At 35.4% G+C, this 60,206-nt stretch overlaps 7 protein-coding genes and 1 non-coding gene across 10 annotated transcripts; 4 read left to right on the forward strand and 4 right to left on the reverse strand.

Moving 5' to 3' along the window:
* Positions 1-2,607: 2,607 nt before the first annotated feature.
* On the forward strand, positions 2,608-11,213 carry LOC129885863 (transmembrane 9 superfamily member 1). The gene is made up of 12 exons (XM_055960326.1): positions 2,608-2,880; positions 5,366-5,552; positions 5,632-5,736; positions 7,882-7,899; positions 7,983-8,077; positions 8,155-8,307; positions 8,439-8,573; positions 8,706-8,872; positions 9,096-9,190; positions 9,509-9,882; positions 10,336-10,609; positions 10,743-11,213. Exons 1-12 carry the CDS (start codon positions 2,788-2,790, stop codon positions 10,808-10,810), a joined length of 1,764 nt encoding a protein of 587 aa, XP_055816301.1. The 5' UTR covers positions 2,608-2,787; the 3' UTR covers positions 10,811-11,213.
* A 370-nt stretch (positions 11,214-11,583) lies between these two features.
* LOC129885864 (ferredoxin) lies at positions 11,584-12,558 on the forward strand. Its single transcript, XM_055960327.1, has one exon. It carries the CDS (start codon positions 11,763-11,765, stop codon positions 12,180-12,182), a length of 420 nt encoding a protein of 139 aa, XP_055816302.1. The 5' UTR covers positions 11,584-11,762; the 3' UTR covers positions 12,183-12,558.
* A 1,657-nt stretch (positions 12,559-14,215) lies between these two features.
* On the forward strand, positions 14,216-20,549 carry LOC129885865 (succinate dehydrogenase assembly factor 2, mitochondrial-like). 3 transcript variants are annotated; one of them, XM_055960328.1, is made up of 6 exons: positions 14,216-14,410; positions 16,207-16,454; positions 16,538-16,630; positions 16,734-16,860; positions 19,980-20,048; positions 20,135-20,549. In XM_055960328.1, the coding sequence occupies exons 2-6, from the start codon at positions 16,348-16,350 to the stop codon at positions 20,279-20,281; spliced, it is 543 nt and encodes a 180-aa protein (XP_055816303.1). In that variant the 5' UTR covers positions 14,216-14,410; positions 16,207-16,347; the 3' UTR covers positions 20,282-20,549. The 3 variants fall into 3 exon arrangements, with proteins under 3 accessions (XP_055816303.1, XP_055816306.1, XP_055816305.1); XM_055960331.1 differs by having other exon boundaries at positions 16,210-16,454; XM_055960330.1 differs by lacking the exon at positions 14,216-14,410 and having other exon boundaries at positions 15,630-16,454.
* Positions 20,550-29,261: 8,712 nt separating this feature from the next.
* On the reverse strand, positions 29,262-35,078 carry LOC129885866 (magnesium transporter MRS2-4). Its single transcript, XM_055960332.1, has 4 exons — positions 34,396-35,078; positions 31,687-32,129; positions 30,650-30,934; positions 29,262-29,674 (listed from the first exon to the last, which is right to left on the reverse strand). The coding sequence occupies exons 1-4, from the start codon at positions 34,706-34,708 to the stop codon at positions 29,396-29,398; spliced, it is 1,320 nt and encodes a 439-aa protein (XP_055816307.1). The 5' UTR covers positions 34,709-35,078; the 3' UTR covers positions 29,262-29,395.
* Positions 35,079-35,904: 826 nt separating this feature from the next.
* TRNAR-UCG (transfer RNA arginine (anticodon UCG)) lies at positions 35,905-35,978 on the reverse strand. The gene has a single exon. It is a non-coding gene; the product is annotated as a tRNA-Arg (tRNA).
* A 351-nt stretch (positions 35,979-36,329) lies between these two features.
* On the reverse strand, positions 36,330-41,852 carry LOC129884605 (phospholipase D delta-like). Its single transcript, XM_055958888.1, has 10 exons — positions 40,878-41,852; positions 40,624-40,740; positions 40,177-40,371; positions 39,574-39,837; positions 39,415-39,483; positions 39,137-39,284; positions 38,465-38,613; positions 38,023-38,193; positions 37,254-37,451; positions 36,330-36,919 (listed from the first exon to the last, which is right to left on the reverse strand). Exons 1-10 carry the CDS (start codon positions 41,841-41,843, stop codon positions 36,626-36,628), a joined length of 2,571 nt encoding a protein of 856 aa, XP_055814863.1. The 5' UTR covers positions 41,844-41,852; the 3' UTR covers positions 36,330-36,625.
* Positions 41,853-47,182: 5,330 nt separating this feature from the next.
* LOC129885867 (uncharacterized protein At4g06598-like) lies at positions 47,183-56,233 on the forward strand. The gene is made up of 5 exons (XM_055960333.1): positions 47,183-47,381; positions 48,827-49,570; positions 50,254-50,329; positions 50,434-50,560; positions 55,599-56,233. Exons 2-5 carry the CDS (start codon positions 48,846-48,848, stop codon positions 55,814-55,816), a joined length of 1,146 nt encoding a protein of 381 aa, XP_055816308.1. The 5' UTR covers positions 47,183-47,381; positions 48,827-48,845; the 3' UTR covers positions 55,817-56,233.
* A 298-nt stretch (positions 56,234-56,531) lies between these two features.
* On the reverse strand, positions 56,532-57,372 carry LOC129885870 (agamous-like MADS-box protein AGL81). The gene has a single exon (XM_055960336.1). It carries the CDS (start codon positions 57,144-57,146, stop codon positions 56,739-56,741), a length of 408 nt encoding a protein of 135 aa, XP_055816311.1. The 5' UTR covers positions 57,147-57,372; the 3' UTR covers positions 56,532-56,738.
* Positions 57,373-60,206: the final 2,834 nt, after the last annotated feature.

Consider the following 60,206-nt stretch of genomic DNA (forward strand, 5'->3'; position numbering starts at 1 on the left):
AGTTCTAGTTAATTCAAGTTAATTATAATTAAGTTCAAGTTCTAATTAATTCAATTTATAATTAAGTTGTAATTACAAGTTCTAATTCATAATTAAACACTTAAAAAGAATAAAGTCATAATTTACAACATTTAAAGTCTTTCAAAGTTAACAACTTAAAGTCATATATTATTCTACAATAATTCAACATTTCTAAATTTCAACATTTCTAAAGTGCAAGTTGATTTTTTTTGGACAATTAAAGTACAAACTAACTCCAACAACTAAACCAAATTAAAGCTAAGTATCAACACTAGATGGACACAAATTAATCTTGCAAGAAAATCAATTTTGTCATCAATAGGATCAACTAGTGTTGTCACTTATCGGTCTATCCAACACATTTTCACTAAAGCAGACTTTAAAAATTCAAACATATCCTAAGAAATCAAACAAACCCTAAGCAAAATGCAATTGTTTTGCATTGAATAAAAAAATCTAATATCTCCAATGATTAAAATTTAAGTGGAAAAAATACCTCATCAATTAGGGTTGAGATGATGGGGTTGGTGGAAATGGGTTTGGCGGCGTCGAATATTGAAATATTTAATTAGATTGTACCCCTGCATTTAAAATTTTATACAAAAATATTCAATATTAATTAATTATTTCAAGTATGCCAAGTTCAAGTATCTAAAGTTGGGAATTTATACAAACCAAAATAATTTCTAACTAATCAATTAAAAAATCCTAAAGTTCAAGTTCAAAGTTCACAACTTAAAGTTTACATGCATATCCTACAAAAATTCAAGAATACTCAAATTCAACATTCCTAAAGTTCAAGTTGATTTTTTTCTAAGTTAAACTACAAACTTTCAAATTTCAAGTATAATTAAATTTCAAGTATCTAAAGTTGAAAATTTATACAAACCAAAAAAATTCCTAAGTACTTCAAAAATCATAAATTCAAGTTAAAAAATCCTAATATTCAACTTAAACAATCCTAAATTTCAAGGTCAAAATTTAAATTGAAAGCTCACAACTTAAAGTTCATATATCCTACAATAATTCAACATTTCTAAAAGTTTATACTTAATTAATTCTTAAAGACTACGATTTATGAAACCAAAGTTAATAACTTCATGAACAACATAAATAATTCACAATTTCTAAAGTTCACAACCTAAGTTCAAATAAGTAAATACTACCCAAAAAAATATTCTAAGTTGAACTTACAAAATTCGGCCTAAAGTTCAAGTTCTAAATTCAAGTTTAAAGTTCTAAATTCAATACAAGTTATGATTAAGTTCTAAGTTGTAATTAAAAGCTCTAAATAAGTTTTAAGTTTCTAACTTCTGATTAACTTCTATAATTACTTGTTAAATCTAACTTTAAACTTCAACAACACTTCAATTCAAACTAAAAAAATACCCAAATTTACAATATAATTTACAAAATCTAATTCAACTAAAACGAAAAAATCTTCATTCACTACTTCACAATTAAATATACAAACTAACAATGTTAATACCATTATAACTTCAAACAACACTTCAATTCCAACTAAAAAAAACCAAATCACAAACTAATTCAAAATACTCCAATTCAAAGTATAACCCTAAAATCAAAACTATAACTTTTTGTTCACTAATTACAATCAATATTACAAATTAGCTATGTTAACAACATATATTCAACAACATAAATAAAATAAACTAATTAATAACTCAATGTCCGTCGCTTTTTAAAATAAATAAATAAAAAATAAAAGAGATGGGCGGTGTCCCATTGTCCGTCGCTTTTTAGAATCGACGCAGTTCGTCACTTTTCTGTTCGTCGTTGTTTCACCCCTTTTTAGTAGTGTGTCAGATTTTAGATCGAGAATTTAGGTTGGTCCTCTGGTCAAGTATTAGAGTAGGTCCTTAATAGATCATCGCGGTCGAGTGTCGAGATTAGATCCCAATTCAAAAATTGGATCTCGTGATTAGGTCCTAATTTGAAAATTGGGTCCCAAATTAAGAGTTGGAGTCGAGTCTTAGGTTGGAAGTCGAGATCGGGGTCAGATCCAAATTCGCAAGTCAGGTCCAGGGTCTGATGTCGGGGTCGGATCAAAAGTTGGGTCGAGTCAGGGGTCGGAAGTCGGGTCCCGATCCATAATTCAGATCGGGTCCTAGGTCGAGAGTTGGTGTTAAAAGTTGGGTCCCTGATCAATATCGAGTGTCGAGGTCGAGTTAGGTCCAAGATCGAATGTCGGGATCGAAGTTCGAGTTGAGTCCTGAGACAAGTGTTGAATCGGGTCCTAGATTGGAAGTCGGGGTCGAATATTGGTTCAGAAGTTGAATCCCGATTCAAATGTCGGATGTCGAGGTAAGATGTCGGGGTCGAGTACTGAGTTGGGTGTCTGGATGAGACTCCGAATTAATGATCAGAATTCTTTTTAATATGATAATTGCTAGAAAGTAACATACAAAATACGTTTATAGACACTAGTATTACTAAAATTCCTCATTGTTACATGAGTCCAATTTTTAGTGCTATTTTTGGTCATTTAGCGGTTTATAGTAGAACTGATTTTTTTTTTAATTATAAAAAATATCCTTAAAATGGAGTATTTTATTGTAGATTTTCTATTTATTTAGGAAAGCTGATAAATAAACATCTTTCTAATACTGTGCTGCTGCTCCCCTTCTCGAGTTTCTTGAAATCAGATCTAATATACTATATAATCCGTTGACGACTTTGGGTCGGATACCCCGTCTCATTCTGCCAATATCTCACGCGCCATTCCTACCCTCGCCGGCGATTAAGATGCGGCCCACCGTCCGATCATTAACATTGCTCTCCTTCCTCGCCGCCTTGCTCGTCGTTTCGCCGGCGCTTGCTTCCGAGTCCGATCACAAGGTAAAATGTTCGATTCCAATACCGCGAAAAACCCTAATTTCGGTTGGCTTTCTTGATTTATAAGCTCTACACATTCTTTTTCTTTCTTTTTCGATGGAAGTATACCTATGCTGTTCAGATCTATCGGCGACTCAAGTTGCGAAGATCTTGTTCTTGCATTTGCTTCCGTGATTCCGAAAATTTTCTGGGTTTTGGTAGATTTGATTCGAAGTTATGAGTTAAATTTACCATTTTGTTAATGCAAAGTAATGGTTTGACTTTAGATCTCCAAGAACTTCTTTTGCGCCTGATCTCAAATTTGTCATACGGATGTGTTTCATTTGGTAATTGTGTTTAGTAAGTGTAACGTTTGTTATGTGTGCTGATTATGTTGTAATAGTCAAGTAAAGCTACCAGCAGGTCCTTCAGAATGTGCCTTAGTGGCTGTTCTGAGGAGGATTTGATCACGGTGATTACCTTCTACAGATGACATGTAACTGCACTGGCTAAAATTTTGAGTGAGGTTATTTTTCTTAATTTCATTCATCAAAACAGAACTGAGGTTAATTTTCTATGTGTTCCTTACCAGTTAAGCTTGATTAGTGAAATGGTTGCAGCACCTCCTTCTTCATCCTGTCTATTGTTTAATGTCTGTCATAAAGGCTGAGTTGTGAATTCGCATGGTGGTGGAACTCAACTTATTAGGATGAAAAGATCAATAAAGGGACAAAAAGGTGATCCCTTTCTAGTTCAGATTAGATAATTTCAACGTGTTGCTTATTGGATGAATTGGGAGCAACTAGACAAGTGGGACTACATTGTTGATGGCACCTTAGGATGGAGAGATCAACTATCAACGTGTTGCTGATTGGATGAATTGGGAGCAACTAGACAAGTGGGACTACATTGTTGATGACACCTTAGGATGGAGAGATCAAATATCAAATAAGGAAAGTAAGTTGATGCCTTCTAGCATAGATTTAATGGCTTTATTGTATTGCTGATCGGATGGTGGAAGGAGTGAATTGATGAGACAGGTGTGCTACATTGTCGACGAACAAGGTTAAAGTGTCAACAACAGTAGCTTCAGGGTGCTGCTGTTTTATAAAAAACTAATTAGTGGACTGGTGGACCTGGTAGAGTGGGTATCTATTAGGTCATTGAAGTGGATTTACAGTGGTGCCAGAGAGTCTTGCGATTGAAAATGGTGAAACCATAGTTGATGGTGCATGTACTGTAAAACTTGTTTATTGACTGGTCTTGGTCTTTGGTCTTCACTGATTTTATCTTTTCATAACTATTTAACTTCTGATCTGAGGTTTGTTCTTTTAAACTCTGTCACGGATATTCTTGTACAGTCTATAGTTTAGGTTGAGAGTCTTTTCTTTTTGTGCCAACTATAGTTCTGCATGACTTGCACTGTAAGAGGCTTTTATTCTTCTTTCACTTAAAGTTAAGAGCATTCTATTATGTTTTTGTGTTTGCTTCTAGTGATGTTTAAAATTTTCGAATTGCAATCAAAGTATGCTGGATTAGGTGTCCTTTTCTATAATCCTATAATGGACAGGAGCGGTGATATTAAGCGCTAACAAAATCAAACTGCATGTTGATAATCCCCTCAACCCGCCCAACCTATTATGGTTAGGATGTGTCACCATTAAGAAATCGGTTTATAATAGCCATCCACACTAAAATTGCGGTGTTTTATGGGTTAAATATGGGTTTTCTGCGATTTTAAAATGGTTTCTCGACCTAAATTTGGCTTAGGAAGTGAATTTCAAAGATTTGCTCGGAGGTCATATGTGCCTGTTTGAAATGAAATCTCACTCTTTGTTTTTCCTTTATATCTAGTTTCTGGCTCAGGGATTTATTCAGGTGATGCTTGCTCAATCTTCGCATTAGCATTGACTGGGCTTAAGCCCTAAGCAATTTATCTGGAGTTCCTGCTCTAGATCAACTTCCTCCTTTTCCAAAGTGTGTTGATTTGGATCTAAATGATCTTATCTCATTAAAACAAGGAGCTAGAGGTTTGAGCAGGATATACTTGTTCCTTTTGTGAGTTGAGAGTCAAGGATTTTTGTTGACGAGTATTTATAGTTCGTTTGACACTTCCACTCTATTCAGCTCTAGCACTTAGTGATGCCTAATGGACAGATGTGGTTAAGGGCATCTGTATTTTGGGTATCTTTTCTCATTTGTGCCTGCCTGGTGGTGTTTGGTTAAGATGTTAACCCTATACTTTTCTTTTTTCTTGTATATTAAGCAATGCAAGATTGTCTGCTTCTTTGCTCTACATTTTGTCACTTCTGCAAAATATGGGACTAGAAAAATCTACTAGAGAGGAGAAAATATTTAATCTCATGTTTGTTTCCTGTGAATTTCTGGGAAGTATTAACATATGCATAATTAAGTGGATGTATTACTGCATTATGCTTGTGCTTTTGTTTCTTACCCAGGACTTCGTATATATAATTTTTTTTTCTGACTCCTATGCTTTGTCCAACAGTATCAGCTAGATGACCCAGTTACCTTATGGGTAAATAAAGTTGGGCCCTACAATAACCCACAGGAAACATACAACTATTACAGCCTTCCGTTTTGTCATGCATCTGGTTCTCACAAATGGGGTGGCCTTGGTGAAGTTTTGGGTGGAAACGAGCTTATTGATAGTCAGATTGACATAAAGTTTCAAAGTATGTGAATCCCCTTCATTGTTGCTCCTCGTTATTATTGTTTGATTTGAGGTTTACATGGACTCTTTGTGTTTGATAGAAAAAGTGGACAAGGGTAGCATTTGTGACCTTGAGCTTGATGAAGCGAAGGTCAAGCAATTTAAGGATGCTATTGAAAACAATTATTGGTTTGAATTCTTCATCGGTATGTTACAAACTTTATTATTCTTATGATGATATGAAGATCACCTGCAAAAAACATCGAGTGCATTTTGTTCATAAGAGATCCTACTATTTCAATGCTGATTAACATTTTTTTCCGAAGATGCTGATTAGCATATAACTACTTGGTTTAAAAATTAAAATTCCTGAAGATTTTACAATAAATACATCATTTTCTGGTTTGTATGCTTTTGGATTGTTATGCAGTCTTTGAATTGGTTACTGAAAAAATGTGACTAGTTATTGCTTTGGTTATTGTGCACAGGTACATCAATGCTTATACATGTTTTCTTGTGGTTTTATGTTGCAAAGAAATAAACAAGTTTCTAAATAGTTAGAAAGTTGATGGATGATTTTACAATTTATACATTGGGCAATATCCTACTATTCTTGTTATGAGGGAATTAGAAACTTAAAAGCTTGGCTTATCTACTTTATCATCACACGGTTACATGATTTTGAATCCCTTTTCTTGGGTTTACAACAACATAGCTAGTGTAATCTCACAAGTGGGGTCTAGGGAGGGTGATGTGTACGTAGACCTTACTCCTACCTTGGATTTGTTATTCTTATTTGTTAGGCTAGCAAGCAAACAATGAGAAACTATCCTCCTATTTTTAACGAGGAAAAGGAGAACCATCAACCACAAAGGCAACTTTAGGAAATTCTACAATTCTAGACCATTGAAAATCTAAGAGAAGTATCGTTGACTCTGGCCACGCTCTTTTTTTAAAATACTTTTGCATTTTACGCCAAATGCATCTCTGAATTGTAAGCATTGCGTCACCTTTTAAGAGCTTTACATTCTATGGTAATGGCAAGCTAACAATTTGACAGTACAGATATTACTTAAACTGCATGGTGTAATTCACCATTGTCCCATGTTTAATATACAACATTGTGTCCTGGCAAAGGGAAATATTGAAGTAATGCACGTATGTGGTTCATTGATTTGCTTATGCATTCTCTGCAAAGGCTAGGTGAAAATTAGGTGTGGGTGTTCGCTAACTCGGTTCAGTTTTTTTTATTTCGGTTTTCAATTTTAAGATTATGTGTACCGAAAACCGGTTCGGTTCGGTTTTTGTAAATTTGGTTTGGTTCGGTTTCGGTTTAATAAATTCGTTTTTTTCGATTTAGGGCCTGTTTAATGAGCTAAATTTTATTTGTAAATTGGATTATTTTTAAGGTTAAAAAATGATTTTTTTTAAACTCAATCAATGCATTCATGATAAATACTACTAAGCACCAACTCCATTTTCAATATTTAAAGAAAAAAGCTATGCAAATAACTGGTTGACTTCCAAATTGCTAACTAGAATCTGCAACCTATGTTATTTGGAAAAGTGGGGGCTTCAAAAATTTTGTTTTACCCATTGATACTTTGATTGTCTATGCCGTCTAACCTGTCCGAATATGTCTCAAATTTGCACACAAAAAGATTGGAATGATCTTGTTTGCATGCGATACTGCTAACAGGAAATAGGAAATTAGGAATATGCCGCAGCACTGTAGTGGGTTGTTGGGCAATTTTAATTTTTAAATCTAATTTGGGCTTCGGTATTGGGCTATTATATATAATATATATGTATAAAAAAATTAAAAAGTATTTAAATTTCGGTTAACCGAAAAACCGAAAAACAACAAAATGTGATACTGAAAACCGAACCGAAAAACCGAAGTTACAAAAAATATGAACCGAAAACCAAAATACCGAAACCGAAAAACGAAAAGAATTCAGTTCGGTCCGGTATTTTGATTTTTCGGTATTTATGCCCAGCCCTAGTGAAAATAAACCATTTTCTCCCTCTTACGATGTAGCATCGTATATTATTGGTGAGGCTTCACCAGTCTGTGATTAACTTATTGAAGATTTCTTTTAGAAGTTGTTTATGTTATTTTAAAATATATGCTCTTATATATTGTTTAATTGCCACACTCCTGTTGACCTTATTTTGATTTGGCCGTGTTGATTTAAACTTACTTTTGTTTCAGCACTGAACTTTTTTTTGGTTTTTTCTTTTTAAGATGTTCTGTCTTCTGTTCCTTTATTTAGATTCTTTTGAATTCTATTGATTTTTTGTCTTGACCTTTACCTTCTTTTGTTTCCGGTTTGTTGAATGTTTTTCAGATGACCTGCCGTTGTGGGGTATGTACTCTCTCTATGCCTTAATTTTTCTTGGCAAAAAATGAAAAAAGGCGGTATCAATTTGTGATTTGTCTGTGTTATAGGTTTTGTTGGTGAGCTACATCCTGACAGAAACAGTGATAATAAGCATGTACTTTACACACATAAGAACATACATATTAAATACAATAAGGACCAGGTTTGTGACTTGATCATCTCATCCAAATTTGGTGGATAGTCTACATACTCATCTTTCCGATGTCTTGGTTTTTGCAGATCATTCATGTCAATATCTCTCAAGAGGGCCCAAAGCCTTTGGAGGCTGGGAGAACCTTGGACATGACGTATTCTGTGAAATGGGAGCTAACTAATATCAGTTTTGCTCGTCGCTTTGAAGTTTACTTGGATTACCCATTTTTTGAGCATCAGGTGGACATTACTTGGATAACATTGTTTTCTTAATTTTATTCCTCTGCTCCAATGATTTGCATTTAATTTAGCACCATGAGATTCAATTTTTCTCTTTTGTGTTGTTTGTAATTGGGTTATGCACTGTGCAGATTCATTGGTTCTCCATTTTTAATTCCTTCATGATGGTCATCTTTCTTACTGGTCTGGTGTCTATGATATTGATGCGGACGCTAAGGAATGATTATGCCAAATATGCTCGGGAAGATGATGACCTGGAGACTCTGGTAACAACCTTGTGCTTTAAGCAACATTCTGTTTAGATAAGATTTAAGCTTGAGGCTTCTCCATTCCATTTCAAAAAAAAAAGGCTGTAAGTTTGAGGTTTCTTTTCTTAATCATTAGTGTTTTTGTCTCAGGAAAGAGATGTGAGTGAAGAGTCTGGTTGGAAACTTGTTCATGGAGATGTGTTTCGGACTCCGCTTAACCTAGTGTTACTTTCTGCTCTTGTTGGTACTGGGGCACAGCTGGCATTGCTTGTCCTCCTTGTCATACTGTTGGCAATTGTGGGGATGTTGTATGTTGGGTATGTTGGATACTTTATTGATTCCTTTGAACTGTAGTTGTTGGCTATCTATTTAGGAGTAGAGTATAGGGGCAATTCGTGATGGATTTGTCTGGTATTTCTAGTTTCATGGTTAGCATTGCAATGGAATTACTGGTTGCTATTAGTATTTGTTCGGATACTATGTTTCCTCGCTACTTTGTTAATATGTTTAATTTAAATAGTTTATGTGCATTCTTTTCAGGAGAGGATCCATTGTTACGACTTTTATTGTATGTTATGCTTTGACATCATTCATTTCGGGCTATGTTAGTGGTGCAATGTACTCACGGAATGGTGGTATGCTCCCTTTTTTAATCTATATCTTTCCTTGTAAGGCACTAATCGTTTGTTGGACCCCTTCCCCCCTCTTTCTTTTGGCACTACTATTTTATCTAAGGAGCTAGTTCAAGCTGGGATCTTTTGTCTTATCATTTATTGATGTGTAATGTGGGACATATTGCTAGTGGCCCCTGTTTTGGGGTACCGCCTTTCTGCATGGTTTTTGTTTCTGTGTTAATCAATTTACTCGGCAAAACTTGGAATGACAACTCACCTTTTCTCTTGCTTTTTTTTTCTCCAAGTGCAATTGTCATACTGTTTCTCTTCTTATTGCAGGGAAAAGCTGGATCAAGTCGATGATTCTTACAGCATCACTCTTTCCATTTTTGTGCTTTGGAATTGGTTTCGTTCTGAACACAATTGCCATATTTTATGGGTCTCTAGCAGCAATTCCCTTTGGCACAATGGTGGTTGTCTTCGTAATCTGGGCATTCATTTCCTTCCCCTTGGCTCTTCTGGGTACAGTTGTTGGAAGAAACTGGAGTGGTACTCCAAACAATCCATGCCGTGTCAAGACCATTCCTCGCCCTATACCTGTAAAAAAGTGGTACCTGACACCATCTGTAATCTCCTTGATGGGTGGTCTGCTACCATTTGGCAGCATATTTATTGAGATGTATTTCGTCTTCACATCCTTCTGGAATTACAAGGTAAACTATAAACCCACACGAGGCTTGTGTACCACTCACCATAAGTGATTTTGAATAATAATTGAAGGTTAAACTTCAAAGGATTCAGGGAGAAATAATTTGGATTCTGTCCATAGCTACCTTGCTGCAAATAAATATGAGCATGAAACGAACTCCAACGGATTCAGGGTGCTGACCCAGTGGGTCCATCTTGGTGCCCTTTTCCTTGCGAACAAGTTAGATTGTGTAAAATTTCAATGAACTCTTGTGAATAGAATGCTGATCTTGTGCTAGCATGCATTGCCTGCATGATTAGTCGTACTTTAAAAAAAAATAAAAATTCAAATTGATATGTAGTATATGAAAGAACCCCTTCTGTTAGTTAGCAGGATATTATAGTTTACTTCTCAACTACGCAGCTGCTGGACAAAATTTGAATTCATTGCTAATTTATTCGAGTCATGGTTTTTGCAGGTGTACTATGTTTACGGGTTTATGCTTTTGGTGTTCCTGATACTCATTGTTGTTACTGTCTGTGTGACCATTGTCGGCACATATTTCCTGCTAAATGCTGAGAATTATCATTGGCAGTGGACTTCATTTTTCTCAGCATTCTCTACAGCTGTCTATGTCTATCTGTACTCAGTATATTACTACTATGTGAAAACTAAGATGTCAGGGTTCTTCCAGACCAGCTTCTATTTTGGATATACACTGATGTTTTGTCTTGGCTTAGGAATTCTCTGTGGTGAGTATGAGTACCAGTTAGACCATTTCTGCCATATTGAGGCTATTGCTTGTGCGGAATTCCAATTATATGTCATGGTATTTCATCTTGCTTCATGTTCTAATCAGCCATGTCCTTGTCATTTAAAACTCAGGTGCTGTCGGATTTTTGGGCTCACATCTGTTTGTGCGGAGGATCTATAGGAACATCAAATGTGACTGATCTTTTAACAAAGAAGAGTAGGACTGATGCTGCTATATTTGCTTGGTATCTGGCAGTAAGGTCAAGAACAACCTCAAGAACCATGTATCTTTGTGGGATTCAATTCGGTTTAATGATGGTAGGTACCTCTGCTTGTATTCTGGGGAGCCCTGAAAATTTTCCCCATTCCTTGGGCTGTAAAAGAAATCTCCTATTTTCTTTTGTACTTAAATTAGAATGGAGACTTTGGATGATTCAAAGCTAGCATGTTAAGAGTTACGGCTGTGATGTAGTGTTACGTCTCCAATACTATACGAGGCGGATGCAAAAAGCATTGCAACTTAATTTTTGTTTATTCTTTATGCAACTACAAATGAGACCCAAACACAGGTTGTTGTGCTTGTTGAAGAATTTGGGATGCACACATTGCAAGCAGAGACCATTTTCTCAATCACCCTCATTTGTAATTGCATTCTCTTAACCAGAAAACCCTTTGCTGTCCCGTTAAGCTATTGCAGTTCTCTTTCGTTTTCCTTGTTTACAACGTTGGCTGGCTAAACATAGAGGGTTATTACTATTCCTACTATGCCATCAAAATTTAGTGACTTGAATTGTTTGTTCCTTAATTAAATTTTGAGAAAGAGCAATATATTGCCGGGAATAGATACAACATCACTTCGTTAACTAACGTGGACAGAGACATTTCTAGAATCTACTAACTGACAAAATATCCTGAATCTGAATTGATAGGAACAGTCTTCTGTGATGTTTATTGTGGTTTAGTGGAGGAGAAACAAATTAGGCTAAAGCTGTGCCGTACAATGCTGACACGTGGAAGATTAACCTCCATACTAATTCCTATCCTATACAAATCATTTCCTCAAGCTTCCAATTTAAATCCTCATTAGTAAAGTGAGATCAACCAAGCACAAGAATCCCAAAAAAAGAATCTTGAAACTCAAGAGTAAAAAAAATGGCAAGTATCTCAGTCACCATGATTAGTACCTCCTTCATGCCAAGAAAACCAATTATGACAAGCTTCAAAGCCATTCCAAATCTTGGGCTTAAATCTGCAAAGGGTGGCAAAATCACTTGTATGGCTACATACAAAGTGAAACTTGTTACACCTTCAGGAGCAGTAGAATTTGATTGTCCAGATGATGTGTACATTCTTGATCGAGCTGAGGAAGTAGGACATGACCTTCCTTATTCATGCAGAGCAGGTTCTTGCTCAACTTGTGCTGGTAAAATTGTATCTGGAAATGTTGATCAGTCTGATGGAAACTTTCTTGATGATGACCAAATAAATAGTGGATATGTGTTAACTTGTGTTGCTTATCCACAGTCTGATGCTACCATTGAGACTCACAAAGAGGAAGAACTCAGTGGCTAAACTAAATTTGGCTCACCACCAAAAATTAATTTGATTTTCTAGAAGCTACTAGTGTTATGGTTTAGCATTGTATGGACTTCCAGAATATCTATATACATTATCTTTTACTACTGTTGGGGGGGGGGGGGGGATTTATGTTTTTAATGTGGTCAAGTTTATAATATATGCGAAAGTATTTAGTATATGTGAGTCTAGTTGTCTTCTATTAATATCTGTATAATATAAAAATGCTTTGTAATATTGCTATCATGAGTGCATTTGTGTTGCTCATTCGACAGAATTTGGCATGGTCAAAGGCACGTTTCTGTTAAATGTTCCACAAATGTTTTTCTGAATCATTTAAATATATTACAGCAATACTTATTATTATGTATCATTTTGTAAAATTGATCTGAATGCCAGATATTAAATATAAATGTCAAGTATAAAGCTCTAACCATACTAAATAAATATCGTGCCTATGCACAATATGTTCTTTACCTGCATCTAAATATACAACAAAACAAGCCACCATTTCTTCAAATCTATACAACATCCCTTTTCTCCTCCTTCTTCGTCGGCCTTCTCCTTTATCTATATTTTTTCAGAAACTAAAATATCAAACAAAAAGAAAAAAAATGCAAATTAAAAAAAGGGGAAAAAAGAGTAAATAATAAGGCCAAAAACTTCATTTTTCCGCCCCTTAAACATTGAACTAACTATTTTCTCTATTCCAAAGACAAAACACAGCTAAGTGTAGAATATGGTGAAACTTTATCAACATTGAAATGTGGTGGTCTGTGTTTCTCGATGATCAAATTTCCTTCATTTATTTCTTGGAGGATGAATGTATGAGTGTTCATCGAAGTTAATTCGACGAAAGTCAATAAGTTTTTTAATTAAAAATTGGGTGAAAATCGTTTACACCCTCAAACTTTGATTTAAAAAACAAACTCGCCCAATTATGAACAATAATTATTCTTCCCTTTATCCTAATTAATTTTTTAAAAGGTCTAATTTTACTCTTTGTATTATCAATCTTTGTCTTTCTTTTTTTTTTTACTTTTTTAAAATCATGAATTTTTATTTTTTATTCTAGGTAACAAATTTTCTATTAAAAAACAAAAAATATTTTTATATTCAAAAAAACTAAAGTAAAAAAATGGTAATTGAATATATAAATTATTGACGTTCTATAATGAAATAAATGAGCAGAGTAAGAACTGAATATTTTAATAATAATCAAAACTCTAATACCTATTTATACAAATAAAAATAATAGGTAATATAATAGGTTTTAAATATATTTCAAAAATAATAATAAAAATAAAGGTATATCCTATAAAAAAATTAAAAGATTATCTATTTGTATTGTAAGTAATTTTTTATTTTTTTAATTTAAAAAATACTTCATTATTAACAAACAAAAATCGTTTATCTATTCATACATTTAAGAATAAGAGAGAATTGAAACATGCATTTATATACATATACATATTAAATGCATGTAATATTAAAATAATAATCATAAATAATAACATAAATTTTAATGATAAAATGATAAAAAAATATTCTATTTACAATGCTAATGTGCTTAAATAAAAATCCATAAATACTTAAATTAAAGATAAATATTATACATATATGAAAGATTGAAAATCAAGGGCAAAATAGATATTGCATGTGATAAAGGGAAGGAAAATAATTATTGTTCATAGTTATGAGGAACTTAATTTTTAAATCAAAGTTCGGGGGTAAATGATTTTCGCCCATTAAAAAGTAATAAGCATATGTCTTTTTCTTACGTGGGGCCCACTTAAAGTAGGCAAGTTGTCCACTAGTTTTTTCTCTTTCTTTCTAGCTTATTTTTGCTATAAATTGTAAATTTTCGGCATTGAAAAACATATACACAGATACCTCTTCTTTTATATCAAGTGAAACTGTATCAAAATAAATTAGGACGGAGATAGTAAAAGGGACTATTACGCAAATATGAGAAAGTATTGAGGCAGGGACTAGGGAAATAAAAAGGCAATAAAACAGCTCATTTTGGGCAGTATCCCTTTTCACCGTGATACGTCAACGAGAAAGAAGAAGATTTGTGAAGAAGAAGAAGAATCCTAAGAAGAAGATTCGAACAAGATAGATAGATTTTTTTAGATAAATACCTTAGCAGCGAAGAAATCTGAGCTTCAGAATTTGATTGAATCTCTGAAATCACATTGCAAATAGATTCATTATCCATCAAGGTGAGCATATTTTCATCGGAAAAATGAAAATATCTTCCGGTTTTCGTTAATTAGCTTCTTCTTTTTTGTTTTTGTTAATATGATTTGAAGTTTTTTGTTTGATTACTATGAAAATATGAGCAAAAGTAGAGGAACAAAAATCTGGGTTTATATTATTTGCCTTCCTCTTTTCGAGTGATTAATTGGAAGTTGTTCCTCTTAGGGAGGAACAATTGATCAAAAGTAGAGAGACTATTGTCTCGGATTTGTAGAAGAACTTTTTTTCCGATTTCCTAATAATTTTCTTCTGATGAAATGGGAAAAAGGAAAATAAGAAGATTCAAAATATATATCCAGTTATCTATACTGGTGGGAAATTTAGAAGTTTACATAACGTAAGCATCCATTAATGTTGCAGTAGCAATTTTTTCTTCTATTTTAGATGAAAAAATATATATGGAAAGCAAGTTTTGATTTTTACTTGGTAGAGATTTGATGAACAATTTGGGATTTAAGGTTAGGTACTCGTGGGATAGTCTGCAGAGAGATTGCGCCACAGTTCCTTTTTTTTGACAAAGGATTGCGATCACAGTTTCTAGTCTTTTGATTGTTCAAATTTATGTAAAGATGGAGTGTTTCAGAATGCCCATGGAAAATAGATACAACAACAACAACAATCACCCACTGGAATCACACAAGTGGGGTCTGGAGAGGGTAGGATGTACGCAGTCCTTACCACTACCTCACGGAGATAGAGAGGCTATTTTCGAAAGATCATCCGTTCGAAAGTCACAGTTTCAAGTACGAGAGAAAATAAACAATATATATAGCATAAAGCATAAAGAAAAAAAGATAAAATAAAAATAAAAAAATAAATAGAGAAAGTTGCTAAAATTTATTATGCTGATGTTGTAACATATTCAGTTGTTTGTGTGCACTTTCTCACAAGAGCTTAACTTTGTGCCTCGCCTGAACATTTCATGAATGCATAGCTGCATCCTTTCCAGGTGGAATATATCAATAGTGAGCATCTGCAGATAAGCTAAAATTAGAGCTTCTTTGTTTCCACATAAGTAAACTCGGGAAAAGTATAGCTGTGTGTTAGAGCATAAGGAAACAATTCCTTTCGTTTTGATGTATAATTTAATTCTTTTTTGCATTGGTAATATTGCTGTGATTCCCCATTTGTCGTGGTAGTTGTTGGGTGGGGGGGTGGGGGGTGGGGGAGGTTCAAGGTCTTTGTCTCATTTCCTGCATAAAATCACTTTACAGATTGGATAGCCTTAATTTGTATCCATCAAATTGCTTTTAGTTAAAGAGCTGCAGGAAACATAATGTTTGAATTCAGAATCGTATTGATTGGAGTAGAAAGTTTTGGGATGTGTTCATGATATCAAACAAAAAGAAACAAAATGCAAATTAAAAAAAGGGGAAAAAAGAAAGAGTAAATAATAAGGCCAAAAACTTCATTTCCGCCCCTTAAACATTGAACTAACTATTTTCTCTATTCCAAAGACAAAACACAACTAAGTGTAGAACATGGTGAAACTTTGTCAGCATTGAAATGTGGTGATCCGTGTTTCTTGATGATGAGAGTAAAATAAAAGAGAGAGGTGTGTTTCTTAAACTTAGAATTGATAGTTTAGGTATGAAACTCACACTCTCACTAGTTTAGGTATGAAATTCAAAAAAACAGAAATAATTTAAAAGTGTTTTTGACACTTTATATCTATAATATTTCATAACTTATTTGACGCTCTACCTAATATATGTCTATTTATCTCTCTTAAATTTCGGGTTGAATCATACCCGAATAGAAGTGTTCATAGACGGGTATAGTGGATGCGAAGAGGCCACGCCTCGCATTTCGTTAGGGAAAAAGGGCCTGTTAAACCCCAATCGAGATCAAATTTTGAAGTTTCCATTGATCGCTTAATTAGTTGCTATAGAGAGAAAGAATGGCGAATTTGCGAAGGACACTTCTATTCACCATTCCTCGAATCCTCAATTCCTCTAACAGAACATCTCTTGCAACCTCCACACTCCAATCTCACAGTCTTTACAGGTACAAAAATATACCTTGTCTTAGCCGGTTCATATTGTTATGTGTTTTTTTTTGAAAATATATCTTTCTGTATTCTCATTTAGGCCTTTAGCTGGAACGTTTTCGCGTTTTATTTCTTCCAATGAGATGAATATCGATCTTTCCGACGAAGAGATCAAAAGACATTTATTTAACAGGTGAATTTGAAGTTTATTTTTACTATTTGACATGGTGGGTTATACGGTGTACCGCGGATTCATGATATAATATTAGTGTTTTTTTTGTTTTGTATGGATATAGGCTTATTTATTGTAGTAAACAAAGAGGGTACCTGGAGCTAGACCTTGTTCTTGGCAAATGGGTGGAGGAACATATACAATCCATGGACGAAAATGGAATTAAGTCCCTTGTTCATGTCCTTGACCTGGTAACTTTTCTTCTCTTTTTTTCTTGTTTGGAGTTTATCATCTTGTATGCTAATATTAATTAGAGATATCTAGCTCGTACTAGGAGTCCGTGATCTTATTATGCTTTTTCTTTTTCCTTTTTTTTTGGTTTTAGAAGATATCAAAGGATTTGAGGTGAATAATGTTAGAATGTATGCTTCCACCAGAACAGTAGAGATCGGGTCCCTTATAAAAAATCAGTGCAGAAACTTAAAAGAACAGAAAGATAAAATAGACTCAAGATTTTTACGTGAAATCTCCTTGCTCAAGGGAGAAAAACTACGACCTGTCCCATAGGATTTCAGCTTCAATCTTCACTAGAACAACTGAGTCAAGATTCAAATTACAAGCTATTGTAACCTAGGAATTGTACTCACAATCCCTCTCCACTCCTTGTAATAGTTCTGTTATAGACTTGAAACAATAACTCTATTGCTTCCTAAATCACTAAACTCCTAAATGATTTAGAGTTCAGATGGTCTCCATAACTAGCTCTTGTTACTTCGACAAGATGAACAAAAGAGATAACAAATGAGAGCTGATCTAACTTCCTTTACAGATTAGGAAGTAGACCTTACAAGATTAAGAACAAGAAATTACAACTCTAAAAACAAGAACAAAAACACTGGTAACTCTATCAGGTTCTTGATCTTTTTCAAGAGCAAATTTTCAATACTTGAGAGCATGAGCTTATATGAATATTCCTTTTCAGATTCAAAAGCCAAGTGGGAAAATGTTGTAAAGAGTGCATATATCAACGATATACCATGTGCTGGACGATTTGTATTGGTTAGACAACTGGCCTTCTGCACTGGGACTCGACCGCGTACATACAGACCTGCAGACTTGGTAGGATCTGTTATGTACTATTTGTCTGCTGTCGTTATCAGCAAGAAGTCCTCAAAGGGACCAGGTCCTCTACCTGTTTTTTTCAAAACATCAAAACCGACTTCAAGAGCATTATCAAATAATCTAGAAATTTCTATGTTATTTTTAGCCTAGTAGGACATATTCTACTGAACCTTAACTCCAAGGTTCAACAAACATGTAGAATTGTCAGCGATAGCTCTTGTCTCCAGCAAAGAAGAACAAAATATATTGAAAGTCCTCCATCATTAGATCCTCAATGTCATCGTTTCTGCCATTGCCAACTTCTTTAGATTTGAATCTGTTGTGTCTCAATTTGAGCTCAAAGAAACCACATTCTTCAGCTCAGTTTCACACGCGCTCAAACTGGTACTCGAGTTTCAAGCTTGATCTTCAGAAATCTAGATGATTAAATCTGAAAAACTACAATTAAACAAAAAATGGCTTTTTCTTTGAATTCAACCTTGTATATGTCGTGAACTATATTGTCTCTTAAAGTGAAATCAGGCAAGGTTCTGCTTACATTAAGAATCAACCTGATGTTTACCAAGACTTATAGCCTAGTTGAACCGGTTGGAGTCTGCCACAATAGGTGTCTGCAATTCTCACTGTCCTTCCCCTTTCCTAGTGTCGCTCTCACTGTGTACTGGTTATTTGGAAAAGGCCCTCATGTTGGCATGTTCTTCCCAGCAACTCGTTAACACACATTCAGCTTCTACCTCAAGCTTTTTTGTGTCTCCAACCTTCTCGTAGTTGACATGATTTCTTCATTTGGAGAATGAGCTGATAAGCTCGGTAAAGTGAGTGTGTATCAGAAAGGTTTTTGTGCGAACTTACAATTAGCAAGTAGTTCATTCAAGTCATATGCAAGACCATTCAGTGAAAGCAATAAGAGAACCAAGTCATATGCAAGACAATTTGATGAAAGCACGAAGAAGTTAGTAAGTTATTGCTCCCTTTTGCTTCACTTATCATTTTTCATTGCCGCTTTTCCTTTTTCATACTGCTTTGAAATGCTTCTTGATCCGAGGGTCTATCGGAAACAACCTCTCTACCTTCATGAGGTAAGGGTAAAATCTGCCTACACTCTACCCTCCCCAGACTCCATTTGTGAGATTACACTGGGTATGCTATTGTTGCAAACTATATATTTCCTCCAGAATCATGTAGTAATTCATTACGAGGGGCACCGATGGCTAGTGCAAGTCGAGAAAATCCAGATCCGAAATTTTGGCTGAACACTGATGTAGATGGCTCTATTTATGCTGCAACTTACCCAAAAGTCTTCCAGAATTCTTAATAGTTTTTGTATCATGCTTGCTTTTTTATCAAGTGCTCCATTAGGTAATTTGGCACTGGTGATGTGATTGAGAAGTGTGAAATCACGTTTAGTGAGTAGATGTTTTAAGCTCAACTAAGTACTAGTTGTTTTCCATCATCTGGAAATGATTGGTGCGAACTCATCTAAATCACATCCAGTGGTAGGTGGCCGGTGTTCTGATACTTTTAACTGCCCAATCAGCATTGGGCTTAGTCTTTCTTATTACTATTACTTACCACGGAAAGTACTGTACCATGTGAGTATTTGCTTCTTTTTGTGTTCCTACTCTTACTCTGCCCCCCCCCCCCCCCCCCCCCAATTAAGAGAGTAAAATATTATGTTATGCATATCCCTTTTAGCATGTGAGAATTGGGTAGTTGGATGTATGTGTTTCTACTTATTATTTTGTGGCCGAATTCGGACTCTTTCCCCCCACCCACAAACCAAGGGGATTCAGAAACATGTTAGGGAAAGGAAAACCAAAAAGTTAAGGAGTGTAAGATTAAGTCATACAAAAAAGGATTAGAGTAAGAGGTGGGAAGGTTGGTTGGGGACTAGAATGTGACCAGTCCTGTCTGATATATTCAGCAATCGTAGAATATATGCACCACATTGACTTGACATTAACAATCATCAGAATATAAAAGTTCAATTTTTTGTTCAAATGCCACAGTTTGCAATGTTTACAACTGTAATCCTCTGATTCTTTCGATGATGGCTATCTCATCCTTTTCCATAAACTAATATCTTTCTCAACCCTCTTTGCCTTTCCCCACCCCCTCCTCCAACAAAATAATGAAAGAAAAACAAACGTAGATGTTTAGATGCAGTAGAATGGTCGTAGCTGGCCAATTTTCTTGGTGAAGATGAACTAGAGCTGTCTTATTCAGTTTATTCTATTTATGCCTGTAGGAGAATCCGGATTTGTGGAAGTGGCTGACTGGTCAGGAGCAACCCCCAGATGCAATAAGCACAAATCCTGTGAGCCATGAACCTTGTAGAAATGATACTTTATTATATTGGTTTGGTTGAATGTATATTTCATCTGATTAGTACTTGCGCTGTAGGTGTTTTCTGCTGTGCGTGAAAAGGTTATGAACAACCTTGACAAACATACTTCTCCGGAGACTCGTGCTCTTCCAGGAAAACCTTGGGTGAGAGGGTGGGGTGATATCAAGAAAGGCCGAGATGCGCCTATAGCTGGGAATCAGTAGATTTTTTTCTGCTAGAAGGTGTCAAAGAGCAACTAATTTGTAGTCTTGTATAGGGAGTCATTATTATGTATGTGTATTAATAAGTAATAGGTTGTCAGTTCTGTTTCAATAAGGCCTCAGTATATGCTGAGTGTTAGCCTGGCCTGCACCCATATTGTTATTGCTATGATAAAACCTTTAATGTAAAAGCATTTCTTTGGTTTATACGTGGAACTCGAAGTCCTAAATGCCACCATTTTGGTTTGAACTTCAATACAAAATTTAACAATCTCCTTGATGTATTCATCAGAAGATGATGACATTGTTTTTGGTCCACTTGAATCTAGGAACTGTTGTTGACATAGAAGTATAGAGCAGCAAGTGCAACAACTCCAACTCTTTTATAGTGATCATCAGCGGTTACTACTGGATTCTTGTTTTCATTTTGGCGCCATATGAATTAGTTAATATAGTTAGTGATTCCGATTCCGTTTAGTTAGTTGGTGATTCCGATTCTATCTAGTTACTGCTTAATTCTTGTTTTCATTATGGTGCCATACGTCCAGTGATATAGTATGATTTGTTAATGCAACAAACTAAAGAATGTAGTATTATCTATGCATCCAATTGAAATATCATTCGCCTTTTAAGTCGAACAGTTTTTGATTAGCCTATAGTCAAGAGCTTTCCATCTTCTTTTTAAGTAAGCAAGAATTAATTGCTCTGCTTCAGTAGGATATCGATAACAATCACCTTAGATTGTTTTATACATCATGATAAAGAAGTGTCAATTGATTTACATGTAAGTGAAAAATAGTAAATCTTATTATTTTACAAAATTATTTTCTTAATCACCAATTTGTTTACTTGTAGCAATAAGAGATTTTTAATCAAAAAACAACATTAACAAACATATGGAATTAATAATTTAAACTTGGTCAATCAACAACAATAAGCCTGACATAACAAAATGAAGTTAAACTTGATATTATAAAAATTTCCTCTTGCGAGTGGGTCTCCAAAAATATAAAGTATCCAAACATATTGAAGTTGTAAAATGTTGGTGTGCTAGTTCCCTAGGTGTGACTCTAATGAATTGATGTCGTTCAGAATAGTAGATGGAAAGTCCTTAAGGATATCCTTGAAAGATAACTTCATCATCATTTTTTGTACAATACAAGAGGTTGCTATCAGCAACAAACATCTTGCAATTATTGGGCAAATTGCAAATGTTCATCAACCCTTTCCAACCATCTTCTTCCATAACCCACACGTTCAATTCTCTACGTGTGTTTTTTCCGCCATATACTCTAAGGCGATCTTTTACACTAGTCAAGCAAAAGAACTAGTCCTCACCTATAAAATCTAAATTTGGCTTTGAAAGTTTTTTCACTTCGTCGGAACTTAAGTCAAAGTATATGATTGTAGAATTTATATCTACGAATTTGTTGATAGTCCCATGATTCAAAGACCAACATAAAGAATCTTGGATGCTAATCCCCTTACCAACTGACGACGAAATTGGTAGTACTAGATAAGGGGGACTTGTTTTGTGTGTCCAAGAACAGTCAGACTGAGTAAACAAAATAAAAAGTTCTAAATATCAATATAACCTTGTAATCACCAAGAGTAGAATCATAACACAAGCCACAAGCATTTGGAGGCCGATCTCTGAATTTCACATAAGGACATTGAATACTTCGATATTCCCTAGTGGATGTATCCCACAAAGCATAGCTTTTTCTGGTGTCCAAGTTCTTTAAAAGAACCAAACCATCACATGAGGAAACAGTTGTTTCTCATCTATGGTAAGTAACACTTGGCGACTTTTCAAGTCTCTAAATACGAAATTGTCACAATCTGTATTTCGCATTAACGGCTTTTCTCGTCCCAATACTTTGGATTCATCACGGTAGGCTTTTATAAATTCCTTGTCAGATATCATAACTTTCCATGGCTTAGAAATAGATTGAAAACGAAACAAAGATTTAACTGGAAGCAAAATAAAGATGGAAAATAAAATATCACGTGGAAGAACGGATGTATCGGCCTTTTGTAATTTCTCCTTTGCCATTATATATATGTGTGTTGAAGAAAAGTAGTAGGCTCCTTAATTTATTATATTAGGGAGGGATCTAATATAAAAATTAGGATTCCGTTATTGTGAGGGAAATTAATAATTTGACTTATAATAATAGGTGGAGTAATAATAATGGTTTTGCCGCATATCTTATGGCGGTGCTCTCCAAATAGATTCCCTCTTCACACATTCTTCCCCTCTATTTTATAAAAATATATAAAGTAGTATACTATATTTACGCCTGTAGGAGAATCCATATTTGTGGAAGTGTCTGACTGGTCAGGAGCAACCCCCAGATGCAATAAGCCATGAACCTTGTAGAATTGATACTTAATTCAATTGGTTTATTTGAATGTATATTTCATCTGATTAGTACTTGCGCGCTGTAGGCGTTTTCTGCTGTGCGTGAAAAGGTTATGAACAACCTTGACAAACATACTTCTCCTGAGACTCGTGCTTGGGTGAGAAAAGGCCGAGATGCGCCTATAGCTGGAAATCAGTAGATCTTTTTCTGCTAGAAGGTGTCAAAGAACAACTGATTTGTAGTCTTGTATAAGGACTCGTTATTACTATATATGTGTATTAATAAGTAATAGGTTCTCACTTCTGTTTGAATAAGCCTAGCCTGCACCCATATTGTTATTGCTATGATAAAACCTTTGATGTAAAAGCAATAGCATTTCTTTGGTTTATACGTGGAACTCAAAGTCCTAAATGCCACAATTTTGGTTGATAAGATTTATCCCACACTTCCTATGTAATTTTGAAAAGGATATAAAACTGACATGTTTAAATTTTGAAAAGGGCAAATTGTTTGCTTAGCGGAGTTGCCCCTTTTTTAAAAATTTGAAAACGATATAGAACTCAGCACATAGCAAGAGTTTATGTAATTGCTACATAACTATTATTGGATTATTATAACAGTTTGATTCTCTGATTTGTAGAAGTAGTTAAAAAAGTGAGCATTTCAGGCACTAAACTCTCTCTATGTGCCAAGTTCGAGTAAAGATGAGTCCACATGGGTCTATTATGCACAAGTCTTACCTTGTATTTGTATAAGTAGTTTTTCAAATCATTAAACAATCTACTAGCAAGTTAATAAGAATTTGAAATTTTTGGTAACTTTTCTTATAAGATATAGGTTAAAATCCAAGCCGGATACTACCATGTCCAATATTAGATGGACGTCCTACTAAAAATATTTGTCCCATATTACTTGATCACTTACTGAATCAAGATAGAATTAATTAATTTTTTTCTATTTTATCCCTATAATTAATATGGCCTTTTGAACGTAAACAATTCTCAATACTAGCTATTTCTATATACTATTGCATTGATATAAACAAAAGGCAAAATACTTTTAGTCTTCCAATATATTAATATTTTCTTAATCACTGTATAAAATTAAAAGTGTACGAGGAGAGTATAATTTTATTTTGTTAAAGATTTTATTCCTTTTTTTTCTTTTACCCAAATTATTGCTACCTTATCTACACTTTCTTAATATGAGCCAACAAAAGGTAAAGTCGAAAGCAAAGGGGAAATAATCCCACTGTCAGTGCCTTTTCAGTAAGAGAAATAAAAGCTGTAATTGAGTATAATTCTGTTGTATTTAGAATAACTTTTCAATTAAAATTATGTGGGGAAACTATAGATGATGAGGACATGTTGGAAAAGACACTAACTACTTTTCATGCCTCTAATGTAATATTATAGCAACAAAACCGTGAAAAGGGTTTTCAAAAATACTCTGAATTGATCACATGCCTTCTGGTGACTGAGCAACATAATGCCCTTTTAATGAAAAATCATGAAGGCCGTCCCACTGGAACTAGAGCCCGTTTGGATGGCTTAAAAAAGTAACTTTTATGTATGAAGTGCTTTTAGAACTTTGAAGTGCTGAAAGTTATTTTTATAAATAATCAGTAGTTCTCTCCAAGAAATTTTCCTGTTGCTTCAATAAGACCCTAAGATATATACTTGTCCAATCTAAGTTACGTTAAGCATAAATAGCTTCTCAGATAGCGGCTATCTAAGAGTTGCGTTAATAAGAGTTCAAGGTGGCGTGAGGAGTAATTTCGGCGAGATAGAGCAGGGGTATAAGGGTATCTCCGTGTAGTTAAACAAGGGGATCAAGGTTCAACGGATAGCAAGCAACCACGGCGTTTAAATCGCGCTAGAGAAGTTCCGAGGCGCAATTTTGGCTAGTTTTGGCCAATTTCGGGTAAGGTAAGATTTCTCCTTTAAATTTGGACTTTACGGGGTTGTTATGGAGTGTATTATGTACCTTGTATACTGCTGAAAGTATAAAAAAATCGTAGGAATGCTCAACGAAAGAAACAATCTAAATTAAAGTCATCGTAGTTAAATTATAGTCGAAGTGAGGTGTTGTGCGTTAGGAGGTGGCTGCTGGTTGTGTGGTGTGTATTGCAGGGCCTAAATGTGTTCTAAAAAGGGTGGGGGAGCTGCTGGTTGCAGCCACATGAACCCCCGCTTCATACAATTAAAGGTTTTGCGAAATAGAAACTAAAGACCCTATTTTGGTACCGTAATTTCGAGCGAGTCGTTTGGAGTTGTGTTGTATAATGTTGCTAGGTTTTATATGTGTATGAACTGCTGGTTATGTTGTTGGTTGGCTGTAGGTATTAGGGACATGGTTGGAAATTCGGATAGGGCACATTATAGGGGAGGTGCTGTCCGATTTTCGTTAACTCCCTAACTAATTAAGGAACTAGTCTAGAAGGCGAACGAGGAAAGGAGTTTTATGAACACTCGTAGGTAATGTAAGATGTTGAAAGGTCTAAGGATATTGATACTCGCATTGCTTTCATATTACCTAGGTTCACGGAATACGAGGCGAACGGGATAGATAACGAGTAACTCGTAAAAGGTATGTAAAGCTTATTCTTTCTTTCCTTTTGGCATGTCTTAGTCGTAAGTTAAATATGATACAAGCTCCAGGGTGATTCCATTCTTAAGCATTTCTTATGTACTTGTGAATATCGAACTCCTATGGTAGTTGAACTGTTTCCCTGGAAACCTCTGTATGTTAAAAAGGTAACAAATGTACATGCCTCAAGTCTTAAAGATTATATGATAACAAGTGTTTCGGATCCCATAAGCGATTCGATCTTACTTTAGTACGTGTCTAGGGTCCCCGATAGTACAACTGATACTTCCCATAATGGCATTTAGAAGACACTCGAGATAACTACACTACTATTCGGGTTCTCAGGCGATAGCTTAATTTTCTTATACGGTCGAGTCCCCGATAATGATTTAAACTGCATATAGTTGCTCACTACTCAACTCGTTTGTACTGTAACACATCTTTCTCCGAGTCCCGGACCGGCTACAGATTCGTGCTTAATCTCACTGCATTGTTCACCGAGTCCCTCACTAGAGGGCCGGGTACGTATGTATATATATGATGATGGGATGGAATAGGGTGGTGATGGCGCCGGACCTATGATGGTCCTACAGGTATGCTTCACCGGTTCCCTGAAAGGGCCGGCTATATTGTATAATTTCAACATGCATGATTATGATTCCCAGGATTCAACAGGTTCTTTGTATGATATTTTACTCCCTGCTTCTCTGTTTCAGATATGTTCCAGCTATGTTATGTTTTACATACTCAGTACATATATCGTACTGACCCCCTTTATTCGGGGGGCTGCGTTCATGCCCGCAGGTACAGGTACACAGTTTGAGGATCCACCAGCATAGGAGTCCCACTCAGCGGTCCAGAAGTGCTCCATCGTGCTAGAGCCTGATTTTGGGTACTAAACCTTATTATATATACTTATTTTGCTCACGGGTACGGCGGGGGCCCTGTCCCGCCCTATGTTACTGTTTCTTACTCTTAGAGGTCTGTGGATACGGATGTGGGTTGTACGTATGTGGGTTGTGGGTGTACGTGGGTTATATATGAGCTGTATATGGGTTGTATATGAGTCGTATATGTGTGTATGTGCAGCTGTACCGATATGACATATGATTTGGAGTGTTCTCTGTGTTGTGGCGGCCTTGTCGGCTCGCGTATATGTATGTTATGGAACAATCCTATACATTACTACAGCCTCGTCGGCTTGTATGTTTCTTACATGTTGATGCATTTTGAGTATAAACAGGAGACGGGTTATGTATAGTTGGCAGGGGTACACGTGTGTGTCCAGTACGGGCACCCGTCATGGCCTACAGGGCTGGGTCGTGACATGCCTCTTCTTCTAATGCTCGGATAGAGTCACACTTGACGTTTGAAAATAATGTTGAGGCAGGACCTTCACATAATAATAATATTGAAATAAATCTGGCTTTGAAGGGTGACGATTTTAATGACCTCAATGATATTACTCATTTGGAGGTTGAAGACTTCTTTAAGGATTATAATTGATGTTTAATTTCATTGTATGGTTTTCAATATGTTGTCATATTTATGTACTTTGAATTATCGTATTTTTACATTTATCTATTTAAAAAAGAAGAAGGAGGGACTTGTGTTTTTCTAGCAAAACTCACTCCATTTTGTGTCCATTATTACTTTTTAAATGTACACTTTCTGTTATTTCATTCTCATATGTTTTATAGCACATTTCCTACATTACAACCTTCTACATCTATTACACACCATATTATTATATATTTCTATTTATGCTGAACCACTCATATACTACCGTATTTGTATCTATTTCTATATAACCATTACATTTATCACTACTAAATTAATTCGTGATTCATTCTTTATTACGTTACTACATGTTAATACATCATACCTTTTAACTTAACTTATGTGCATATTGATTTTATTACTTATTTCTTATAATGTATTTTTATTTTATGAAGATAAATAAATTTCTCAGTCTTCGATTGGATCCAAGATGAATAATAGAGATTTGTGCCTTTTGGATAGTGCCACAACTCATACGATATTAAAAGAAAAGAAATATTTTTATTATTTGATTATGAAAAAGGCCTATGTTAATACAATATCCGATAGTACAAAATTGATTGAAGGCTCTGGAAGAGCGGCCTTATTACTACCTGGAGGAACGATATTGATAATTGATAATGCATTGTATTGTAGTAAGTCTCAAAGAATCTTGTATAAAATTGATTGAAGGCTCTGGAAGAGCGGCCTTATTACTACCTGGAGGAACGATATTGATAATTGATAATGCATTGTATTGTAGTAAGTCTCAAAGAATCTTATTAAGTTTTAAGGTTATTCGCCAAAATGGCTATCATAATGAGACTGCGAATGAAGAAAATGTTGAATACCTTTATATTACTACAATAAATATGGAGAAGAAAATTGTGCACGAAAAATTACTTGCACTTTCTTTTGGATTGTATCATACAAATATTGGTACTGTTGAATCACATGCCATAGTAAACAAAATGTTTACTGATTCTAATGATTTTATCATTTGACATGACCGGTTAGGCCATCTCGATTATAATATGATGCGCAGAATTATTGAGAATTCGCATGGTCACACTTTGAAGAATCAGAAAATTCTTCAATCTAAGGAATTCTCTTGTGTTGCTTGTTCCCAAGAAAAACTGATTATTAAACCATCAGCAACTAAGGTTGGGATTAAATCCCCTGCGTTTCTAGAATGTATGCAGGGTGATATATGTGGGTCAATTCACCCTTCATGTGGACCATTTAAATATTATATGGTCTTGATAGATGCATCTACAAGATGGTCACATGTGTACTTATTATCAACTCGCAACATGACTTTTGCGAGATTGTTAGCACAAAAATTTAAAACCAAACCAAATCAAACCGAGCCGATTTTCGATTTATTAAATCGATTTGACTTGATTTATCGATTCGAATTAGTTTTTCGATCTCGTTCGAACACCCCTAACACCTATTATTGGAGGTTAAGTTTAGGGGTTAAAAGTTAAACTAGAGAAGTATCAATGTCCTTGTATAACTAACTAGTTCAAGAAGTTTTTGCACGGATTGCTCCTACTTTGGAGTTTCATTTAATGCTTACATCTGTTACTCATTTAAGGAAAATTTATACATCAAAATATTTTTATTTATGATGTAATTTATTCGGCATAAGTTTTTTAAAAAAATTTATCTCGCTTGGCATAAGTTTTCTTAAGAAAAATTTGTAGATTAAAATATTTTTATTTATGACGTAGTTTATTCGGCATAAGTTTTAAAAAAAATTTATCTCGCTTGGCATAATTTTTCTTAAGAAAAATTTGTAGATTAAAATATTTTTATTTATGACGTAATTTATTCGGCATAAGTTTAAAAAAATATTATCTCGCTTGGCATAAGTTTTCTAGAAATTAAGTTAGTCGGCATAATACATAAATATGCTCTTTAACTTGACTTCAGCTGACATTTATGCCCTCCAATTTTGGATGTGCACAAGTAAGCACTTAAATTTGTATAAAAATTGAATAAGTAGGCACAAGTGTCCTATGTGGCATAATACACATAGGACGCCATGTAGGACACAAATTGCCATTCAGGATGTCACATAGGACAAATGTGCCTATTTGTTCAATTTTATATAAGTTAAGTGCGTACTTGTACACACCTAAAGTTAGAACATAGAGATGTCAGTTGAGGTCAAGTTAAAGGGCACATTTATGCATTATGCCTAAATTGTATAATATTTCTATGAACTTATTCGCTCAACATAAGTTTAGATAACTATTGCCTTACTCGACATAATTTTGTAGTAATTAAAGTTATGCCTTTTACGGTTTGTGAGTTTTAAAACTAAACGTTTATTTTGCCTGTCATAAGTTTTGTACAAATGAAGTTATGCGGTACGACATAACTTGTTATACTTTTAAGGCATAACTTGTAGATCCTGAACTAAGTTTTTGTCTCGTTCGACATAAGTTGTATAGGAATGAAATTATGCAATATCACATAACTTGGCAAAGGGGTCAGTATAACAACACCACTTTTGAGTGAATGTATAACGTATGGCTCGGGTGGAGCAAAATTAAGCTATGTATTTGATTTGTATTAAATACAATTTGTAAACCTTGACACAATATCGAGGATTTCATGATCCAAGCAACTTCTTCCATCTAGCATATCCTAGAATAACAAGGAAGAGTATTATACAACCTGCTGTCAGGCATAATACAAAGGGCCAAAAGACCCCGTCTGTGTGGTATAGGGTACAAGGTATATTCATGCCAAACCATCCAGCTATCAGCGTCTCCACAGCTACAGCAAACGATGCAATTGTTAGTGTCAACTGCAGCTGAATAAGTTCATTACGCTGATTGTCCAGTTGGATATTCACGTAATCTTCAGTGTCATCAATGTACTCACGGACCTGCAAATACACAATAACAGGGGGTTGAACAAAGCAGAACGAAATGGGCAAGATCAGTGACATGTTCCAAATGCAGACCAAGATAACACAGGGATAATAGAATGTAAGAGAAGAAAGTTCACAAATTGTTGTACTTGCACTTAAGAAGAAAAAGTTTACAAACTGTACATGACCTTAATTCATAGTCATTAATTGGTAGAGGATATTGGGTTACTTTTAGAGAACGCTTTGTTTCTCAACACCCAGTCCCTTGCACGGTCTTACTTCCAAATGACGAAAAAAAAAATTGAGAGAGAGAGAGAAAGAACAGGACATTGCACATTATCTCGATTCTCGTCTGACTATTATAGTGGCCCAAAAGGAAACCCAACAAAAGAAAAGAAGAGGGAAAAAACGGACGCAATAGATTAAACTGAGAGTTGTATATCTGCAGTTGCAATTAGCAAGGTATTGCAACACCAAAGTAAGAAAGAGATACCAACTGCTGTTTGAATTCTTTTCTTTCTTCAATTTCTTTCTTCAGTCTCGAAAGCTTTCCTTAGCTAGTACTGTTACCGGAATATGCTGCAAAGTGTTTGGTTATTGAGGAAGACTTAGCTTATGACCAAGACGAAAGGAGAACCCAACTTTTTTTCTCATTTTCTTTATAAGGAACGAGGCATTAAGGATAAGGATACTTGCATCAAGATTTATATCAAGGAATCCTAGTTGAAGTGGCAAAATTGAGTTTCTTTAAAAGTATGAATGCCATCATTTTTCTCTTATATGTCTAACTTTGCAACTTGTATTAAAAGTAGAACTGTAGAATCATTTCATTACAAGGTATCACATCCTACTATGGTGTGTTTATCATTCATTACTAAAAAGGAGAATGAAAGGATGACAACTGCAAACAGGAAAGAGGGGTGACAAGTCTATGCCATTACCAACATAAAATGTCTGATTATTAAATCTTCTTAAGAAAAATAGACTTACAGATAATATCTTGTTACGAGTGCCTTCCAACTGCATGAAGTAGGCCTCGAGCAACATCTCTAGATCTTCCACATCATAGTAATTAAAATGGTTGCTCACCAAACTTCCACTTCTGCTTCTGGCTGAATTAAGTCTACGAAGATTTGGTACAGCAGGAACAAGGCTATTTGAAACAATAGTTCCCAAAAGAGTCTCAGCTTGCTGATTCTGAATCCATTTCCTAGTCAAGTACAACTGTGCCATGTCTTCATTGTCATCTAAAAGGTGTTCTATTTCATCTCTTACCTATCATAAAAAAATCATTACCACTGTAAGCATAACACCGAAATCAGAGCACAGACAAGTGTCATGAAAGAGAATACTACAATTGAGTTCCTCAACGTAGCTAATTTGAATACTAAACCCTCCAAATTCTAAATCAAACGCATTGTTGGAAAGGCGCATTGAATCTCCTCGTATCTGTACAAAACGGACAGAAGAATTCAAAGATCATATGCCTGCCTGAGTGATCATGGGCAGATATCCTCTATACGCAGACAAAGGGAAAGGAGAAACCCCAAGAAATAGATGTTTTGTATAGGTCTGGTGGACCATTACAATAGCCAGCACTCTCCTGAGTTACACAGGCAATCTGGTCCATCATAAGGCAAACATAATGCACTATAACTTAACTCATGACTTAAGAAGATTAACTTAAAGTGAGCCACAAGGGCAATTAAAAATGAATATGGTTTTACCAATCAAACAAAAAATGAATACGGTTTGCTAATGATGTTTAAACTATACAAAATTGGTTCCAATAGTTGTTTAACCAATAAGTCATAGCACAATAAGTACGAAGTATCTTAATAGTAAGTCCGCATTCAAGATGATAACATGTGCAGTAGTTAAATAAGTTCTCTTCCTGGTCAAACAAATTTTCAGAAGAAAACAATGAATTCCTCAGCATTGAAATCTCTTCATTATCTGCCTTGTGCAGAAAGGTGTTGCTCAAAGTGGGAAACAATAGCAACAGGAAAAGAAACAGATAAGAATACCTTCTGCACTCTGGCAAGCAATCGGGTAAGATTGCTTTTTAAACTTCTCACTTGCTCAAGATTCTTCGTGCTAACATTCATGGCTAGTTCATCCAGAACTGGGTAAGCATCTCTCTCCAGATCCGCTACGCTAGAGTCTAAGAATGTGCAAACAACCTCCAATGCAATCTCAAGCACCTGAAACTCAAACGGTAGCTCAGCCTGCAGACCTTCAACAGCTTCTGGAACAGGTAACCAGTGTCCAGCATTTGGAAAGTGTCCTTCATTGTCTGGTTCAGCGCTAGTACCATCAACTTTTGAAAGACTTTTATGAGGAAGTTGTTGCCTCAGTTGATCCACAAATGGAAGAACCTCTTGACGTAGAGGATCAAGCAACAAAACCTCTTCAGCCGTAATTATGGCTCTTATAAACTCCAAATTGACAACCATGGCCTTCTCCCTTGCTGCATGTTAACAGAAAGAAGCTTTTCAATTCCTCGAAACCCAACATCACATTTTTTTTGTTTTAAGCATTATCACATTTTTTTTGTTTTAAGCATTCTGCTAGGCACAAGAAAATGGTAGGAGATACACATGTATTATAAAAAAAAAACTTCCAACAGCTAAGCTAAGCGTAATGGTTAAGCCTCCAACAGTTAAGTTAAAGATAAAGGAAGGTTCAGGTAGGATTCCAAAAATTAGAGTTCAAACTAAAGAGGAATAAACAAAATGCATAAATCAGTTCCATTATTTGAGTTCTTAGCTAGAACATCAGGATAGAGGAGCACCCGCATGTTACATATTACTCCTTCCATCCCAATTTATAATCCTAATTTGACTTGTCATGCATAAAAAAAAAAATCAAAATCATTTTTTTTGGTGAGAAGCGAATCAAAATCAGTTCTAATGGGATACTACCAGAAACCAAAAAGAACCACAATTAAATGAATTCAAACTGCACAGGCACTCTTTACAAGCAAGATGTAGTACATACATCAATAATCTTCTTCCCCTGAATGAGGAAAAAGATTAAACTGAAGACAATCCGTAAGACAACTTTCAACATGAATATTTAGCAGACACCAGAAAGAACCTTGATCGTAGTGAGTCCATTGCGCACTGCAAGTTACACAAACTGATAAACACAGAGCTAATCAGCAATTAACAGGTTCTCTGAATGGCTAAATTTACAACTTTTTTTTGGCCGGTGCTGAATTCAAAACTTATGGGTACAATTTGTTCAAACATATTCAGGATATTTGAATGAATATGAGCTGCACATACAACTTTCAGTTAAGATATTGAACAAGAGTCACAAAATATATAGCAAACCCCCTCTAAGGACTGGCAGTTGAATAGACTTTAAATAGGTTAATGAAACCACCCAAAAGTCTACCTGTCAATTTTGTTAAAAACAGTATTCCATCCTCGACTTTTGTCTTCTAAAAGAGGACATAAAAGAATTGGAATCCACCTACAAGCCGAAAAATGGACCCCAGCAAACTATCTCAAAACCAGTAATCTAACCACCACAAGCACTACCAATTTTACATAGGATGAAGGAAGGCATAAAACGTGGATCTCCTTCATTTTAGTAAAAAATCCTCAGAGTCCTACAAAATATTCAACCATGTCATTAAGAAAATTCATTTTCCATGAGGATCAAATTTAAGGAATTTATAGTGTGTGATAAAGGATGTCAGTTCATTGATGAATTCAAATGAATAGGCTAATCTCCCCTCAAGGAAGGCTATACATTGCCATAATAATTAATGACGGCTATCAGTGAAAGCAAGATGAAACAAAGTGTCAAATAGCATCAATTGTAAGAAACTTTAAAGAACCAGTAGGAAGCAGAATGAAACCCATTCAATCAGTAAACTTGAAAAAAACGTCTTTCAGCAATCTATGTTGAAGAATAAACTAGGCAGCACATTACATTGCTTTAATGTTTAGGTAACAGGATCATACAACAGAGAATATAGAAAGGCACTTCCTCGTTTGTAATGCAGGCTACTAAATAACATAAAGAGTTCAATGTCACCTTAAGAATTTAGATCGACCTAAGTGCTTCAGAAACATGAATTAAAGATGCAAAGAAGATACCATAAAGCAACTTGTTTCTTTAACACGCAACACTATGGTTTAAATGAAGCAGGATTGACTAGACATCCATTTACTTTCCCTTTATTAGACTAAGCAAACAGTCAGTAGTAAATGTAGAGAGAGACCCCTATCTTATCTTAAAAGACAATTTCTTCCTCTAGACGAATTACTGAGTATTGGTCCTAAATGAATCCAAATATAACCAAGGTCTCATACAACCCCCGAAGTGTTTGGGACTGAAGCATAGTAGTTTCAATAGTAGCAGAAGGGCAAATAGAATGATCATGGATTTAGAAGGGACTCTAGGCTTGAATAAAACATGAAAGTAGAGCACCCAAAATCCAATGATCACCACGACTGCAGCTTGATACTCTCGATACTTTGATTGCATGCTGAAACTAGTCTAAATTAACCGATATGGATATTGAAGATTCATTTAATATCATCATAGCCAAGGAATAGAGTTCATAATATATTTACTTATCAAAAGAATGGTCATATCTGACCCAACTTAGTTCTGGATTGACACATAGTTATTGTTATCGTTGGAAACACATCAAAAGATTTATAATCAGTGAGAAAACATGGAGATACAAGGGGGTTAAAAATAATTATTATTATTACCAAGAATGCTGGAGGAGTGAGAGAATATGGGGCCAAGAATCCTCAAGTCCCTAGCAGGAATAGCAGCTCTCTTGATTATAGCGTTCTTATCCCACTCGTTTAACTCTGATTGACCCCACCTATCAAATCGCATCCAAAGCCTCGCCCCACCGACCTTCTTCTTCGACGCTTTACCAGTCCCCGCCGGCATCAAAATTGAATTTTGTACAGCGATGGTAGGTTCCCCATTTCCCACTGGCGGTGTTGGCAACGGCAACGGCAACGGCGGTATCCCTTTCTTCCTCCGGCGAATCGAGAATTGACCCTTCCCCATCACACCCAGTTCAATAATAAACCCCTTTGAAGCTCTCGCTCTCGTTCTCGTTCTCACTCTCACCCCCTTTTAGATTCTTCTGTAGCTACGCAAAACAAAAGATATTTCTAGATATATAATAGTATAATGAATGATAAACAATTCTCGGGGTTGGGCGATTTAGGCCATGTCCATTTGATTCTTATTCTTAACGAATGAAGGGAACAGATTCTTCTGCTGCTGCTTCGCCTTCTTCGTCTTCTTCAAGATCTTCCATATACTGAAAGCGTCTTTTTGGGGGAACAAAAAAAAAGGGAGAGTGAGAATTTCAGGCGTGGAGCTTGTTGTTATTGAGGGTTACAGAAGAACACAACTTTTATCGTTCATAATTTGCGTCTATTTTATTTTATTCTTTCATATTATTCAATTTACAATTTTATAATATGTCCCCACATTTAGAAAAGCTGTTGACCTTTCGAGAATTGTTTAGTTCAATGCATATATTGTTGTTGTATTAGTAATAAAAATATATTTTTTTTGTGTTGGACTAATAGAGTAGTAAGAAAATGGTAACTATTGATTTAATCATATTATGTAATTATTGTGGATGCTAAAAATTTAATGATCACTAGAAAATGACAATAAGCAACATTTGGAGTAGTTTGGTTGCTGGATGGATAAAGTTATACAAGTATTAGTAATATATAAATTAATTATGAGGAAATGTATGTACTATTTTATATATGAATTAATTATGTAAAGTTTGGTTATTTATCTATTAGTTATTTTATTTTATACATAAATTCGCTCATCACTTATACATATATTAGTTACGCAGATTTTTATTAGTTATAAAGTTCTTATTTAGAATTCGTTATCAATCTTCTTGCAAACACAAATTTGTCGAGATTTGGTACGAAGTTTGAAGTGAAATAACTTAAGTAAAAAAAAAACGACAATATAAGTTTTAGCATTGTATTGTTCAATGAAAATTTGATGTCCTTGCGAAATTCCAATATCTCTTTTTATATAGAAATATGTATAACAACAATTAGCTATAATACGAAAAATGATTTATAAATTATCATCCGTCGATAATGAATTGGGAAATTTTGTTGGACTCTCCAAAAAAAAAAGGATAGATCAATTATTTGAATATTTTAATTGAAACAAGAATGGGGTAAAAACCCAACTATTTTGGAAGGAAAAGAAAATAACGACCACAGTGGGAGTCGAACCCACGACCTTCTGATCCGAAGTCAGACGCGCTAATCCACTGCGCTATGCGGTCTTTGTCTGATCAATCTCTGACTATAATTTAACTATCTTATTCAAGTTCTTAAACCATTTTCTAATAGTAGTTTGTCTTCTGGTATCATCTGAACAATGAAATGACTAATCTAATTAAATTTTTTGTTTTGATTCCAAAACATTTTTTTTTCCATATCACTTCTATATATCAACATATGTACAACTTTTGTTTCAACTTTAATGTTTTACTCCCCCTACTAGTTGAATATGAAGGTAGGAATTCAAGAACTCTGATGATCAAGTTGCATTTATCATAGAGTTTATTGTTTTAGAGGTTAATAATATTATTGACGTATCATTAAAGAAGACTGTATTCTTCCTCCATAACTTCAAGAATGCATACAAATACTGTATTGAAAAGACAACAAAAGAAAAATGTTACTAGTACCATATGTTGAATAATTTGAGTGTTCATAAAATTGTCAAAAAAAAGTAACACCAAAGAATATCGTTGTGAGCCTTATACATCTCTAATGGACTATCCATTGAGCTTCAAGGACACACAAGTTTCCATTTTGGAATTCATATTCCCTTTGGCTTTGCTTGTTCAATCATGTTCCTTGGATTTGCTTCAGTAGTACTTGAAACTTCTGATATGCATTTCTAATTGTGCTACTATACGAGTTGTTATGTAGTAAGGGCATCGGGGAGATTGGTTGGTGCCCCAAGAATCTTACCTCCAACATCAGGGAAGCACTCAAATCCAGGCAGTGCTGTAACTTCTCCATTTTTACTTACATGAACTGGATATTGCATCAAATGCCCTTTCATCGGCTTATATTCATCTGCTACAAATGCTTGCCAGTTGCGTCTAGCTATCTTGTTAACATGTCTAACACATTCGATAGTCTGTGGATCCATGAAGCGATCATCAATTCCACCAAGATGTTCAGCCCACAGAGACATCCTATAACCATAGACCTGAATGCAAGAAGAAGAAAAAAAAAACTCATTTCCATGTATTATAAGGTTATATATCCGCGAGTCCCTAAATATATTCATGCTAAACTCAAATAACAACTCAATTGCTTTCAAAATGACTCACACCTTTTCACTCTTCTCGAGAAAACAAACTGTAAAGGTGATTCTACTAATACTTAACCTGTTACTAGTTCGAAAATTTTCAACAACTTTAAGAGCTACAGAGTTGTACGGAGTTTTTCCACAGCGAATGATCACAGTTCAATGCGATGACTCTTCAGTTACTGCCTTTATAGAGGAGGGTAAAAGGTAAGAAATAAATCTAACACCAAACCTGGCCGTGTGGATGAGACTCCTTTTTGGCCCATGTGTAATGTGGTTGATAAGCTCCCATAGCAATTTCAGTATCCCTTGAACCACTCAAAGATCTTTGATTTATATTTGCAGAACCCATCAATACATATTCATCATCTACTATCACTCCTTTGGAGTGTACATAAATCATAAATCTGCGGAACTTTTGAGCTAATTCCTGGAGAGGTTGTAGAGAAGAAAAGAGAATTATTTACTAAAAGTGCAAAAAGTGGGGCAGCACAGCTCACTTAGGCCATAACAGATCTTCAAAATAACTCTTATTTCACAACTATTGCATTCACTCATTTTGGAGGACAACACAATAGTCTTAACATGTGTAGCAAAGGCTGATCAAACAAAGCACATGTTTTTTAGCACATCGTGTCATAACCATAATAAAGATGCCCTCAATCAAGCTCATTGCCCAACACACCAAACACTTTAGTGTTGGGAATTTCACACCAAATGATTTTTGCTGTGATGAACTAACATTATCCAAAATTAGCCTGCCGTTTCATTCTTCTTCATTCCATTGTTTTGTTGCCCCTTTTTACTTCATGAGAAAATAAACAAAACTAGCAATCCCCCCCCCCCCCTATGAACTTGGAATTTGAGCATAACCACCTTCACTGGTTCTGAAGTCTTAATTGGTCCCAACATCTATAAAATGTGGTAATTTCAATGACATCAAAACATTTTTGGGCTATCAGTGAAAATCCCAGTCCCAGAAAAATTAACATGCAACTTACATGTGAATGTTCCTGAGGAGTTGGATTGTCTCCGTCACATCCGCGCTTCTTTGCTTCTCTGTTACCAAGGCAGTAGAAGTTCAAGTAATCCTGAGGATGGAAAAATTGAGATATGCCTGCATTTTCAAGAGCCTGTGCGATAATTTTGTACATCATAGACATTGTTTGACCCTGTGATAATTCCAATCCATATGCAAGAATTAGATGTTTCTAAAATCTAGACTAAAAACTACAAATTCAAGATAAGATTAGTTAGAATTAACCAGGAGTAAAAGTGAAAATCATGATTCTCTTAGCTGACTACTTAAGTTTAACCACATTGGAGAACCTACCCAGATATTGAGCTCAAACTTCTCATGCAATATGTTACTTTGTACCTATTTATGTAAGGAATCAACATAAGAACCACTAAGATAAATAAGCACAGTACTAAAATTCAGACCTGCCAAAAGAGAATTTCCTGCACGGCATTACTGGTCGGGATACCTTCAGGCCACATTGGAACCACAATGTATGCAGCAAAAGGTTCACTTGCTGCTATTTTGCTGGCAATTTTCAAAGCAATTTCCATAGGGACAAGGTTATTCGCACCTGTTAATTATATATACAATACACAAACGTTATGCATTGATATTCAGTGAGCATTGAAATAGGATTTTCTTGTCATATAACTCAAAATGCTCATTCATTTGCATCTTTTTTAATAGAAAACGTACACAAATTTCTTTAAAAGAAGGGAGAAACACCAAAAAAGTAAAAAAACCTACAACACGATATGTTTTTCTACAAAAGACAATCTTCTATACCTCGTGTGTGAATCAAGCTTCATTGCCTTTCATTATCAATTTTAAATCTGAATATTTATAAGGATAATCTGGACAAATTTATGCCTTAATAGGATACAGAAGTTGCAATTGGAAAAATGAACGACGAGGTTTGAACTTTGCAGGTTGCATCAGATATTACTCCTAAAATCAACCAACTAGAAATACAGTCCTCTATATCATAAGCAAGTTTTCTGTGTATAAAAGTGTTATTTTGCTAGACAAAACTTAAACTAACTCTGGAAGATTCAAGGATGAATGTTGAACTCGAGATAGGAACAGTTATATACCTGCATTTCGGTAGGATGGCCAGCAATATGAAGAACCAAGAAAATACTGATTCTCTATGTAAATGAAATGTTGAGCAGATCGAATTGCTTTCACGTAAGCCAGGTGTATGCTTCTGTCTATCCTCAAATTCTTTCCACTGACAAGATTCTGTTATTGAACAGTCAAAATTAGGCATTCATATTGACATGCTGACCTGATTTCAGACAAAACACCCATCCACTACAACATTGAAACTAGCTGCAGATAGAACACTGGTCTTTATAAAACTTAGTGCTACCTGAGCTCCTGCTTCTTTAGCATCTTTCGGAAACCCTTTGACAGATCCTGAATCTATTGATCGGAAAACCTGGAAAGTTATAGGAAGTAATTATACTGAAACTTAAACATTTAAGAGAACAGAATAACACAACATATACAGGAGAAACATGTCTAGTACCTGAACATGCCAATTTTCCGGATCTTCTTCTTTTGTGACATGAACTACTTGGTCACCATCTGGTCCAGCAGCAGGCATGTGGATTGATGGAATCCTGTCTAACTTAAGTAATGAATCTATCCCCGGTTTGCATTTTTTTATTCTAATCCATTTTATAGCCTTTCTATATCTCTGCTCAAAGTTTGTCAAAACATCATAAGCAGCAGGACCCTCAATCTTGCTGTGTAAATCATGCCATGGTTCTCTTGGTCCACCTGAGCTACTCTGTACATATAGTATAAGTCTTTGAGACAATACTAATGAATGAAAAGATACAGTAGACATTCATATGAAAGAATTTAAAGTTACTCTCAACAAATTTTTTGCCCACATGAGAAACTTAGTAGCATTGGGAAATTAGATTCATCATCGCAGCAACTATCCCTTTGACAATGGTTATAGCAATGTTCACTTTCACCTAGTTCTCTCATTTTTAACATGAAGAAAATTCTAACTTAGCAATTTAGTTGTTTGGATAATCCATAAACATGGTATATGTCATATATACTGTCAAACAAAAACCTCGGTTGGAAAGCTTCAACGAGATGCAAGACAACAGCTTACTGCGAATGTGGGATTGTGAACATCATTTTCAAAGACAGTATCAAGATCACTAAACAGCCTGTGTTCAGGAGTATCATATCGTCCATCACATAAATCTAGGCCTCCAACAAAAGCAGTAATTTTTCTATCATTGCCAGCTGCTGGTGTGTCAACAATCACACATTTCTGATGATGTGTAAAAATGTTTCCAACAACCTGCAGTAAAAGGTTTTCATTTGATCAACAGGAAAATGATAACGATGATGATTTCCAAGCAGTTGCATATAAACAAAAATCACCAATATAGACAAAAATGAAAATCTTTCCAAGAAGTTCTCCAGCTGAATTTCTGTTTGAAGTGAATAAACTTAGATCTCTGTTCAAAATACAAGACATCTTTTTAACAGAAATCATGGACACAAGTATTCGTCTTGCCAGCTATTCAAACAGTAGAATACAAAAAGGTACCTGCTGCTTGAAAATGCTAAGCTTATTGCTAGCAGAACGAGGACAAAGAATACAGTGGACACTTGAGTGTTTAAAGAAATTTTTGGTCTCTTCATCATGAGTCTGCATTACACCTTCCTGCATTCAAATTCACAGAACAATATGACCAACATTTAGAAACTTACGATAGAGTTCTAAGTTCTGATACCATCTAAACGAGACTGCAAAAGGATAGTCAAGAAACAAATCATTAGCTAACTACTCAGTTATATTACCGTCTTGAGGAATAAATCATCATTTGAAGTTTTATCATCCCAAATGAGCAAAATCACTCGAACGCCTTCTTGTGACTTGTACTTTAGCAGCTCCCCCAGCTCTAGCCACCCAGAAGGCGGCAATGGCCTTGTAGGTTCTCTTATGATTCTAACAAGATGATAGACGGACCAACCAACAATATATATTAGATGTTGTGCCTCCAACATGGCATGGCATATGTCTTCCCAACATTTATCATGCTTAAAGACCTTGCCATTATCTAGTAAGATTTCAGGAAGTGTTTCATCCGGTGCATGAGCATCTTGATAAAGTGTAACATTTCCTCCTTTTCGTAGAGGAAAATAAGTATGTGGCACTCCCTTTTGATCAGCCTCATTACCAACACCATTTTTATACAAAGGGTTCCCTGTTGTTGGCGTATAATGGATTGACAGATGCAGTTGAGCACCAGTTTCCAAGGGAGCCTCAGAGGATCCACGAATCGGGAACCAACCATTTATTTGATTACCTTCAACAATTTTACTAGAAGGTATCGCCACTATTCCTATCAGTTCAGCACCTACTTTATCGTTATCCTTGACTATAAACTCTACCTTTTCTACAGCGTGAGCAACTGGTATACACAGACGTTCGTTCCATGTCGGATTTTCATCATTTGGAATCACCGCTGTTCGAGCTATACTTGCCCCAGCTAGACACACAGATACATAGGGATCACTAGTATCTATCAATCCTGACGCGTTGGTGCTGTCCTTGCTTTTACAAGAAAACATGGGAAGACATTTAGCATCTAGGTTTGGAAGTGAGCATGCTTCTATAATACACAAGTCCAAGTCTCCATGCAGAAGTACTGTATTTCCAGATAAATCTTGAACATTGTCGCTAGATCTTAAGGGCATACCAGGTACTCCTGCCACAGGGGCACTTGCCTGCCTTTGCAGCCAATTATCAACTGAATGTATCATTTTCCTTACTGGTAACTGTAAATATTAAAGAACCATGAGAAGGCACAGCAACCACAATATAATATAAATGAAGTCATATACCATCCTCAATCAACAACAACTTACTCAGTGTAATCCCACAAGTGGATATGGGGAGTGTAGTGTGTACGTAGACCTTACTCCTACCTAAAAAGTAAGGTAGAGAGATTGTTTCCAATAGACCTTCGGCTCAAGGAAAACCATAAAAAAACAGTTGGGGAAAAGGAACACGGAAGTTAAGAAGTCATGAAAAAATACTAAAGATAGCATGACAAAGCATTTTGGAAAAAAAGAATAACTACTACAACAAAAATAATACTATAATTGAAGTACAAGAAACAACAACAAGTAAAATAGTAATAGAAATTGGAGACCAAGAAACTATTACGACTACTAGTATGTCAGGGTAAGTGAGACAATGCTCAACTATCTGCTAGTAAGTGAGACAATGCTCAACTATCTGCTAGCCCTCTACCCTAATTTGTGTCCTCCATAGCCTCCTATCTAAGGTCTTGTCCTCGGTAAGTTGAAGTTGAGTCATGTCCTATCAAATCGCCTCTCCCAAATACTTCTCCGACCTACCTCTACTTCTCCTGAAACCATCCATAGCCAAACTCTCACACCTCCGCATTGGGGCATCCATGCATCTCCTATTCACATATTCAAATTATTTCAGTCTCGTTTTCCACATCTTGTCCTCCACCAAGGCCATTCCCACATAGTCACCGATATCTTCATTTCTAATCCTATATGATTTCCTAGTAAGCCCACACATCCATCTCAGCATCTTCATTTCCGCAACTTTTCATTTTCTAAAATGAGAGTTCTTGACTGGCTAACACTCACAACTCATAAGGAGTCAATAATTCAGTTTTTAGAACCTGAAAAGGTCTGGATTTAAATTTGTGATTGCTAGTATATCAGATACACATTTTTCACTGAATGACTTTAAAAAAAACAATCAATTGTGTCTCAGTTATGAAATCAAGTGTCTCCTACATATGAAAGAACCACTTTCCCTGATGTTTGTTGGCAAAATATTTAAGAATTTATGCTCTGGATTATTAGAAATCAAATTTCATCTTTTCCTGAAACCTTTGTAAACTCAGCTTTCATATGATATCTCATTGTTCAACCAAATATCAGGATAACTACAAATAAAGAAACTAAAAGAGTGTTTTATAGAATTACCACTTAATAGTTAAGATCATTAAGATTAATTTAAGATGAATCAATCTTGACCAGATTAGAAAATGTTGGCACATAAATGATCATAACAAATAATTATTCCATGCTGAGACTTAAGAGATGCAACAAATAACCACAAAATTTTATTTAGGTAAACAGGAACATTTGACAATCAAATTAAACACAAAATGAGGTTTCTAACAAGAAAATAATGAAAAGAAATCTTATTAAAAACTCGTAAACACGCATGTAACGCATACATATTCTGGAGTTGAATTCGAGATCTAAATCAATAGATTCAGAATAAGTGTGATCTTATTATACATATACATTTTATATATGTTTTTTTTTTAGTATTTTAAACTGAAAGTACTGGGTTTTGTTGAACTCACAGAACGCGAATTAGATCTGCCAGTGGATATATTGAATGATCATAATGCAGATTCACATTTTGCAATTGAGCTCTTTGTTTTCATGCATTAATGGCAATTGAGTAATCAGAGAGAAAATGGTGGCCAATAAGCGAAATGTTTGTCAGAGTGCATCCCAAAAGGAAAAACTTAACTGTCATACATCGGAATTGGCGGGCAAATTGACACGAATTCTTCACAAGTGGATCTGCTTGAAGTGTTTTTTTAAAAAAAAAAATGGTGAAAGGAAAATAATTAAGTCTTTTTGTGCCTGTTTCTAAAAATAATCGGGAGAAACTTTTTTTTTCCAAAAAGAAAATACATGCGACACAGTAAATTCAATTTTCTGCACCTTTTAAGAAATTCGGAACATGTGAAATTAAATAAACTTCAAAAAAAAAATTGATCTACTCTACATTACACCACCACTCACAAAATTTGATGGTAACTAAGATGGAATTTCGATTTAGAGTGAAATTGGTGAACATTCGTTGTACCTTTGACTCGAGACCTGAGCCCTACCCTTGATTTGAGACCAAGACTTAACCCTGACTCGGGATTCGAGACCCAATTCGATATCAATCCTAACTCAGGACCTGAGACTCGAGACCCAAGATTCGATTTGATTGGGGACCCGAGACCCTATTGAGTACGTGAAATTATTTGAGCAAAATTAGCATCGACATAGAGCAGGTTGAATTTCGCATCAAATTCAGCTAAGCTGACAATACCATGCATAGTAACGAGATGTGGCAATCACAATGGAAGAAATATTTGGCAGATGAAGACAATATTGAAAATAAATTAGAACTTGAGAAGTACTTGGTAGATGATTTGGAAAAGACCAAAGAGTTAGATATTTTGGCTTGGTGGAAAGTTTCTTTGGCTAAATATTCAACTATTTCTAGGATGGCAAGAGATGTTCTTTCGATTCCTATTTCTACTGTTGCTTCTGAATCAACTTTTAGCACCGGTGGTCGGATTCTTGAGTCTTATCGAAGTTCTTTATCTCCAAAAACAGTAGAAGCACTTATTTGCACTCAACAATGGTTAAGATCAACTTCCAAAGAATGCAAGCTTAAAGATCTTTAAGAAGAAATTCAGAAACTTGAGATAGTTGAAAAATGTAAATTTACACATTTAACTCTTTATGAATATGCCTTTTATGTTTTAAAAAGTTTTAACGCCTACTTTGTTAAACTTTCTTCTTTCTTTTTTCAGAATATACTGGCACAACCTTGAGCATTGATTAGTTTGGATGTTGCAATTGAAATTCGTAGTGTAATTGTTTTGCTCTTTGGTAGTTAATTTTCAGGTTTTTACTGCTGCTTCACCTGAAGTACTTTTGGATTCTATTGACTTTTTTTTTTGTATTTAATCACACTTTTATGCAAGCAATTAAGTCATCTTTCTCTGGTGATAGTTGGGTATATGGTTCTTTTGTGTTGATCATTCGGAAGACTGTTTAAAGACCTTGTTATTTTTCTCAACTTGATTAATGAAAAAGTAATGTATATAATTAACCTTTTATGGGCTAGCCTTCTTAATTTTGTTGTTGTGGAGGTCGTACTACTATGCAGTAGTTGTTATCTTCCTCGTGGTGGAAATTTTGTAATTTCTTTCGAAGCTATTTTTGCATATGCTGTTGTGCTGATCCGTGCTTTCAGTTTTTTTCAAATAATTTCATCTTGGAGAAAGGTAAAGTGGCAACTTTTCTATTGGCCACGACTGGAATGCTTCAATTACTTTATGCAATGATGAAAAAAACGATGCTTCTTGAATGACTTCTTTTTGTTCTGATGGTTCCTCTTCTCAGATTCGGTATCGAACTTGGACAGTCAAAACATGCTGTCAATTCATTATTTTTGAAGTCATTTCCTTTGTGGATCGTAGGAGTTGAACAATCCACTAACTTATGAATTTATGTTGCTGATATTTTGCCCTTTTTAGAGCTTATCATTTTAGCTTATATACACTACAAGAACATTAGACATGGTTTCAATCAAGACATATTCAAGTTTGTTATTATTGGAGCCATATTTGCTTCTCTCTTATAGCTCTAGCTTGGACTTTAGATGTTAACTTATTTAGCTTATATACTTTTCTTATGTTCTCACTATCTCTGAACGAGTTCAGGTATCTTTGAAAATTAATGACAGATGTTTTGAAATTCTATTGATTTGCAGTATGAAGGTAGTAAATAAGTTTGTCAATTTTTTTGCATTATAAAATATATTATTTCAACCCATAAAAACAGAATCAAACCGATAAAACAGACAAAATCGATAAAACCGAAACCGATAGAATTTATACTATAATGGTTTGGTTTGATTTGAATATTAAAAAAAATCGCCTTAATTGATTTGATTTAATTTTAGTCAAAAATCGAATCAAACCGGACCATGAACACCCTAATTGGTGTGATTGCTTTTTAAAAAAGGATACACCCATGAATGGTCCAATACCTCACTGGCATTGAGAATTCATCCTTTTTACACTTCTTTTCAACTTACATTTTATAAAGTTTGCACTTTGTGCCCTTCGAAAAATTATTATCAATTCTCAATGAATATATGCTATTTATTTTTGTAAAAATTATAGTACACAAAAAACTTTTTTTTAAACCATAGAAACAGATGAGTGATACATATGTTAAACGCAAGCAAAATTGAAACTCAAATATTGATATATTCTATTAAAAAGAAAGAGACAAACTGTTATATTTATATCTTAAACTGGAATAATTTGGGAAGTTGTTCATTGCCCGATTTAAAAATAAAACAAAATATACACATTTGATTAGTAAGAATTATTAATAAAGAAAGGGTTGTTATTGGGGACTATAATGTGGGACTGTCACAATGAGCTGTATGAATTCTGTCACGTACCACTTGTTGGGTGACTGACTAATTAATACTAATAATGAGCTATCCTCATAACAAATATATTGTACTAAAAAAAAAAAAACTTGAGTTGGAAAACCAGTGGCATGTATAATCTTCACTTCCAACAATAAAATTCCAAAAATAAATAATGAAACGTATTGATGCAAGCGTTATCATTATTAATTTATTTATTTTTGATATAATTATTTGATATTCACTGATTCAAAAAATTTAGATTTCCACCATGTAAAAATTTATTAAAAAAAGCACTTTTTACCGTGAGTTTCTTCATTCCATAAAAGACCTTCAATCATTTGATGAAAAATAACCTAATTTTATTCATCTTTACTACATCCGTAATAATTTATCATTACTAATTAAATTGTGTTAATATTAAGTTACGTATATTAGCAAAAAGGGAGATTTTTTTTCTTTTGGGCTAAGTTCTTTCTTATTTTTACATGATGATTATGATCAACGATATTTTGTTAACATAGATTTAAAATATACGAAGTTTATTGAAAAAATAATCTAACAATATGTTTAATTAAGTTGAAAAAATTGATTGAACTAGCATTATGATAAATGAAGCATGATCAATTAATTAAGACAAATGTAGTAATTGGAAAAACTAAAGTTTAATGTTTTCTATCTCAAAAAAATAATATTATCTTTCTATAATCAAACAAACTTAACTTCAAAATTTCTAAAGTTTGTATCAAGTGAAACTGTATCAAAATAAATTAGGACGGAGATCGTAAAAGGGACTATTACGCAAATATGAGAAAGTATTGAGGCAGGGACTGGAGAAATAAAAAGGCAATAAAACAGCTCATTTTGGGCAGTATCCCTTTTCACCGTGATACGTCAACGAGAAAGAAGAAGATTTGTGAAGAAGAAGAAGAATCCTAAGAAGAAGATTCGAACAAGATAGATAGATTTTTTTAGATAAATACCTTAGCAGCGAAGAAATCTGAGCTTCAGAATTTGATTGAATCTCTGAAATCACATTGCAAATAGATTCATTATCCATCAAGGTGAGCATATTTTCATCGGAAAAATGAAAATATCTTCCGGTTTTCGTTAATTAGCTTCTTCTTTTTTGTTTTTGTTAATATGATTTGAAGTTTTTTGTTTGATTACTATGAAAATATGAGCAAAAGTAGAGGAACAAAAATCTGGGTTTATATTATTTGCCTTCCTCTTTTCGAGTGATTAATTGGAAGTTGTTCCTCTTAGGGAGGAACAATTGATCAAAAGTAGAGAGACTATTGTCTCGGATTTGTAGAAGAACTTTTTTTCCGATTTCCTAATAATTTTCTTCTGATGAAATGGGAAAAAGGAAAATAAGAAGATTCAAAATATATATCCAGTTATCTATACTGGTGGGAAATTTAGAAGTTTACATAACGTAAGCATCCATTAATGTTGCAGTAGCAATTTTTTCTTCTATTTTAGATGAAAAAATATATATGGAAAGCAAGTTTTGATTTTTACTTGGTAGAGATTTGATGAACAATTTGGGATTTAAGGTTAGGTACTCGTGGGATAGTCTGCAGAGAGATTGCGCCACAGTTCCTTTTTTTTGACAAAGGATTGCGATCACAGTTTCTAGTCTTTTGATTGTTCAAATTTATGTAAAGATGGAGTGTTTCAGAATGCCCATGGAAAATAGATACAACAACAACAACAATCACCCACTGGAATCCCACAAGTGGGGTCTGGAGAGGGTAGGATGTACGCAGTCCTTACCACTACCTCACGGAGATAGAGAGGCTATTTTCGAAAGATCATCCGTTCGAAAGTCACAGTTCTAAGTACGAGAGAAAATAAACAATATATATAGCATAAAGAAAAAAGAAAAAAGAAAAAAAAAATAGATAAAGTTGCTAAAATTTATTATGCTGATGTTGTAACATATTCAGTTGTTTGTGTGCACTTTCTCACAAGAGCTTAACTTTGTGCCTCGCCTGAACATTTCATGAATGCATAGCTGCATCCTTTCCAGGTGGAATATATCTATAATGAGTATCTGCAGATAAGCTAAAATTAGAGCTTCTTTATTTCCACATAAGTAAACTCGGGAAAAGTATAGCTGTGTGTTAGAGCATAAGGAAACAATTCCTATCGTTTTGATGCTATAATTTAATTCTTTTTTGCATTGGTAATATTGCTGTGATTCCCCATTTGTCGTGGTAGTTGTTGGGTGGTGGGGGGGGAGGTTCAAGGTCTTTGTTTCTTTTCCTGCATAAAATCACTTTACAGATTGGATAGCCTTAATTTGTATCCATCAAATCGCTTTTAGTTAAAGAGCTGCAGGAAACATAATGTTTGAATTCAGAATCGTATTGATTGGAGTAGAAAGTTTTGGGATTTGTTCATGATACTTCGCTTGCTAAATAGTGAGATCACTTTTATCAAGGGCTGTTATATTTTTGAAGGTTTACTCATCCCACTGGTGCATATCTTTTTTTCCTTATAGGGATCTTGTGTGCTTTTTTATGGCAAATTCAAAAGGTCCATGTACCATGAGAAATATGATGTACAATGGGAAGAGCTCTTTACTGCCTCCTAAAAGTCCCTTTCCTAGTTTGGCCCCATCATATGTCGATTATGTCCCCAGTTCTGCTTTCAACCAAAAGGGCATTCAGAAACCCAGAGATGGACATTCACACCATCAGCGTACTTCCTCTGAAAGCTGTATTATAGAGGAGCAACCGTCTTGGTTCGATGATCTTCTTAATGAGCCAGAAACTCCTGTACGCAGAGGCAGCCATCGACGTTCATCTAGCGACTCCTTTGCATATTTTGATTCTGCTAACGCTGCAAACTTAGATTACATAGCTCAAGTTGATAACAAGTTCAGAAATATGCCACCTATCCCTTCGTGGGGGTCTCAAGACGTTGATTATTACAAAGATGCTCGACAAGCTGCTTCTTTTGCCGATCAAAACTCCTCAATCCGACGCAAGAATAGGGAAAAGGATGTATCTTCAACTACAGTATCACATCTCCGCAGCCTTTCCTCTCCTGGGGAAGATCTCCGTATTCAGAGGTCTGGATCGCCATGCCTCCCGCAAGACGGAGACAGGCCTAGATCTGCGGGAAGTGACAAGCAGGATGTAGCCGAATCTGGCCCTCCTTATCCAAGAGGGTCCGCTGAAAAAAAAGATTCTTGTCAGAGTAAGAGTTCTTCATCAGAAACAGACACAAAACGTGCGAAACAGTAAGTTCAAAGCACTCTGCAACCCCTCCATACCACCCACCCTTTTCTTAAAAGAAATTCTGGGAAGGCAGAAGGGGATATGTTTGTTAATTTGATATTTGCTTGAGAGCTTAGTTCAATATAAAAGTAATATTTTATCAGAAGATTTTCTTTTTGTGTATAACTGAGATATCCCCGAGAACTGTGGCGTATGGTTTGAAACTTGGTGGATAATGGGGCGCGGCACCCTCTACCCTTCTCCACTTAAATACCCAAATTTTGTCTGCAGCTGTGTCCCAAAGATGGCCTTTTCTATTTCATTCGTATTCCAAGTCTGTTAGTATTCGTTTACGGTGGGTGGCTAAACAGGAGGAGATCCTTGTGGGTTAGACTAACTGGCCGAGAAGGTTAGCGAGGTTCCTTCTACGGTGAAGTAAGAGATCTTTCACTATAGTGGGAAAGGTCTTATCCTTTTATCATCTTAACACGTATCAAGTGGCTTTATCTAAGTTGAAATGGAGCCTTTCGTATTTGGCCGTAAATCTCTGTCAAGATCTAAGCTGTCCTTTATATTAATGTATTTTAGCATCTCAAGATCTAAGTTGGCCGCTCTCAAGATGTTATTTTAGCATTTTATGTTGAAGTGCCCCCTTCCCCCTCCAAATATGATGTTTTTTAACGTTAAAAGGTATCATAAAATACAGGCAATTCGCTCAGCGGTCACGAGTCAGAAAGCTTCAATACATAGCTGAATTGGAAAGAAATGTACAAGCTTTGCAGGCATGTATCAGCTGAACCTTTGAAATACATACACTGGTACCTGGACATGAAGTGGATGTTGCATTTTGGTAAATTGTTAATTTGACTAGTTTTGGTGATTTCAGGCTGAAGGTTCTGAAGTGTCTGCTGAGCTTGAATTCCTTAACCAGCAGAATCTTATCCTCAGCATGGAGAATAAAGCCCTAAAGCAGCGCTTAGAAAGTTTAGCTCAGGAACAACTTATAAAGTATTGTAAGTTTCTTTATCTGTTATACTGAATTATTCTACTTGTTTCTAGTGCTTGTATTCTTGGACTATTTTGATAAAGTTGATTATGCAGCAGGTCTTGTGAGTCCAAACCTAATTAGGTTTATCACCTAATTAGGTTTATCTGAAATAAGTATTATATAATTGATTTTTTCATGGTGAATTAAATAATTGCAAGTGAGGGAGTATTGGTTCAAGTGAGCTGGGAAAGTGGACACGGTTTTCCTGGAACTAAAACAAAAGTTTTTGAGTAATGTTCAATTTGATTATCAAAATAGCGGTCTCTAGGACAATTACTGGTCATCCCAAATACATCAATTGTTGGTAAGAAGATGGAATGATCTTGTTGTAGCGAAGGTTGTGGCCTAACGGTGAATGAAACCATTGAAAACCAGGGTTAAAATCCCAGTAGAGACAAAAAGTGCTAGGTGATTTCTTCGGTACTTTTACTGGTGAGAGGTAGCAAGTACCCGATGAAATAAGGAAGGTGCGTGCGCCAGGTGTCCCGGACACGGAGGCTTTTTAAAAATGAAATGATCTTGCTGATAATCTAAAAGTTCTTTGAACTAATAAATTTGCAAAAAATTGCCTTCTTTTCCAGCTGTTTGGAAAACTAGAATGGTCTTCCCTGTGATCCTATTCTACTATAAGTATTTGAATTGTTTTATATCACTTCAAAAAGAATAAATCTATTCTTCACTATTAAGGTTGTCTTAGCAGCAACAACAACAACAACATACCCAGTGAAATTCCACAAGTGAGGTCTGGGGAGGGTAGAGTATACTTAGATCTTACCACTACCTCATGGATATAGAGAGGCTGTTTCCGAAAGACCCTCAGCTCAAAAGTACCTATCTCGAGAAAGAGAGAACAACAATATATATATACCATATCTTCTAAAACAAGAAGCGCTGCAAATTCTACAAAACAAGAACAAAACCAATATAAAAAAAATGACAGTCCGAGGGCAATAACAACACAACTAAATTGGCACGTCTAGGCCTAAGACCAATCCTAAACCGTCACAGGGCAATACAACATTTTCCCCTGCTAGCCTTCTACCCTTCCCAGTCTTCTACCCTAATACGCGACTCCCACTATTTTCTATCTAAGGTCATGTCCTCGGTGATATGAAGTTGCGTCATATCATGTCTAATCACCTCTCTCCAATATTTTTTCGGTCTACCCCTACCCCTCCGCATAGCCCCCAAATCCAACCGCTCGCACCTCTTAACTGGGGCATCGACACACATCCTCTGCACATGCCCAAATCATCTCAGTCTTGCTTCTCTCATCTTGTTTGCCACAGAGGCCACTTTCACCTTCTCCCGAATAACCTCGTTCTTAATCTTATCCCTCCTAGTATGTCCACACATCCATCTTAACACTCTCATCTCCGCAACATGCATTTTCTTAACATGAGAGTTCTTAACTGGTCAACACTCTGCACCATTTAACAACGACGGCCTAACCACCATTCTCTAGAACTTATCTTTAAGTTTAGGTGGTACCTTCTTATTACACAGGAATCCAGAGGCAAGCCTCCATTTCATCCATGCTGCCCTAATGCGATGCATGACATCATCGTTGATATCCCCACTACTCTGGATGATGGATCCAAGATATTTAAAGCTTTCTCTCTTGGGGATAGGTTGAGTGGCAAGCCTCACTTCCATGCCCTCTTCATCCAACGTACCACTGAATTTGCACTCCAGGTACTTTGTCTTGATCCTGCTCAATTTGAACCCTTTGGACTTCAAAGTTTGTCTCCAAACCTCCAACCTATTATTGACTCTGTCCCGAGTCTCATCAATCAAAACTATGTCATCTGCGAATAACATACACCAAGGGACCTCCTCTTAAATAGATTGTGTCAGCTCATCCATCACCAAGGCAAAAATAAAAAGACTCAGCACGGATTCCTGATGTAGTCACATCTCAACAGGAAAGTACTCAGAGTCACCTCCCACCGTCCTAACCCAAGTCTTGGCTCCAGCATACATATCCTTTATCGCCCTAATATAAACCATCGGAACACCTTTAGCCTCCAGACACCTCCAGAGAACATTCGTCAAAACTTTGTCATAGGCCTTTTTAAGATTAATGAACATCATATGAAGATCCCACTTTCCTTCCCTAAATTTCTCCATCAGTCTCCGCATAAGATGGATTGCTTCAAGAGTCGATCGCCCCGGCATGAATCCGAACTGATTCTCTGAAATTGACACTATGCTCCTCACCCTCATCTCCACCACCCTCTCCCAAATCTTCATAGTATGGCTTAACAATTTGATACCTCTGTAATTATTACAGTTTTGGATATCACCCTTGTTCTTGTACAAAGGAACCATAGTACTCCCCCTCCATTCATCGGGCATCTTAGCTGTCTTCAAAATAGCATTAAACAACCTAGTCAATCACTCCAAATCTGCCTTGTCAGTGCTCTTCCAAAAGTCCACTGGAATCTCGTCGGGTCTGATCGCTCTCCCCTTCCTCATCCTACTAATAGACATCTAACCTCCTCAACCCTAAAGCACCTGCAATATCCAAAATCCCGAAGACTATGGGAGTGCACCAAATCACCCAGTACAATATCTCGGTCCCCTTTTGTCATTTAAGAGTTCGTGGAAGTAAGATTGCCACCTTTGCTTAATAAAGGTCTCATCCATTGGCACTTCACCTTCCTCGTCCTTGATGCACTTTACTTGATTCAAGTCGCGAGCTTTTCTCTTTCTCACTTTGGCGAGCTTATACAATCTCTTATCTCCGCCTTTTTTCCCTAACTCGACATATAAGTGTTCAAAGGCTGTCGTCTTAGCACTCGTGATCGCCGACTTTGCTTCCATCTTCGCCGTCTTATAAATACCCTTAAGCCTACACTTCTCAGCTTCATCCACACACTCAAACCACTCCGTATAAGCCACCTTCTTAGCTTTCACTTTGTCTTGAACTTCTCCATTCCACCACCAATCGCCTGGACGACCACCAAAGATTCCTCTCGATACCCCTAATACCTCGGTAGCTGCATTTCTAATGCAATCAGGAGTCGTGTCCCACATGTTGTTCATATCCCCGCTACTACTTCAGGCCCCCATACCAATTAACTTCTCTCTTATCTCCTGAGAAAGGGTAGGGGTTAGGCCCCCCCATCTAATCCTCGGTCGATCATAAAGGGTCTTCTTTCTCCTATCCCTTTTAATCTCCAAATCCATCACCAAGATCCTATGTTGAGTAGTAATATTTTCGCTCGGAATAACCTTGCAATCCTTACAAAGGCCTCTATCCCCCTTTCGAAAGAGTAGGTAGTCAATCTGTATCCTAGCTATCGTGCTGCTAAAAGTAACCAAGTGATTTTCCCTCTTCAGAAAACACGAGTTAGCAACTACCAACTCAAAAGCTTTAGCAAACTCCAGGAGAGATGTCCCACCACCAATTCTTTCCCCAAAATCATAGCCTCTATGGACATCATTAAAACCACTAGACGTTGTAGACGTTGTTCCGATATGACCATTGAAATCTCCACCAATGAAAATTTTTTCGGTGCTCGGTATACCTCTCACTACCTCATTCAAATCCTCCCAAAAGAGCCTTTTGGCTTCCTCATCCAGGCCCACATGGGGTGCATACACACTTAAAACATTCATAATAAGCTTGCCTATAACCAGCTTAATAGTCATCATCCTATCATTGATCCTCTTTACCTCCACCACACACTCTCTTAGATCCGCGTCAACTAGAATACCTACTCCATTTATATCTCTTGAGCTTCCTGAGTACCACAATTTAAACCCGTCCACATCCGAGCTTTGTTACCTACCCCTCTAGTCTCCTGAATACAAGCTATATTAATCTTTCTCCTCTTAAGACTCTTCACTAGCTTTATGGACTTCCCCGTAAGTGACCCTATGTTCCACGATCCTATTCTCAACTTAAGAAAACCCGTCACTATTTCCTCTTGCCTTCCTCCTCAATCGAGGACATGACCCTAAAGCCACTATAAAATATGAACTTCAGAGTAATAAACTGAGAACAAATAAATCAAAAGAATACAAGCAACAATCTAATAACTGACAATATAGACTCACTAACTAATAAGCAAGTATGCAAAATCAAGAGCACTAGTCAACAAGTGACGAAAGAGGAAAGAAAAGGAAGAACAATAAAGATAAGGCTAAAACAAAAACAAGAACAATAAAGGTAAGCAAGCTGATCAAAGGCCTGAAAAGTAGTTGGGGCACAAGGGATCAGCTAGGAAAAGGCAAGGTAAGAAGAACCTGGACGTCGCCGGAATCTTGAGGGGACAAGGGAGATACTTGGGTTGGACCTTGGTGGCCTCCAACGTAAGTGCGACGGAATCGAGAGGGAGGTAGCCGTTGTCGGGGAAGAAAGAAATCGGAGGAGCGAATCATATACACGATTTCATAAGATAAAATAACACAAGGTGAATAGCGAAGATAAAAAATTGTATTTTTTAATTTAAAGGATGCTGCTTGCTGGGACTTGATCCCTTATGATCTCCTTTTAAGATGGACAATCTAACTAAGGTCAAAGTTTCTTGGGAAAAAAAAAGTAGTACTCTTTTCCACTGCATCTGGATGACCTTAGTGTGAATGGGTCCCTGTTTTCTGCTTCAAGCCTTCAAATTTGCTTACCTTTCAAAATTAACTCAAGGGATGGAAGTTATTTTTATTTATCTCTGGAGCAATCGTAGCATACATACAGATTAATATGAATGATTGGATGACTTTTGTGGAGCATGATATTGTTGTTCAGCTGCTTTGCTATCACACCTCTCTTTTGCACTTTTTTGGTAAAACGGAAAGTTACTTGTCCAAATTAAGAAAGAGAAGCAATGCGGTCGAATTTGCAACTACAAGATTGCTAAATAATTGATCTTTCATTTCCCCAAGTCCTTCTGTTTTGTTGGATAGTGGTGTTTCAGAGCAGTTGAAAATTTATGCAACCAGTAGTTTATTTTCATTTGTTTACATTGAAAACTGCAACTCATAAATTTTATACACAGTGGAGCATGAAGTTCTGGAAAGAGAAAGAGGAAGACTACGAGCGTTGTATCAGCAACAACAGCCACAGCCACAGCCACAGCCTCAGCTACAGCAACAGAAGCCATCTTTCAGCCATCGTCGCACCACTAGTAGGGATCTTGATCAACAATTTGCAAACCTCTCCCTGAAACAAAATGAGGCCGAGCGTGATGCTGTTTCAGGACAACTTCACATTTGACCGTAACTGTGGCTTTGCCTTTAATCTTGTCTTACTGACTGTCCCTCAGTTGACTTTGCCATGGAGTGACAGAAATTCACGATTTTCATTGTGTGAGATCAAGAAGAGGTCTCGCTTCCCATGTGCTCACCTCCAACGGGTTTGTTCTCCTACTGTCTAAATTGATTCTAGTTCTTGTTTCAACATTTTGTCTTTTACATCAACATTTGTTAAGCTTTTACGCGCACCTGGTGGTCAATGCTAAAGAATAGCATTTGTCGCAGTTGACTCATCTGAGGTGGTTAAATCCAGCATGATATCTCATGTCTTTGTATGTTGGGAGTGATTAAATTCATCAGTTTCCCTTACTCTCTCTTTTGTAACATTTTCCAACTTCTGATTCCTCTAATTTTATCTCCATGAATACGTTCTCATTAACCATGTAATGTAAGCATTGATGGAGCTCCTTTCTGCTCATTCCTTGTTTCTTCTTAATGCAATAAAGACATTCATGTTAGTTTCTAACTTTCTATTTCAGCCAAATATGGAAAGAAGTATTGTCTATTTGTCTTATGGTACATGGTACCCAGGGGCGCAGGCCTAGCAAACCTAACCCTATCTAATATCTTAGATTAATATTTCACATAAGTATTGCATTTTAAATCATATGGGTCTTCCATTCTACAAGAGGGATTAATCCACCATTCAATTCAATACATACATAAGAATAAAAAAGAAAGCCAAGGAGTAAAATAGGGCTTGTATTCATATTGGACTTCGTTTGACATCAACTGCAAACATTAGACACAACTCTGTAGGAAAAAGGGATCCGCAGATCAGAGATAAATCTTTCAACTTCTATAAATACTCAAAACGAACGATACCAATTGTTTATTTTTTTCAAAATTCAGAAAATACACCTGAAAATTAAAACCCATAGAAATCACTCAACTCTCAGTCTTTTCCCCTTACCAACATCATTCTTGTTCTCCAAGAAACGAATTCTCTTGTTGACAGCATCAAGCTTTGATTCCACTAGTGTCAGGAGATCCTTCTCTCCTTGTTCTTCTTCTGCTTGTGGTTCTGGTACTGGTACAGGTTCTGGTTTTGATGATTCCTTGTCCTTCTTTTCGGGTTTTAGATTTTGAGAGTAGAGATCAAGAACTACTTTAACAGCATCCAAATTTTCAGGCCAAGTCTGAAGTTCCCCTTGAGGACCGGAAATAATAGTACAGAGCTTGATATCACACAGTGTTGCAAGCTCCATTGATTTCCTCTTGATACATTCTTTCCTCACTTGATAAGATTTCGGATTGATTGTTTTCTTCTTGCTTTGATTTTCTTCTGCCATGGCTTGATTCGATGTTCAAACCCCGAAAAAGGGAAAACTGGAGGAATTGAATGAGTCCTAAGAAGTAGAGTGTATTATATAGGGTTTTTGGGCGGAGTTTTATACTTTTGGTAATAGAAGTTGCCTAATTAAATTGTAATTACTGTTCCTAATTTGTATGGGAATCTTGGGAGGTCGGTGAAAAATTTGTAAAAGTTTTAGTATGCTAAGCGTCAGAACTGGGAAAGAAATAATATAGAAAATACTCCTAATTGCAACTTCCTCTTGTATAGGAAAATAGTAATTGCCATTCCGTATTTAGGTTAGACTGTCCACGTCACATTTATTGGGATGCATTCTTTTCTTCGAACCTGGTAAGGCAGATTTTTTTTCAATTACTTGTCTTAATAAATCTGGTCATTTTGGGATGCGGTAGATAACTCTGTTAAGTAAAATATTGAATAAGTTTCCTTGTTGGATTTAGTAAGACATCTTTGTGAAAATATTCAGTGGTATTTTTCTTTGATTAGGTATGTATTTACTTTCTTATACTTTCTCGCACATTCCTCTTGTTTATAAAGTAAAGAGAAGTTGATTTGGTTAAAGTTTGATGATTAATCAAATTATTTGAAAATATAATTTTGAGTGGAAAAATCCCTAGTTTCTCACTCAAAAACTACCAATAAATAAGTTCTTTTTGCTGATAACCTTTTCAGATCGTTTAGTTAAATTGTTTCCCCAGATCTCACTAGTGGAATTTTACTGGGTATGTTGTTGTTGTTAATTAAACTGTTTATTAATGGTTGATTTGTACAAAAGGGGGACTTTGTAATCGGCATTTAAATTCTATTTCCATTTTTGACCGAATGAAAAAAAAAAAATCTTGATTAAAATATTCTTAAGGTGAGAGACAAAGATGATAAAGAGTTACCACAGAATTGAAATTAATGAATTATGACATCTAAGTCACGGTAGAGCGGTATGACTTCATATAAAATTATATCAGATTATTTTTAAAAGCTACAAACAAATAAGAGAAAAAAGGAATATGTATATATAGGTTTTGGGGTACTTTTGGTTGGGTTTGTGTATGGAAGGAATTGGACGGATAATTATACTTAATTGTTTGATTTATTGGATATTGACTTTTAAATATACTAATCCAGTAGTCAATCAATAAGCTATCGATTGGTTTGGTATCAGATTAGAATTATTGGGCAGTATATTTACTCAATTATTTCATGCTCACTTCGTTCACGTCCACTCACTAATGTATTGATCTTCCATCGAACAAAATAATTTCCTTGTTCTACTAAGCTGGTACTTTTGTAATTATAAATCACAATGAGCAATACATGAAAGTCCAAATTTTGACGTTGCATGCGCATAATCATTTATTTAATAAATATACTTACGGTAAAATTGTAACTACGATAATTTTGTAACGAGTTAACAGTTTACCCAATAAGAAAATTGAGTAATCCGCTCCCGCACCGATAAATCATTAATTATAAAATTTTAATCCGTTTATCAACCGTTAATATAATAACCCTATACTAATAAGTCAATATATTAATTTTGCAATTGATTTATCGGTTACAGTTTGATTTTGAACCGCCTTACTTTTGGTAATAGAAGTTGCCTAACTAAGTTACAATTACAATTTCCTAATTTGTATAGTAATAGAATTAAATTCTCTTGGGAGGTCGGTTAAAAATCTGCAAAAGTTTTAGTATGCGAACTGCTAAGATTACAAATCAGAAATCATGACAAAAAACACAGCTGCTTATCACAATGTCACAGACAACGCATTTTTAATGGACGATTCGAAACTCAGTGGATAGTGGCCGGGCCCAGCCATCTTCCCTTCCTCATGCCACATCACATACAACACTTAATCCTAGTATACAAGTAATGAACAATTCATTGCTGTGATTTGTGAGTTATCTTTAATTAATTTTGTGTCATAGTGTCGTGTGTATTCTAATTGTAACGAAAAAAACTTACGTGCTGATTAGCCTCAATGTTTGTCGTAACATTCAATCTGATAGAGTATCTTTAATTAAATTATTTTTAAAAAAAATAATAAATTAATTCTGTGGTGATTGATACATTCATAAAACTTAAGATTTTGTTAGAGTTGTGCAATAAGATGAAGAAGAAGAAAAAAGAGAGAGGAACTTAATACACTGGATTTAGTAATAAAAAAGATGAGAAGGAATTTAAGGAGGTCGTTTTTATTTTTCCAAAAATAATTAAGAGTATAAAGACCATATGACTTAGTACTAAGAATGCGTATATATAGGGTGACGTTTGAATGTTATGTTACGAATTAATCTCCAATTGTACTAAATACTACTGATAATTATGCTTTCCATTTTTGTACCATTTATCATATTCATGCTATGTGACAATTGAGATATATGAATGATAATATATAGTATATGGATTGTTACGTGAGAACGTATTATTAATGTACATAATTATAGAATAATATGAGTGATTATTTAAGGACTCTTTGTATTTGGCGAGGGTAATACAGTGGAATTCGAATTCCTATAACTAAAGTGAAGATATGGGCAACTCTCCAATTAGCAACGTACACCTCACATATCTTTTGAACTATTTTAGTAATGTTATCGCCAACTTATTATATAAGTCCAATATGTATTCAATTCTTATTGTTCCTCCGTCTTCCCTCTGCCTAATACACAATGTGAAAGAAAATTAACTTGTTTTATTGTTTCTTTTTTTATGGATTCATTTTTCCCAGCTGGAAATTAAAGGGTGCATAAGCAAAATTGAGTAAACCTTTTGGGTTAAAATAGATAGACAATTTTTTGAGAGACTAAAGATGAAGACGTCTGAATCTGAATGCATATTTGAATATTAAGATGTGTATTAAAATTTAGAGGTGTGAATCTAAATACACATCTGAATATTAAGATGTTACGTTAAAATCTGAATATTAAATAGTTAAGACTATTTGTTTTCTAAACATCTGAATTCATAAAAATTGTCTTTATTTAAAAAATAATAAATATAAAATTCAAATAAAATATTGAATTGATATAATATTAT

This window comes from Solanum dulcamara, chromosome 4 (assembly GCF_947179165.1).
Source record: "Solanum dulcamara chromosome 4, daSolDulc1.2, whole genome shotgun sequence".
Lineage (NCBI taxonomy): Eukaryota > Viridiplantae > Streptophyta > Magnoliopsida > Solanales > Solanaceae > Solanum > Solanum dulcamara.

Excerpts from the sequence above, each read along its gene's own strand:
- LOC129885864 (XM_055960327.1), top strand. The coding sequence starts at position 11,763 with ATGGCAAGTATCTCAGTCACCATGATTAGTACCTCCTTCATGCCAAGA.
- LOC129885866 (XM_055960332.1), bottom strand. The coding sequence starts at position 34,708 with ATGGGGAAGGGTCAATTCTCGATTCGCCGGAGGAAGAAAGGGATACCG. Across the intron at positions 32,130-34,395 it reads TCACTCCTCCAGCATTCTTG|CAAGGGAGAAGGCCATGGTT; the intron begins GTAATAATAATA and ends GTTAACATGCAG. Across the intron at positions 30,935-31,686 it reads TGCTTGCCAGAGTGCAGAAG|GTAAGAGATGAAATAGAACA; the intron begins GTATTCTTATCT and ends TTTTTATGATAG.
- LOC129884605 (XM_055958888.1), bottom strand. The coding sequence starts at position 41,843 with ATGATACATTCAGTTGATAATTGGCTGCAAAGGCAGGCAAGTGCCCCT. Across the intron at positions 40,741-40,877 it reads ATGATTTATTCCTCAAGACG|GAAGGTGTAATGCAGACTCA; the intron begins GTAATATAACTG and ends ATTTGAATGCAG. Across the intron at positions 36,920-37,253 it reads AGTCTCATCCACACGGCCAG|GTCTATGGTTATAGGATGTC; the intron begins GTTTGGTGTTAG and ends TCTTGCATTCAG.
- LOC129885865 (XM_055960328.1), top strand. The coding sequence starts at position 16,348 with ATGGCGAATTTGCGAAGGACACTTCTATTCACCATTCCTCGAATCCTC. Across the intron at positions 16,631-16,733 it reads AAAAGACATTTATTTAACAG|GCTTATTTATTGTAGTAAAC; the intron begins GTGAATTTGAAG and ends GTATGGATATAG. Across the intron at positions 16,861-19,979 it reads TTGTTCATGTCCTTGACCTG|GAGAATCCGGATTTGTGGAA; the intron begins GTAACTTTTCTT and ends TTATGCCTGTAG.
- LOC129885863 (XM_055960326.1), top strand. The coding sequence starts at position 2,788 with ATGCGGCCCACCGTCCGATCATTAACATTGCTCTCCTTCCTCGCCGCC. Across the intron at positions 8,308-8,438 it reads ACCCATTTTTTGAGCATCAG|ATTCATTGGTTCTCCATTTT; the intron begins GTGGACATTACT and ends TGCACTGTGCAG. Across the intron at positions 10,610-10,742 it reads TGGCTTAGGAATTCTCTGTG|GTGCTGTCGGATTTTTGGGC; the intron begins GTGAGTATGAGT and ends TTTAAAACTCAG.
- LOC129885867 (XM_055960333.1), top strand. The coding sequence starts at position 48,846 with ATGGCAAATTCAAAAGGTCCATGTACCATGAGAAATATGATGTACAAT. Across the intron at positions 49,571-50,253 it reads GACACAAAACGTGCGAAACA|GCAATTCGCTCAGCGGTCAC; the intron begins GTAAGTTCAAAG and ends CATAAAATACAG. Across the intron at positions 50,330-50,433 it reads GAAATGTACAAGCTTTGCAG|GCTGAAGGTTCTGAAGTGTC; the intron begins GCATGTATCAGC and ends TGGTGATTTCAG.
- LOC129885870 (XM_055960336.1), bottom strand. The coding sequence starts at position 57,146 with ATGGCAGAAGAAAATCAAAGCAAGAAGAAAACAATCAATCCGAAATCT.